The sequence below is a fragment of the Coptis chinensis genome, chromosome 3, assembly GCF_015680905.1.
Source record: "Coptis chinensis isolate HL-2020 chromosome 3, ASM1568090v1, whole genome shotgun sequence".
Lineage (NCBI taxonomy): Eukaryota > Viridiplantae > Streptophyta > Magnoliopsida > Ranunculales > Ranunculaceae > Coptis > Coptis chinensis.
Genome location: NC_141458.1, coordinates 8,188,599 through 8,260,687, shown reverse-complemented (window position 1 = coordinate 8,260,687; position 72,089 = coordinate 8,188,599). Strand labels below are relative to the sequence as shown.

The window sequence follows — 72,089 nt, the reverse complement described above, 5'->3', positions numbered from 1 at the left end:
TGTCGGGGGCTTATAAGTCACTTCAAAATTAGTTTCGAAAGTGACACAAGTGACTTCTTGTGTCACTTAAAAAGTGACACAAAAAACCCTTCTTTTAGTAGTGAATTAATGGAAAATTAGAAACTTGATGCAACTGCATTGAACTAATCTCAAAGAATAATTAATGAGAAATTGGAAACTGGATGCAACGTACTACATTAAACTAACCTCAAATAATAATTAATGGAAAATCAGAAATTTGATGCAAATGCATTGAACTAATAACCCTAAAACATATTTGTATTATATGTAAGGGGAATAAATGTCTCAACAAATATAGTTTTGCATTTTAAGTAGTGTTTATTATAATTATTTTATTGTGATTGGGAATGCCTTGCTATTCAAGTAGCTTCAATATTATCTTCGCCACATTAGGTATTCTCACAAAACTTCAATCAAACTTTTATTATTAAACCTAACAATAAAAAGAAGTCGATGAGTTTTATCAAGTTTTGGTGCTTCTTTTTTATAGAGAGTGGTGCAAGAAAGTTAAATGAGTAATTAATATAATTTTCATATCTCATAGCTATGCATAGTTGCTAATATTTTTTAGAATAATTTAATATAACGGCACCCGCTCGTAGGACACGTTCATGTGATAATCTTTTTAAGTGGGAGTAGTGTATTCTTTGAGGATATGGAAACAATCAATCTGTTTCAGTGATTTGTACACATTAGTAAGCCGAACGGTGATGATTTACCGCTAAATCACTATAAATCTAATAAAACTATTATACAAGCTAGATTGAGTTTAAGATAATTTGAAAATTACGGATTAATATTCTAAATCACAAAGTGAAGAGGCTATCTCAATTTGATCCCTTAGTTTCCAAGTACTTATGCACCATAATTGTTGCTCATTAACGTATTTCGGTTTATTTTTCAATAAAAATATATTCTTATTCAAAATTTGTCGCTAAATCACCATAAATCTAAGAAAACTATTATACAAGCTAGATCGAGTTTAAGATAATTTTATTTGAAAATTACGGATTAATATCCTAAACCACAAAGTGAATAGGCTATCTCAATTTGATCTCTTAGTTTCCAAGTACTTATGCACCATAATCACGCTCATTAACATATTTCGTTTATTTTCAATAAAAATATATTCTGATTTGAAAATTTGCTGCTAAATCACCATAAATCTAATAAAACTATTATATAAGCTAGATCGAGTTTAAGATAATTCTATTTGAAAATTACAGATTAATATCCTAAACCACAAAGTGAATAGGCTATCTCAATTTGATCCCTTAGTTTATAAGTTCTTATGTACCATAATCATTGGTCATTAACGTTTTTCGATTTATTTTCAATAAAAATATATTCTAATTCGATAATTTGTGCGAGACATTTCGTAAAGCCTTTTCAACACACAAAATATTTAATAGATCCCGGGCGTATGCCCGGGTCCAAAATCTAGTAACAACCTAAAACAAAATCAAATAAAAAAACTACAAGCTTGAGTGGTGGAGTGCTAGTTGGCCTAAGAGTTTTCTTTAATGGTTTTTCACTTTTTATGATTTTGATTATTTTTTCTCGGTGAAACGAAACGTTTTCAATATATAAATTCGTGAGTTTTTCTTTTTTGTGGACTTAAATTTAAAAAAAAAAAAAAAAAAAAAAAAAACTATAAACCTATTAATCGACACTTTTTTTATACCGATTTTCCAATTAATCGCCGATTAAGCGGAAGAAAACACCCATTTTATGACACCCGCTCAAATCTCTAAATTTTTTCTTGATCGGATCGGTCGAAGGGCGCATAACACTTATCTTGCAGATTAAACAAACAATTAATAGGCTTAAAACCCACTGTAATGAAAGAAAGCACAACAAGATAAGTTCTCTTTAAACTCTGATGGTAGTGTGCAAGGCGAAAGAGGGCAGTGGGCAGCAGTAATCAGAATTTTACACCATAGCTTTAGTGGAACTACAAGAGCTGGAGCAAGGAATCAGGTTGGCACTGAGACATGACATATGTAAGATAGAAGCACAAATAGACTAAGAGAATGTGGTGGGCTTTGTGAGCAAGAAAAAGGCTCCATGGCGAGTGAGGAAACTAATGAAGAGTATACAAGACATGCAAGCATATATGACTTTATTTTCATTAGTACATATTTATTGGGAGTCTAATCAATTAGCAGATGCACTAGCGGCAAATGTACCTAATGTAAGCTGTATGGACATCGTACTTAGTTCGTACTTGGTTCATTTGCTGAGGATATAAGGAAAATTGCATATAAAGATGCAATAGGAAAGAAATACATGAGATTGTAAAGACAAACCTCGCTTACCTACCAAAAAAAAAAAAAATCATTTAGATCATCATCTAGTATTATGTTATGCAAAATAGAACAAACAAGTATTAGCTTTATTTGTGTATCAACAGGATAAAACGAGGTTGTCCTAAAGTAAGTGCAACACTTTTTTAACAACCCAAATACATGCTCAATCACATTGTGCAAAGATGAGTGACAATAGTTGTATAAGTGTATAACTCAGATGTTTCTGGTTCTCGTCCTAGACGTTCAACCAGATGATATCTAGTAGGGGTGTGCACGGGTTGGTTTGGGTCGGGTTTGAGCTAAAACCGACCACCGAACCGACCCTATTGGTTTATTTAATATAATAACTAAACCGACCCGACCCAATACAATTAACCAACCCACAACCGACCCAACATTTCTCTCACCTAACCGTTACCCAATCCAACCCGACGGTTTTTCAATTTACCCGACATTAACCGAACTGACCCGACAATTTGGTAGCAGTACCACTATCAGTACCAATTAAAGCTAGGAAAATATAAAAGGGATGAAAACCAATTCAAGCTACGAAAATACAAACACTGATTCTTTATTCATAGTTTCATACTCATCATTCTTATACTAAAACACTGATTAAGCACATAATAACCAAAATAACCTACACACGTTTTGAGATGATTTTGAAGTCTTAGAGACACAGTACACACACAGAGAGAAATAGTTCCATAACACTCACACGAACACTCACAACAGTACAAAGTTTCCTCGTCATATATGCCATTTGAGGGCAAGGAGATGCTGCTTTGAATTATTGTTAGCAGAAGGCCTCAGGACTTCTAGAGGACTGAGGGATTTGCCCACCATCATACTTCACATTTCCCTAACACCTATCAAACAAATAATGAAATGTGGTGGAACTTAACCAATGGAACTATGAAAGTGAAGACTAAACCACCCAACATATTATATGCCTCAGAATCATAAGAAAATGGTATAATGTTGCAACAGCACTAATGTCTACACACTGGTGATTATAATAGAACATGGTATAATAAACAAATATTCCAAGTCTCTTGCAACAGCAAGGGGAAGGTAAGCAAAGCCCTCTTGGCCCTCCACAGCAAGTACACAGTGCGCATGAAAGCTTCCAAGTCTCCTTCTAGTGTCATTCAATACCACTGGCATAGAACTCATCATATTTTCTGGTTCAATTAATGGCACCATTGAACCATTCTCAAGTACCCCCTTCAAAAGAACAAACATTTTACTTAGATAACAATAATGCCAAAAAAACAAAAAGAGAAAACAGTGAAGTATCCTTACATGAACAAATCTCGCATTGTGAATAGAAGCAATAAATCAATAATGGTAAAGAGAAAAAGAAAAAAGAAGGAACCCCCAAAGCTGAACATTACAATTTTGTGAGTTGTGAAACTTGCAAGTGGAGTGTGGGTAAGAAACTATAAAGACTTGAAATGAGGGATCTTAATAGGTTTATTTATTGAATCAAATAAGAACTTTAAGGTGTGGAGAGGCGAAAAAAAAAATCAAGATGTAGACGTTACTCTGACACAATTTAAGCTATGGGAAAATATAAGTAACAAAATAAACTTAAAAACCTGATTACCAATCAATTCTCCGTAGCATTAGCCTCAGAAGAAGTCGATCCAAATAATTCTGCAAAGCAAAAAAGAACACAAGCATATACATACATAAGTCGAACTACACAAGTACATATTTTAACATAACAAAATAACGATAGACTAAACATTGCAATGCAAATTATTACCTCCATCTAGCTTATCATATTGCTCGATATCATCCATTGACTGTCGAAGATTGATTGGAATTGATGGAGAACGAAGCCAATCTTGTGCACAAATAAGGGCCTCTATCGTGTTAGGAACTAACGAACTACAAAAGGGTCAAGTATACTGCCGTGCTAAATCTTGGGACTTCGGTGGCTACTGGGAAGATATCGGAACTGCCAAAACATCACGTGCAACAAGTGAAAGGATCCGGTACCTAGAAGCGTTGATCTTCCACCAACCCAAAATGTCAAACATATCCCCACCAACTTCATTAGTTTCAAAAAAACCTCTCAACCCAGACTTATTCTGTAAGTTTTCTTCCTCTAGCAAGTGTTGCTGAAATTCTGCAGCTAGTATAGTAGGATCTTGCTCGTCATCATCAACATCCATTCGGGCTTGCCGCTTTGGCTCCGCTCACATCAATAGGTGGCTGATTTGAAGAAGGATAGTGCCCAACATACCACTCATACAATGCAACCAAAGCATCTTTCACTTTCTTTGTTTCATCATTAGCTTTAGTTTCTTTATACAACTGTTTGAAGGAATACGACACATACTTCATCTTGAAGCGGGGATCAAGCACAACACCAACATATAACAAAATGTTAATCTTATCCATTTCCCAATACTTATCAAATTTAGTTTGCATACGCAGCGCCATTGCTCTCAAACGTGCATCCTCACTTCCATTAAACTGAATCAATTTCTTTTGAACAATTAGAATTTCACTAAAGAAATTATTCGAAGTAACATAACGAGAACCTGAAAATCGCAATGTTGCCTTATAGAAAACTCTTAGAAATTTCACAAATAATCTAGCACTATTCCAATTAGTTAAGATTGGAGGCCCCTTGATCTTGTCATCATCAAAGTAAAGGGTGTAATGTGGGTCTTCAAGCTCCAATATATCAAAGGCACTTTGGAACTTCTCAGCAACTTCTAACATCATGAATGTCGCATTCCATCTAGTTGCCACATCTAAGCATAAAAGTTTTGTGCACTCTATTTGTTCTTCCTTCACACACTCCTTGAACCTGGCCAACCTAGATGGAGATGACCTCACATACCTCACTGCGAAGCGTGCTTTCGAAAAATAGCATCATTAACATCTTTTAGGCCATCACAAACAATAAGATTCGGGGATGTGAGCACAACATCTCATATGTAAATACTTATGTTCCATAACGGTGTCTTTCCCAATCTTTTTGTTTTCTTCAAGTAATCAATGGCAAATGAATTTGAACTTGCATTATCAGCGGTTACACTAAAAAGACTATGGACACCCCAATTAAGAAGACACTTCTCTACCATCTTTCCAATGGTTCACCTTTGTGATTTGGAACTAGACAAAAATTGAATCCTTTTTTGTAAGTTCCAATCACTATTGATGAAATAAGCAAATAAAACCATGTAATTTAAGTTTTGAATAGATGTCTAAGTGTCGGTTGTTATACATATTCTATTACCATGCAAAAACTTTTTAACTTTCTTCTCTTCCATGTAAAGTTCAATGCAATCCCTACCAACTTGAGTCCGATAGGGCAAATTTGTGAACTTGGGCTGTATAACCTTTACAAAATGTCGAAATCCTTCACCCTCCACAAAACTAAATGGCAACTCATCAACAATAATCATTCTAGACAAAGCATCTCTACAAGCTTTTATGCTAAAACTAACAAAGACAAGCTCTTTATCTTTGAAAGACAATGTTTGTTGCGATTTATCAGCCACCACCTTATTATTAGGATTCTTCTTACATACTTTCATATGACTCAACATATTAGAAGTTCCACTACCTTTCGAAGCACAAGCATAACTAACAGGGCAATAATTACATTTGGCTCTTGGATTTTTGGGATCACAACCCTCCATCTTATGAAAATGATCCTAAGCAGGGGAAGAAAAGGATTTTCTTTTATTACCTGCCATAGTAGAATCGATCGTATCACTAGGAACATCAATAGAAGCCATCTCCAATGAGATTGTTTTCCTGAAGAGACAAAAAAAAGAACATTTAGGAGATTGATTAAAACCACCACTATGTTACCGACATTACAATTATTTTCAAAAACTTTTCGACCAATGATGATAACAATGCTGATGATGAGTTATCTACTTCACTATACTAGCCAAAAGAATCAAACTTAAACAGGGCAATTAGGTAATGTGAGTGATTTAATTTGAACTCTAGTGACAAGCTTTAAAGGACAGAACAGGACAAAATAATAACACTATGTACAGAAAAACTTAACATTTTCTTTTCCATAAATTTAAGTATGGCTAATTTGTTTTGTGCAATAACTAGAAAGAGATAAAAAAATAGTACAACATTAAAGCTGTGATGTATTCCCGCCATAAAACTTCACACCATACACCACCCAATCACCCTAATACAGTAACACACACTCCCCTCCAATCAACACACTCTCTTATTCATTTGTAAAGAAACATAGTTTTAGAGGGGAGAAGAAGTTTCGAGAGAAATAAATGGTGATGGCAAACCAAACAAACAAACAAGACAACGAAACCAAACAATCACAGCTTAAGCAAAAATACAATGAAAGCCATTTAAATTTCTTACCTTGTTCCAAATGAAGAAAGAGAGACGAAGAAAATCACAGTTTATTTTGTGGTAGAATGGTGGAGGAATGGTGGTGAGAAAGCAAGAAATGAAGACTGGGGGGAGGTGGCGGCTCTGCCCTAGTTTTTTACTAATTGCGATACATAGTAATTGGTAGTTTGGTAATTTGTACGATACATTGAGATATTGCGGATCGGGTCGGTTATGTTCGGTTATCCCAAATCTAAACCAAGCACCGAACCGATATTGTCGGTTTTGCAATTTCACAAACCGACCCGAACCATTTTAAATGGATAACTGACCCGTATAGCTCGAGTCGGGTCGGGTCAAGTCGGTCGGTTTAGTCGGATCCATCGGTTTTATGCACCCCTAATATCTAGTCCCACGATAAGGCGTTATAAAACCAGGAGTGTGTGAAAAACCCACATCACCGAGGTAATACTTGCCTACAAATTAAATTTAGGAAAATATATGTGAACATGAAATCAATTATATATAATAAGTTACAAACAAATAAAATAAAATAAAATAAAAATTGAGAGGTATACCGTTTGGAACAATTAACTTGTCTCTAACTCTTGTTAGAAAGGGATCTAAACATCCTACTGGTATGAACTGATCCTTCCCACCCAGCTAAAACGTATGTTATCTTCATATCAAAAGAGCAAGCAACCAAAACGTTATGTCTAATATCACCCTTTTCGATCAATAGCGTGGTTGGTCATCATCTAAGAGTACCATTGCTGGCAATCTGGCATGAAAGAACCGTCTAGTGCACCAACACAATCCTATAAGAAATTTAAATGTGAATGGTCTCTAAGAATTTAAGTGCCCCTAAACTTTATGATGTACATAACTAATATTTACCTTGAAATATCTCATGGCCCAAGGTCTTGGGTGTACACTACTTTACCCATTTGAGGAGAAAAAACTTGCGTCAAGGACTTCACAACTTTTTTCCAAGTTTTAGGATAGCTCGCAAGACATTGTGAAAATGTCGATGCACTATTTTAGAAGATCTTATGACACCAAATGCACTGTGCCTAATATGTGTGTCATGGCCAACAATGAGAAGGAATAAAGCCACTTGCTCCTCTACATCAACCCTCCTACTAGGTTGCAAACCCTTCCCTTTTAATCGTGCACACAACCTATGAAATGCAAACCTATTCATTCTGAGTATGTCATGACAATTGTTATCACTTTCCATGTAAAGCCTCCTAAGAATTTGATCTCTCTAAATCCCTATTCCTAGATGGTTCTCGATCTATGTATACAATAGGCAATCCAATATGATAATAAATCCATACAACAATACAACAAATTCATATAATAGCTCGGTAATCGTTTATTATATTCCTACATTTCCAGAGTATATATGCAAAAGTAACAAGTTATGAGGAAAAAAAAATGTAAACAGTAGAGCATATCATCACTAATTATTTGACTGCAATATTATTTAGTCTGGAGCATATCGTGAGACCTTCATACAACTTTCTATCTACCAGACTTAATAGTATACAGTAACTCGAAAAGTAAGTATATGACTTGTCCCTATTAAAGTAAAGGTAAACAAAAGGAGGAGACATATCAACTTGTGAGCCCACAGTCCAATTCAATCTAATATACTGATAATTAAGTTAAAGAAACCATCACATTCAACAATGTATTCACATAAGCAAAGCAAACATATATGACCTGCTTTCGCATGACCAAAGTCTCGGGTATCTAATAACACTGTGATTTCCAGTTTCCCCATCTGAGGAAACACTATTGGTGAACTAGCTCAAAAGGAATCAACAACTGAATGGGATGTAAATTGGGAATTTATGGAGGATCTTGCCTGCTGATAATTTTAATATTTTACAAGATTCAAAGCTGGTCAAAAGGGCACAATCTAAAGCTTCATGCATACACACAAACACACCCCTTTAGAGCGCCTGTCCATTTGAGATCTGTGTCACATGTAACTTCCTTTGTCTCAACTCTAAAGTCTTTGTCTGTTTGTCACAAAGAGAGGGGGAGGAAAGATGGGAACAAATAGCATGGAGGTAACTTATCTGCTAGTTAATTAACATGCCATTTAAAGTTAGAATTTGCTGGCAGCACATTCTCTATAAGCAAGGGTCTAAATTCTGTGAACTAAATTTTCAACCAATTAATAAGAACAGCGAGGGATGACCTCGGCATAAGCAAAGAATCAAACAAGAAAAGACTAGAAAGTCAATGTGATTTCTCATATATACCAAATCAGTCCAGGACATCAGTTTATCCTCTTCTTTTAAACCATATCAACAACAATATGCAGCTAATTTCATGTAGACTACGAAACAACAAGAGAAATGACGACTAAGGATGACTTTGATTGTCTAAGATAGTCATATTACAAGTATGCATATTTGAAAAGGAAAAGCTGGGAGGCGTCATCTCCACCCAGTTGGCTTCAGAGAGCTCCAGACCTTACTCAACATATGTAGGCATTACTGATCTTAGCTATGTAGACCACTTCTATTCTTAGATTAACAGATATCATGGTGATGGAAGAGAACTATTTGAACTTGACAGATGTAGGGTAAACAATGATGTCCCAACTCCAACGTTAATTCTGGCGCCAGCTACCATGGTTATGTTTATAAGAGTTATTACTGTAGACCTAGGTTCAAAACCTGTCAGCCCATTAACAAATCTTATATCTCATCAAAAAGGGATCCCAAGCTAAATGGGATAAAGACAGAGGTCAAATTGAACTTAGCACTCACCCAACCCAACCCATCCCCCACACACACACACACACAAAAATTGCTTGTTCAGGAAGGGTTAATGGACTTATGATTTCTTTTTATTTTCCATTTCGTTTGTACATGACAAAATGGGAGAAAAAGGCCTACGTTGACAACCTCATCTCGTCCAGTTAGATATAAACCCCAAAACCCAGTTGGGTTCTTTGGATTTTTCATAAAATGACTCTACTTAATATTAATACTTGCATGATATAAAACACACGAAAACAGTGCATAGATCTACTTCATAGCACACAGTATGCGAAAAATCCTATCCACTTGTTACATTTGGTAATCCAAAAAAGAGATCAACTTTAAGACCGACATTCAGTAGCATTAAACCCTATATGATATTAATAACTTAAGATATCAAAATGCCTAGACAAGGGAAAATTTTACCACCCCAGCCTATATTCCCTCCAGCTTGTGATTAAAAGTGAGGTGGTTCATCTGTTTTTGAAGTTAAAAGTTGCTTGATTAATTAATAAGCTCTCCCTACAGAGTAAAGTAGAGTATGTAATGCGACACTCCCAGTTATATGAACTTCGATCAGCACACAGAGACACAAGCAAATAAGTTAACATTCAGTGCTAGTACTTCCAACTTGATAGAAAACTAGTTAAACATTTATAGAAAATAAAAATAGATCAAAGAACATAAACTACATACATACGAAAAATAATCAATATTCAATATATCAAGTTCAAGGAAAAAAAAAAAATGGAAGAAACTCATATACAAAAGGTCGACAAAAGGTAGGTTGGAAAAAAGAAAATTTAAAACAAATAGAGAAACCTCGACATCTAAGCTATAAATCTCAAAAGGACAGGCAACAATAATAATACAAGTCCACACTAGAGCATGCCAACAAGTAAACAAAAGAAAAAGAAAATGATAAAATAGCAAGTACCTGTGAGAGTATCATTGCTACCGCAAAATAATTTTTTTGAACCTGCGCGCACAAGGAGAAGACTTTGTGTATCAACGAAGAGAATTGATGACTAAAAAAGAAAAGTTTATGTATGAATGAAGAAAATGAAAAATATAAATTTTACAAGAAGATTTTACTGTACCTTGATTGTTGCACTTGTTGCTAAGAAGAGAATATGTTTGAGCTTGACGATGAAGCTTGGAGTAGAGTTGTTGTTAAATAGATTTGAGGCAAATGGGTGCGACTTCGAGTACCGCCGAATGTGGTAGTCCTATTCTCATGGGAATTCTAATTCACACCGTTATTTTTACCAAACAGCCCGTGAAAATGGTAAAACCCACGAAAATCAGTTAATGTGAGAATTCCTCAGTTAATGTGAGAATTCCTAGGGTAATGTACCCTAAGGATTGTATCATCAAGAACACCAGGGTTCCATGAGCATGAGAATGTCAGAGTAACACATTGAAATCAGACATTTAATACAACGTTTCATCTAAAACAAACTGTTATGTAGGATATTTCAGTTGAAAACATGTCCTTCAACATTGAATTAAAGGATTCTATCAAGTCTAATGTTTTAGCAGTATCAATTCACTGATTCCAGGAAATTTCTAATAGTAAAACCATTATGTAGCCAAGCACATAAGAAATTCTTTGTGCAGAAATCTGCAAATGACTTTCATAACAACAATTAATTTAAAATGTGTTCACTAGCAACCCAGCCAATTCCAGTAACTTTCATCAGCACAGCAGGACAAAATCAAAGACAAATATATGGTATATTGGGTTCTGCACCAATGAATTAAGTGTTCTTGAGGAAGACAAAATAGATAACCGTAAGGAGTCAGTAAAGATACCAACCCCACTGAAGGATAAAAAATACTAGGAGAATAATTACAATAAGAACACATAACATCTGGGAAAGACTTAGCAAATGTTACTATTTTCCTGATCTTCTAAACTCTTATTTATCCAATCCATCAACTACTTGCCCTATCTTGAGAGAAGAGATGCCAAACCAACCCGTCCTCCATAGATCAGTGAAGGAAACTGCTTTTTGGTGAGAGCTGATGCCAGACTTACACGCCAGTTATAAGCAGCTGGTATCTCTTGCTTGAAACTCATCTCTGAAGACCTGTAGTAAGAAAACCAGAGCAAACACTTCTAAGGAGAGAAACTAAGAGACAACTTTAAGCACTAGAATTGAAATAAACCCGTCTATAATTTCCAAATAGGTGGCATGGCTATGCTGTTATTAGGATTAACCAATGCCCAAAGGTTCATCACGATCACACGACCAAGCAATTATAAACATTAAAATTTAATAAAAAAATTTAATTTCCTTGTCTATATACACAGGTTACTTGGCATTCCTGAAACTACTATTAACCCTTCAACCCTATTTATTCGTTCCGGCATGCCCTACAAGGCTACAACATATAATATATCTTGTTTGTCATATATATTTAATATCTAATATTACCAAAGACATCAACATCTATCGGTGTCCAAGGCGTGTCGGTGTCCAAGGCGTCTGACAATGATACACTGTCTCTAGAGATGTGTCGGTGCTAATAGCCTTGGCAATGCCAACTTCCAACCAAAAGGAACTCAAAACAATCAAGCCCTTACATTGAAAATACAATGGAGCCACAAACAGAAAAACGGGTCCAGTTGGCATTGGATGTGTATAAAGATCAACTTTGTAGTTTGTTGTGATTTCTTGTTATTCTAAAGAACATGGATCAGCTAATCCAGTGACCAACAGAATATTAGACAGTTGTTCGATACATTTAAGAAGACAACCATGTAAACTTCCAGGATGATCTAGTGAGTTGTCAAAGTAGGAATGTCTAAAATTTCTACTATGTAAGTAGACATACTTAAATAAAATGAAATAGAATAGTTCTCTGTGAAGTGTGAACTATTCTCAGAACGGAAGATAGTAAGTAATTAAGTAAACACAGGCGTTGAGCAGTGAACACATACATAGGAGGCAATGGACCTTCACTTGCAAATGTTGACATTCCCTGTCGTTGCTTGTGTTTTGGATTTGCACTGCATAACACATACACTCTTCCACGGCGTTTAACTGTCTTACAGAACTCGCACATTTTCTTCACGGATGACCTGACCTTCATTTTGGCTCCTGAAAGCAGTCAACAAAGCATCAACTTTGGAACTTTGCCACCCATAAAAAAACACAGAAGCACCATCAAATCATCAATATAGCATGAAATACATTTCTAGGCATGCGTCAATCAAGACAATGTGAAATTCTGCAAGCACTGTTGCGAAAAAAATATATATATCATATGGCGGAAAGAGCATCAAATCATACATAGTAAGAGGTTATACAATTTGCAAACATTTGTGTGTTACCTAAAAATCTTCAGTCCTCAAGACTCGAGTGTGTGAAAGTAAAAGATAATGATTATTGACAAGATATTTCTCACGGGGAAAAAAAAAATCAAAGCTGTTCTCTTTTTTGGTACACTTGAACATATTGTGAGAATCAGATAACAAGAAGTACTGAACAATTAGTAAACGGAAAGTTAATTCTACCACAGAACTACTTAGAATTATATGATGCAAGGAAATCAAACGCATATAAACGTTGCCCTAGATTACTAATAATAATAATAATAATAATAATAAACAAAGACAAATATTTTCCGAAATAAATGACTGAAGAAAACAGAAATTACTTGTATCTTTCTGAACTGAAAATGATTTTTCGAAGTAGTAAAATCAGTGTACACAAATAAACTCCAACTAAGAAGTAAGAACACACCGATAGCGAATGAGATTTCTAGCCACTCGATTCCACTTCAAGATACGTATGTCTTGTGCATTTATAGAGCAGACCTATTTTTAAACTATTGGGCCTCCTGCCCAACTCATTATGCTGTTGGGCCTGTTAAAGATTCATTGAAGCTCAGCCCATGATGCAGCAGGCTTTATTGGGTTATTTTTCTCTCAATACTCAAAAGTACGGGTGTTCATGTGTCGGTTCCGATTCGGTTTTTATCGGTTTTTGGTTCAGTTCTATTTTTAACAGTTCCTACTAGGCTCGGTTTTTTTCTTATATTTAGAAAACCCATAACCATACCCATTAATTAAGTCGGTTCCGGTTCATTCTCGGATTATACATATTTATTACTAAAATTGCGTTTTTAATTAACTGATATAAAAATTGGTTTTTAGTGCGACAATAACACTTGTAATGGTCCCAAATTCAATAATCTTTGAAAGTTTCCTAAAAACTTTAAATAAATCTTCATAAATTGTATGTATGCGTACGTGTATTAATTTATATTTCAAATCAAACACGGCACGTGTACATTATATTATACATATATACATATGTCCTATATAATATATATCACACACTAAATTGTTAGCATTGCACGCATTCATAATCATATATATACATGTATACACGTATAATATATATATCAAGCACGTGCACTTATATAAATATTATCATGTACATATACGTTTATTAGTTAATATATACAATATATTAATTAATTCATAGTATACATGTGTTTAGTCATTGACATGCATTGGTATTAATATTTATAATACAAATGTTCAATATAATGTAGGAGTGTAAAAACAAACCGTTGACCCATCACCCGGTATACACCCGCCACCCAAACCCGCACCAACAGAAAAATAGACCCTCTACACCCCGCCACCGTTTCTACGCGGTTGGGCTATGGGTGTATGTTCTATGCTCGAACCCGACCCACACCGTGCCAAAAGTCGTTGACCCGCACCGTTTCAAGACTCTAACTCCAATATTTTTGTATTTTGTTTATATTTTCTTTTAACTTTTATAGGAATTTGGGAGATATGAACTGTTCACTTCTTTCATGTGTACAAAGTTTTGATCATACATACACAGCTCAGGCACGAATCAATAAATTACTTAACTCACGTGCACGTTGGAATACACTTTGAGTAAGGGAATCGCTCCACGCCTAAAAAGTCTAGAACATTTGTTGTACTTTTACTTCACTAGAATTACTATATAGGGAACTTGTGAGAAAGATTTTTTTCAGTGATTATGCGAATTACACTACGGTGTTACTTAGAATTCAAGTTACAACAACTTACAAAAGCTTATTTTCTTAACACGGAAAAGATATAGAGAAAGAAAAGTGGAGAGTTGATTCGATTCATGTTAAATATTCCCATATTTAAGAAGCCTAATTCATGCTGTCTCTAACCTGTTTTGGGTTCATAGACAAACCCAAAACACGTTGAAACGGCGATCCTTAACAACATGAACTTATCTCTAAGGCTATCTTGTTAGCACGAGGGATTGAAGTATTGAACTGATATTCATGATCTCTAAAATATCTATTCAACCCCTGGTTCTATTTTATACCAGCTGCTCAAATTTTAGAATCTGGATTCGATCAGTAGAGACTCGCGTGCACGACTAGCCCCAGTGTCACCTAGGTCGCGTGCTTATCTCGAGGTCCAGTCTCCACTTTTGGGCGATCACTGTCATTTTTTGACAGGATGCTAAATACAACCTAAGTCCTAAGCCGTGATCTAGGACTCCTAAACCAAAGTTTGATCTTCACATGAGCGTCATCAACCCTCTACTAGGAAGGATTTTAGCTCATGTTTATAATTTTACGAATAAAGAGATGAAATCATAAATGAAATAAGATAGAGAAATCTTAATTTTACAAGAAAATATTTTTATTAAAATGTTTTGTATCAAGGCTAGCACTTAATTTTTGCTTACAAACTAAAAATGGAAACTTGGAAGAAAATGAAACTAACTATGGAGTAAAGGAAAAAACTACAAAGTGTAAAGTTAAAACCAAAAACTAAACTAGAGAAGAAGTTTTTTTTTGCTTCTTAAGCCTCTCTCTTTTAAGCAAAAGAGATTGCTTAATTTCTTCTCCACCCACGTGAATAACATTCATCTCATTTAATTCTTCAAATTGATTTTTCTTCAAACAGGATTTTTGGCACATTAATTTCAACTCTCACCTTCCAACTAATCAAGACTTTGTGAGTCTTAATTAATTTGTGTCACCTATCAAGACTTTTGTGCCAAAGTGCTTGACTTGTGTGGAAGCTTGATGTGTGAGCTTGATCACCAAATTCTGTGGGTATGTATAGTATGCTATGGGTCCGTAAGTCGATTTCTACAAAATCTAGCCTGAGATAAAGCTTGTCACATTGATCGTTCTGATGGTTCGTTTGCTGGATTTGTAATCCAGGTTCAGAAGATATGAGCTTCGGAAGTTTGATGTTTTATGGCACATTAATCCTGTTCTGACCTAGAATTGTATTGTTTGAGTCCTCGGGCTTTAGTCGGCCTTCAATGAGCTTGGTATGGGGGTAAATCGGAATGCTTCACATAGACACATTATTCCGTGTTTAAATACTGGCTTTATCATCATTTTTACGTTTATTGCGAAAACCTATAGAAACATGAAAATACAATTATTTCATGATTATTAAACACATAATTAACTAAAATGCTATGTCTATATAGGGTTTTATATTACAGTTTTGGATGTTTATCATGAACACAAACTTATGAGTTTAGCAACAATTTCAAATGTTCAAGTTTGAATATTGGGCAGATATCAAGAGTTCAAATTTAACTTTCAAATTTTGGAGAAGATGAATCATTCATCCTTGTATTAATTTCAAATGATTTTAGTTTATATTTTATTGTTTTGTACCATAGATCCTCTCATCTTCATTTTATCATGGTATGGAAGATAATCAATTTATAAATAGTAAATCATGATAAAGAATTTCAAATTTTCAGATATTGTTTTGGGTTATTTCAAGTTCAAGTTTTAATTTTTAATTTTTGTTTATTTTTTATTGATTGACTCCATTTTTTTTCTCCGTGTTGTGAATTGGAAAGATATTACTTGCAGAATTATTTTTTTTTTTTTTTTTTTTTTTTAAAGTGTGAAATTGGGTTAAAATGACAATTTCCACCCGACCTGGATAACCCGCCCTGTAAGTCGACCCAACTGGCCAGGTGATAGTACTAAGACATGACACTTCAACCCGCCCCATCGGGGACCACTAGATTTGTATCCCCTAGACCCGTTCCAACCCGGCTCGTCATTGTTTGACTTGCGGTTGATCGGCCCCACCCCGTATTACACCCCTAATATAATATAATATAATCTTACAAAACATACATGTAAATATTCACTATTATGTTTAGTAGACTTTTCACGCCACAAAAACAAACAAACTATATCTCTATTGCTAAAGTATACCATAATTAACTGGCCTTTTTAAATTAGACCCGACTATTTTATACCACTAAATACCCTTGATCAAATATTCAAAAACAATATTCAATGTCTTTAAGAAGGACTACTAAGAACCACTTCGTCATTTTGATTTTTACTACCGTTTATACCCTTAAGTTGATATAATACCTAGCTTTAAGGATTTTTGTGTAAATTATAGTCGAAAATCAACCATATGCCATTGTTCAATTGTTCGCGAGGTACTCTTCACATTAACACCGAATTTATTACCATTTATATACCGAATTAAAAGGGTAGGAAACCAGATGTCTTTCTCTTCGTATGCGCCTCTTTCTCTCTTAACTCCTTCTCATTCACTCTCTCCTAAAAGCTACACGCCAAAAAAAAAAATAATAATAATAATAAAAAAAAACAGAGATCCCTAATTATCTCTCTACTGCCGAATATATCTCTATATCCTCATTCTAAATGTTTCTCCCTGTCTGTAGAATAACCAGTACAATGTAGAATTATTTGTATACGTAGTATATGAACAAATGTTTTATTACTTAAGTTTAGATACTTGGTCTCTCTCTCTTCAAATTGAGTTATCTCATTACAACAAATTCAAGCCATTCAATCTTTTTGATTTAGTTAGTTAGTTAATTGTTCAATTTGTTAAGTTTTATCTATTTCACCAAAAGATCATAGCAAGTAATTTGGTTGATGTAATTGACACAAACTCTCCTATTCTAGAGGATCACCGAGAAATCAATCAAGTCTTAGTCTCAACAGATGGATGGGTAGCACCAAAACTCTCAAAGAGAGTCGACAAATTCATGTTTTATAAGCTAGATGTCGGTGTTGATTGGATATGCAATGGGTGGTATGACGACAAGTTTTGAGTTATTTGTCATTCGAAATGCCAATTGTAATGTTGAAATGGGCAGACTCCCAATGGCCTATGTTGTATGAGTTTTCGTTTGAAAAAACCGAGCCTTTGCTTGACAAGTTGTACTTTCATGGTGACAAAGCTTATGCACATAGTTTACGCAATCTAAATAGAAGCACAATCCGATATTCCAAACACAAGACCCTTGCTAGTCGGGCTTACCTAAAATGTTAAATGGGGTTGTACCAAACTGGGGCTTTGTGGAACTAAATTCTTTTTGGCTTCTTTTCAAATAATCAAAGGCTAATTACATGTAAAGTGATGCTTCAATTTTTATTCATAATTGGTCCCTGTATTTCTTTTGGCGTTGTGTTGTTTAATTCATAATTGGAGCAACCTTCATGAAATTTGGGGAATTTTGATGGTCGATCTAATTTGCCTATATTCATTAGGATGATTATTGGGCTGATTTCTATTAAGTCCTTTGTAGTAACGGATAATTTGCTTTAGATGTGGTTTGAAGTGTGTTTAGAGTCCAATTACAGCAATTACATTTCAGTTGAGGCAATTGGTTGTTTAGTGGATGCATGGCAAAAATATGCTAGCTTAACGGCATAGTGTATGTGGAGTATGGAGAAGCTAAGGACTGATTCCAGACTCAAACATGTTAGTATGGTATTCTACTTGAGGTTTCTTCATTATAGTAGTGTAAGTCTTACTTTCATAGGTTGTATTTCAAAGGGGGGGGGGGGGGAGGCTCTTACAACTTAAAATGTAAGGGTTGTTAACGAGCATGTTGGCGCATATATTCATCTATTGTCATTAGTTTGTAGGCTCTTTTTTAATCTGCTTTTCAAAATTTCTTGGGATTCAATACACAAGGTTAAAGCTCTCCATTGGTTTAGCTATTACAAGCTTCTATCAATAAAGTACTAATGGTGTTAAAACTATTGTAATCTATTCCAAAATTATGAAAAATGAGTTTAAATATAAAGGCTATCCTACTTATTATTTGTTCTTGCTCCTTGGATCTGCAAGTCCCCTTACATGGCAAGACCCGTGAGTTAAATGATAGCAAGATTATGCTCTTAATTAGTGCGAGTGTTGCTTACATCGACAGGTTTTGAGTAGCACACCCATGGCCACTCACTCATAAAAGGATTTGGGGTAACTCATAGATGATGTTGCATCACCTTGGGGGTTCTATCATTACTGGGATTCATGAGTTGGATAATTGTAGATTATGTGGGACTCAATGAATGTGTAATTGTTGTTCTCACTACATACTAGCCGAAGGTAACAAAGGTAATAAAGTGCTTTAGAATACCTAAATGTTGATATCACGTGTAGGAAATAGTACTAGCAATGACATAATTTTATAACACAAATGACACAATTTGTTTGGTTTTGCGTAAATCATAATTTTGTAACGTGAATGACAAAAGAAGCATGACATGGTAGTGGGCGGTACGATTCTACTATTGGATAATCAATTGATATAGATGTTGTTTATCATACTTAATGGCTTATTAAGAGTTGTATGCGCCCTTTTTGGTTTCAATTGAATTCTAAGAGTTTGTTATTGGAAATAGGGCCATGTTTATACACCCGCTCAGTGTTGACATTAATCATCCTCAATATCATGTATGCAGCAACATATATCTCATTGTCTTCCTCATTCGAAAAATCCAACGATGGCCTTAAGATATTTTGGTTAATTTGTCTCAGTTGAAGCATGCTATTTCTTTTTGATAACTTATGTTTTTTAGGGTTCCCAAGTTGTCACCATTTTCTCTTCATTAAGTTCAGATTTGCAAATCTTTTTTTTTTTTTTTTTTGGCTCTCATCAATTTTAGGTTTGTGTCATTCATTTATATATTTTTTGACTGGAAATGTAAACTACATTAGATATCACATATATTATGAATTGCCAGCCAATGGGTAGAATTTGTTATCCTATTTAATTCATGCTACGATCTATTTAATGTCCTTGCTTTAATGTGATAAATCATCATCTCTATTATAAGACTTCAAATTAGCTTATCAATATGCAGATCCCATGAAGGGTTCAGAGTTTCAAATGAGCTGTGGGTTTAATATTCTTATATAGTTCATCTGCTATTCCGAGTTAACTTGGTTTGGAGAGAAGGAGTTCATTTGTTGCCCAATTAGAAAAATTTATGTGATACTGATAAGCACCCAAAACTGTATAATAAGCCCCTTAATAGTATTTTGTTTAATAAAGTGAAGTAATTATAGTTTTCATGTTTTTGCAAGTTTCAGCACTTAACTGGCAAAATTTCAGCAAAATCGGCATTTTAGCTTGAAACTATGTTGTTTGGAGATAGGGGCGCGAGATCACACAATCCACGGTATCGGGTTGCCGCGAGATCGCATATCCCACGGCAGGCAGTTGCCGTGGCATTTTTTTTTGTTTTTTTTCACTTCAAATTTTGCGTATTGAACACACACGACATATAGATACCTCATTTTCTTTTTTAAAGTTTCTTTATACACTCCAAGAATAATACCAAAACCATGACAAAAAAAATATACAATCGAGCCATAATTTTGCTATCTCGCGGCAAATATTTTCATATGTTATAAGAAAATTTTGTGATCAAATGAATGAAAAAGAGTTTTGATAATTAACATAAACAAAGACTCCATTTTAGTAAACAAAATCATCTCGCGACAACTAACTTTTTTTTTATGGTGGCTATTAAAAAAAAATAAAAAAAGACCCACAGCAGCCACCTTCCGTGGGATATGGGATCTCGCGGCAACCTGATGCCATGGATTGTGCAATCCCGCGGCAGGTGCTTGCCGTTAGTGTCTTTTGTGTATTTAATGGAGGGGTGCTAGTATCGTTGAATTGGTCAAAGGGGTGTTAGTCCCATTTATGGGGGTGCCAATACCGCTGCCCATTCAACTTGATCCAAAAAGAGCTCATTCAAAGTCAAATATAATAGTCCAAAAATAAAGTGAATCAAGAAGAAAAACCCAAAAGCCCAAAACTATTAGGGTTTTGGCCCACAAGTGAGTTCTTAATGATTAAGTAAAGTAGTTAGGGGTATTTTTGTAAACATCATACATATAAAATATAGGTAGAGATTCTCCACTCACAATCCATCCATATATTTTAGATCTAGGGTTAAAATTTGGGGCTAGCCACCATGGCTAGTCATCATTAATAAAAGCTTTTATCTTATTTAGTTTTCATGTCTTTAATTCTTAGTGTAAGAGTAGTTCCAATGGGGATTAGCTAACTCCCCTTCTTGAGGAGGGTTTAATGAAGCCAATTAGAAGAGAAAACTTCATTTTAATGGAAGTAACTCTTGTGTAAGGTTTTCACAAGTTTCTTCTCCATATTAAGCTCCAAAATAGCTACTGTGGCATGGAGAAGGAACTAAGGATTAAGAGGGTCATTTAGAGGTAAAGATCTCTCATTTTTCCTTCATACTAGTTGAGTCTAATATAGATATAGAAAATCTCTTATAGGGATCAAAAGTTACATCTTTTTAAATGGAGGATTCAACTCTAATGGTGAAGTTGAACCCTTCCAATCTTTCTCCCTCTTAAAGTTTCAATTTTCCAACTTGTTCAAAAGAAAAGACACCCAACTCCCATCTTTTTACGAATCAGATGCACCTTAACTTCAGCTTGATAACTTTATGATCAACATACTTTCTTTGGCTCTCTTGATACCATCTTTTTGGTATATTTCTCTTTTATCCATTTTTTCCTTTGTGTAAGTACTTTCATCCTAGGTTTTGTTGTTAATTACTTCTTAGTATATGGAGCAAAGGGGTGGAACCAACAAATGATGGAACTAAGGGGGCGCTGGGGGGTATCTAACTATTGTTCTAATATCATGGCTCTATTGTGATTGTAATTCATGCACTTCAAGAGCACACACCAAACTCCGTAGAAGAAATTTGGACTTTGGCAACTCAGCCTGGTATGGTGCTTACCTTCTTATAGTTGACAAAACATTGGTCTTCCGTGGCATAATCTAAATTTCATCTTAAAATGTTATTTCAACGCAATTTCAAAATGTGCCAAATCTATGGTAATATGCTAAACTTGCTTTCGACTTATCGTATCTGAATTACTACTCACCCAATTGCGCTGACTACATTTTACTTTTTGATAGGATTGGGGATAATGCATTCCAAATAGGAGGGAGTTATCCTCTTTGGGAATTTCCTCGAGACACATGCATGCATAGAAGGAATCTTGCTAAAAATAGTTTTTACCGTTATCTGAGTAGCTTTAGTAGCGACCTGTGCAGTTTATGATACTAAGAATGGATCATGTAATACCTTTTTTGTTTGTACTTTCGTAGAGCATGTAACTTGGCTTCTTTTAGATTTCTATGAATTATTTGTGTTTGCTTTAACTTACATTTATGAAAAAGTGAAACATACTAAATATATTATAACGTTTGGGTTTGCATTTATTTAGTGTAATATAATACTAAATTTTATATATCAAAATCATAATAATTGGTTCCAATTTCGGTTCGGGTACCCATCGGATTTGTACTATTTGGTTCTAACGGGTTCGATTCTTTATTGGTTCAGTTCTTGAAGACCCGCTTTTAATGGGATTAACATTTTAGGACCCATAACCGCTATAAACGGTTCCGATTTCGGTTCAATTTCGGGTAATCGGATACCCATGCACACTCAAAAACATCTTTTTCTTTTTCATTCTAAAATTTAGTAAATTGGTAAAAATCTACAGCTTGCTATGCAAATATTGTATTGGGAAAATGAATTGTAAAAGTCAAAAAGATAGTCAAAGTGTGCAAGCTTGTCGAAAATTCTGGTGGCAGTAAGTTGATTCGAAAAGGATTACTATTAGAGTATGGCTATGCAATAACCGGTTATTGGGTTGTCATTCCAGTAACCTTGGGAAGAACTCGCCATGTGTCCCTCTTACTAACCCCCACTATAAGTCGTTACCTTTTCCGTTTTCATTGTTTATTATTATTATTATTATTATTATATAAACATGTAATTTTAGCACAAAAGGGATCAAACTCTTGAAGATAAAAAAACCAATATTGAAATATCGAAGTACTTTGCAAGTTTGTTGTCTTCACATCCCTATCCTTGTCTTATGCAAACAAATCGTCCTCTTTCTCCCACCTACAAGACAACCTTCATCTTCGAAGTGAATGAGGGGCTTAACAAATTCCAATTACTTGGACTCAAAATCTAAGAATGGATGTAATTGCGAGGATATAACTAATTGGCTCTGTTATGTAGAAATTTGTTGATTTTCAAACAATTTAAACTGCTATTGATTTTCCTCCATTCTTTGAACTCATGAGATGTGCAATTAAAATGAAAGGAGTTTACATACAATTGGTAATCTAAGACAGTGAGTTTTTATTGTGGAAAAATTGATTTGGTTCAAAATCCATATAAAATATATGTACAAAATCGATATGGTTTGGTCTAGAGATGAAATAAGAGTAATAATAAAGAAGATGAAGGGATTTCTGTTCATTGGTTTTGGGTACTTGTTTGGTTACTAATTATTTATTTAGAGGGAAAATATAAAATAAAATTATTATCAATTCAAACGGAGAAGGTAACGAATAATAGTGGCCTAGGGTTAGTAGTAGAGACACGTGGCGACTTTTCCCCAACGATTGTTGGGATGACAACCCAATAACCGGTTACTACATAGCCGGACTCTTACTATTATCTACTATCTATATATTAAAGTAGAAACCTCTAAAAGAACGAGACTATTTATATACTAAAGTAGAGACCTCTAAAAGAGATTTCTCTCTCTCTCTTAGGTGACACTTTAATATGAGAGATAACTTTTTATAATAACCTACAATGCCATGTAGAACCTTTTTTTTAGAGAGTTTGAGTGTATTTCCACTTTCTTTATATTTTACCAAATAAAAAAAATTGCTAAAAAATAGGTGAAAATTTGCTAAAAAATTTGTTTGTTGTAAATAAGTCGAACAAGTTTGTTATGGAGAATTCCGGCCTATTGTCGAACTCTAATATATACTTGGATGTGGAAGTGTATGGTTGGTGATAAATCCAATAATTGTCGTGCATGTTGCTAATGCTACAACAATAGAAGCTGATTTCATGTCGTCATGGCATTAACGTGCTAAATAGACTATACGTTGTTGAGGAAAAAATTTGCATCCTTAATCACAAATCCAGTCCAATCGGGCATTCCGTCTATTGTCTGGAGCAATCCAAGCATTAATTTGAGATATTGGTATGAATTCTAACTAATTCTTTTGTTGATTTTCTTTTGTAAATACAAGTGCAATGACAACAATTTTGATATAATGATATGTTTCTTTAATATAGGCTCAATTTTCTTGACATACTTGATTTCAAAGATATCGATAGGAGTCACAAAACAACATACAAATAAAGGAGCTTATGAAATAGGGAATAAGACATGATAGTGAAGTTAGGGTGGACGCTGTGAGGACATATATTGTCATCAATATATTTTTGTTGACACTTGTCATTGCCATTGATCATATCTTAAGACTAACTTATTAGATCATTACATTTGGTCATCTCAAGAGTCATGAGTTACCAAATGGTTACAAAATGAACATGAATACATGTATAGCTATCAATGCAATACTAAATGTTATTAACCAATGGAGCACTAAAAGGGAGAGAGAATTCTATATATTTCCTCTCCACTCTCTAACAAAATAGGAGAATTCCATGCTTCTTCTCCACTCTCCATCTTCTACATTCGCCATCGACCATTCGATCACAGAATCCAAACAACGAACTATGTTCGACTTGATTCCAGTTCGTCAGAGAACTGGATACGTAGGCAGTTCGATCAATGGAACTCAGTCACAACATCATCCTCTCCAAATTTCCTACACATGTAAGGTTTGCCCAATTAGAATATTTACATTAGCGCCGTTTGTGGGGAGAAATCCTTGGAAATTTTATCTACTCAAATTTCAATTTCTTCAATAAACAATCGAGAGCATTCAATTTCCAAGATCACGGCGTGGATGAAAAGCCACGAGTTGAAGTACCGGATAAGTCTTTCACTCTCCCTCTGGATGTATTTGTTTATACTTTCGTTCCTTTGGTTCATGTCTTTAGAAACTTAAGGCCACCACATTTTGCTATGTCAAGACAAGTCTAATATACCATATAATTACCAATCGTGAATTTGTCTAAAAAAACCAAGAACACAATTCTTACTACGTCGGCTTTGGACTTTAAAATGACGCGTGACCTGACATCACTACAACTTTATAGTCACCATATTCAATTTTACGTTACATGTTGCTCGTTTCATCCGCTTTACTCAACAGACGTTTATTTCCATGCGAAATACTTGGCATCTTGCACACAATCCAATTAATGTGAACTTAACACACTATAACATACCACTATATGATGAACTGCACGGTGTAGTACTACATCCTTCTTTCTTGATCGATAAAGCATTAATTGACTTGGACACGTTACTATATCAAGACAAATTTGAAGTTTTACAAGGAGCTACCGAATTGATGATTCGTGTTAGAACTTGCATATCTTGAAGTCGCCGATCTACATTCATAAGGTTTCGACTTGAACTTGCAGCGACCTCGCATACATGAGGAATATGTTGTATGCAGATAAAAGAAAACAATAGAAGACAAGGACGTATAGCAACAATAACCAAGGCGCTGATTAGGCTGTCCTTAAGGAAAGATTTAAGCCCTTCCAATGGTGCGAAAGGCAACAAAGGCGTCTTCCTCACGATTCAATGGTTAACAGCAGTCTAACTTTGCACTAGAACAGACTACCCTCTAGAACAGCAATATAACTCTCTCTGGCGGCTGACAGGAAGAAGAGAATAAAGAAAGCAATGAAAGACTTATCTGTTTCTCTGATTCGTGTATGGTGATATGAAGGGATAATATGCACAAGTTCTGTTTTACGTTTATTTGGTTACGTAGTAGCAGCACTTGCCGCGACTTACTTAGTCGATATAGAAGCAAAGAAGCAAAAGAACGAAGTTCTATCTCTCTCGTCCTCTCTCTCTCTACGTTACGGATCGATCCCCTAATGAACACAAATGTGTTTATATAGAGGTATGATCCGAATCATAGATGGAGAAGGACACCTCTCTAATTCGGTTTCACAAAAGCAAATCAAAGTAGAACTCTCAAGCTGATACCGAATCCAACTGTTAGTGGAACTCCAGCCGAAACTTGTTCAAAAAGAAAAAGTTTAGGCTATTGATGATCCACTACCCACTAGTCTAACAGCCCAAGCCCACGACACGACGCGACTCGGCTCGGTTCGGTGCGGGGCGGGCGGGCGCGCGCGTGTGTGGTTTTGGGTGAGTCCTCCCTCCTAACACAAAAGCCTTTGTACCCTAAGGGCACGCCCTTATGCTAGAGGTTCACCTCAAATACCTCACTAGCTAGTGGTGGTTCATCAATGTGGGACTAAACAACACACAAGTATTTGAAATACACATGAAGATTCCAACAGAATATACTGCCAGTCTAACTATGGCGAACTTCAGAAGCTATCAAATTGAAATTTTGACTTCAAAACTAACGTTTACATTGCAGAAGCACAAACTTTCAGAACCGACACAGTCTTGAGTGCTGCCAAATGGAATCAATGATTCATGTTCAAAACCGTTACAGATCAATTATAATCCAAGCCGGGGGCTACATTAGTTCTGACGACCATGCGTTGATACCGACAAGGCCCGGGATATAGCTACCGGTTCTTTTGGTTCAGTTCAGCTCGCTCCTTGGCGGTTTCTTACCCTACGAATACTGATATGATATTGGAATGGAGTACTTTGCTTATTAGCAAAAACTCTTTTCTCCTCTAGTTATATGCTCTTATATGATGCTAACATTATAATGCATATGCCATATATTCTATTTAATCATTAATCTTCCTACCTTGTACTAACGCATCAGTTAATCATCCTTGGTCATTGTAAAGTTGTCGATTTGGACACACTTGACCAGGATATTAACTTAGCTTTGGGTACGATTAGCTTTATATGGCATCATTTTCAACCTAGGCAGTTTGCCTTTATTATCTGCTTTAATTTTGGTATTTGGACGAACTATGGCTCAACCAGTATTATACCCATACTACTGATGGTGCACATGATATAATTTGATATATTGATGCAAGGCGTTTAGCTCTATATCATTGCGGAGGTCGCTTTCCACGATTCTGAGTGGTCGACTTCATACGTAATTTATTGCGTTCAAAATTGATGGATTGAAAACTGTTGCCATCAAGTTTGCATATAGGCAATGGCGGAGCCACGTTGTAGTGACATGTAGGGCTGGAAATGGTGCGGGTTTTGACCCAAATCCGACCCGATCCAAACCCATTTCAACGGGTTTGGACTTTAATAATGAGTCCGAATAAGAAAATGGGTCGGATATGGATTATCCATTTTTAATTCGGATTCAAATATGGTTTTACTTAAACGGTTCGATCCTCCTAGATCCGAATCCAAAATATAAAATTTTGTTAATATATCTTCCAAATAATAATAGGTCTCTCTTGTTTGTAGACACGTGGGTGATTGAGAACTTGTAGTTCGCAATTCGGGTCGGGTCGGGTCGGATCCGATTATCCCATTTACATAAATGGTTCGAATATGGTATGCCATTTTGGATCCATTCGGGTCATGGATCCGAATCTGGTTTTGTATTGAAAAAATGGAGCTGGGCATGGATATAGTCTAATCTGACCCGAACCCGCTCCATTTCCAGCCCTAGTGACATGGGGCATGTGCCCCAGGTGAAATTGTCAAAAAAAAAATTATGTATTGCAAGAACAAAACATCCAAGGCCCAAGCCCAACCGATTGAACCGAACATACCACTTTCTCGCCTCCTCGTCCAGATAAAAAAAATAGGGTTTTCACTTTTCAATATTTTGATTCAAACCAGGTGTTGCTAGCCTGCTAGTGTTACACTTATTCAAAGCTTATTCTCTTCAACTTTCATTCTTCATTATTGATTTTCTACAGTGGTATATATATATATATCTCAGTCGACGTTTGTTTCTTTTTTTTATTTCAATAATGAAAAATCAAAGAATCAATAGTTTGTTTCAAAAAAAAAATCGTGAAAATGTGTCTAATCCGATGGCTCCTATTCAAAATATTCATAACAATGAGGAAGTGGAGATGGAGCCTAGATCGAAAAAGATAAGTCTAACTTGTATTGAGGTTGATGTGTCGAATCTTGAATCCGATCCTGGTTTACGACCTAAAGTTTTTGATTATCATCCAAAGGATCAAGAAGCTGTTAGAAGGGCATATTTGCTAAGAGGGCCTAGGCAACCATTTCTAGCTCACTATCCACCAACACAAGATGGAAATAAGGTTTGGCGTTTCAAGAAAAACTTTTTCACTATGTATGGAAATTGGTTGGAGTATAGCATTCACACGAATGCTATTTTTTGCTTACACTGTTACTTGTGGAGGCGAGAGTCTGGAGATAATAGGGATGCTTTCATCAATGGTGGGTTTAGGAGTTGGAAAAATTGCAGAAGGATTGAAGATCATGTTGGGAACCATAATAATGCTCATAACGAAGCGTGTATGAAGAGTGAGAATCTAATGAAGCAAGACCAACACATCAAGAACTTAATTGTCAAGCATTCGGACCAAGAACGGATTAACTATCGACTTCGTTTAACTGCTTCTTTTGATGTTATCCGATTTCTTTTGCGCCAAGGATTAGCTTTTCGTGGTCACGATGAATCTGAAAGCTCTAAAAACAAGGGAAACTTCCTTGAGCTTTTAATATTCTTAGCTCGATCTTCACAATAAAGTTGTTGACAGTGTCGCTCTTAACAATGCTCCGAAAAATCTCAAATTGACATCACCTGATATTCAGAAGGCTTTAGTAAATGCAGCTGCTGTTGAAACTGTTAATGCCATTATGAAAGACCTTGGAGAAGAATTATTTGCCGTTTTGATTGACGAAGCTCGTGATACGTTGATTAAAGAGAAAATGGCTATTTGTTTGCGATATGTTGACAAGAAAGGTTGTGTGATAGAGCAATTTTTAGGCATGATGCATGTCCCTGATAATACATCAGCTTCACTCAAGACATCACTTGAAAAATTCTTCGGCATACATGGATTGAGTTTCTCGAGATTGCGTGGTCAAGGGTATGATAGGGCTAGTAATATGCAAGGGCAGTTCAATGGGCTAAAAGTGCTTATTTTGAATGAGAACAAGTCTGCAATCTATGTACATTGTTTTGCACATCAACTTCAGTTGGCGCTTGTCCATGTCGCAAAAGATATCAAAGAGATTGCTTCATTTTTCACCTCTATTAGCAATGTGGTGAATGTTGTTGGGGTCTCTTGCAAGCGTAGGGACAACCTTCGAAAGAAAGAAGTTGCTAGAGTGTTTGAGCAACTTAGAAATGGTGAACTATCAAGCAGTAAAGGACTAAATCAAGAACTTGGTGTTAAAAGACCTAGCGACACACGTTGGGGCTCACATTATGGTACGTTAGTTAATGTTATTGTTATATTTCCCTCCGTGGTTGAAGTTCTTGATGAGGTGATGGAAGAGAGCTCAAGTTCATATAAAAAAGGAGAAGCACACGTTTTATTAGATTTGATGCACTCGTTTGAGTTCATTTTCATCTTGCATTTGATGAAGAATCTATTGGGAATCACTAATGATCTTTCAAAAGCATTGCAACGAAAAGATCAAGATATAGTGAATACTTTAGCTTTAGTAAAAGTATGCAAGGAGCGTTTGCAGAAAATGAGAGAATGTGGTTGGGATTCGCTACTAGGCGAGGTTTCTGCATTTTGTACAAACCATGGTATAGACATGCTTCAAATGGATGCTAAGTTTGTTCATCGAGGAAGATCCCAAAGAAAAGCATAATAGGTAACTAATTTACATTATTATCAAGTTGGATTCTTTTATGGTTGTATCGGTAAGCAACGTGTTGAGCTTAATAACCGTTTTGATAAGGTGAATACAGAGTTGCTTCTTTGTATGGCTTGCTTAAACCCTAATGATTTGTTTGGTGCGTTTGATACTAACAAGTTGATTCGTCTTGCTGAATTTTATCCTGATGATTTCTCCAAGCAAGAGCATATAGTCCTTCAAAATCAACTAGAGATTTATGAGATTGATATGAAATCCAATGATGCCTTTAGAACACTTAAATGAATTAGTAGTTTGGCTAGAAAAATGGTTGAGTTGGGAAAAAATATTATTTATAACTTGGTTTATAGGCTTATAAAGCTCTCACTGATACTACTGGTTTCTACTGCTACAGCTGAATGATTGTCTGGTGACATACATAGAAAAAGATATTTTTGATAACATCAGCAATGAGGCAATCTTGAAGTGTTTCTAGGATGCGGATCGTAAAGGGAATTTATAACTTTCATTTTTAGAATTATTAGAGTTCAAAAGAGCAAAATGTATTTTGACAACTTTAGCTTTTTTTTGTATACTACAATGGTAGTCTTTTTGCGAAATAAAATTGTGTGTTGACGTGTACACTAGTACTTGCTTAAAATTATAAAATTATTAGCATATGAGTCAGTGAGTGCCCCAGGTGAGGTAAATTCTGGGCTCCGCCACTGTATACAGGTTACTCAAATTACAAACCAGGGGTTATACCATTACATCACCTGAGCAAGGAAATCAGTCCTCTAGCTGGGGCTAAAATAGTTGTGACGACAACCATGCTTTTGTGGATACTCAATACAACCAAGTATTTGAGCACAATGCCTCAAATACTAAAAATGTTTTCTACTAATTCCTTTTAATAAGTAGGTCAATCTACAATAGGTCATCAAGTTATGGTCGGCCCACAAATGGATACAGATCCACATAATTGCATTTTAAAAAGTATGTCACTGCTGACCAGTATGCTAGAGATCGATCAAATTCTCAATTTGTGGCAAGTCACTCAGATTGTAAAGTGGATCGAAGTCTCGATATAGCTCCAATAGTCCTTAGACCTACGCTCACACGAGCTTCACAGCTCCCTAGAGATACAAACTTTCTCACTAGTTGAGGACCTATACTTTTAGGATCAACTCAGTGCAGAATGTTTACTTAAGCACCAATGGTCCCTTGACCTACGCTCACTTGAGCAGAACGCTTACATAAGCGCTAAAAGGTCCTTTGACCTACGCTCACTCGAGCAAAACGCTTATATAATTAAACGTTAAAAGGTCATTTGACCTACGCTCACTCGAGCAGAACACTTACATAAACGCTAAAAGGTCCCTTGACCTACGCTCACTCGAGCAGAACACTTACATAAGTGCTAAAAGGTCCTTTGACCTACTCTCACTAGAGCAGAACGCTTACATAAGTGCTAAAATTAAGGTCCCTTGACCTACACTCACTCGAGTAGAACGCTTACATAAGCGCTAAAAGGTCCCTTGACCTACGCTCACTAGAGCAGAACGCTTACATAAGTGCTAAATGGTCCCTGGACCTACGCCCACTGGAGCAGAACGCTTACATAAGCGCTAAATGGTCCCTTGACCTACACTCATGGAAGCAGAACGCTTACATAAGCACTAAATAGTCCCTGGACCTACACTCACTCGAGCAGAACGCTTACTTAAGCACTAAGGGTCCTATACCTACGCTCACTGGAGCAAAACGCTTCCATAAGCGCTAAATGGTCCCTTGACCTACGCTCACTCGAGCAAAATGCTTACTTAAGCACTAAGGGTCCTATACCTACGCTCACTTGAGCAGAACACTTACTTAAGCACTAAGGGTCCTAGACCTATGCTCACTAGAGCAGAACACTCACATGAACTCCAACACGTTCATTGTTCCACTTGGACACGTGTCAAATTATTTCTCTCGTCAGATCGTTCTTAAGAAAGCACGACTTAACGAGAAGGGGCTATGTGAGGGACATATATTGTCATCAATATATTTGTGACACATGTCATTGCCATTGATCATATCTTGAGACTAACTTATTGGATCATTACAATTGGTCAACTAAAGAGTCATGAGTTACCTAATGATTACAAAATGAATATGAATATATGCATAACTATCAATGCAATACTAAATGTCATTAACCAATGGAGCACCAAAAGGGGAGAAAATTCTATATATTTTCTCTCCACTCTCTAACAAAAGAGGAGAATTATATGCTTCTTCTCCACTCTCCATCTTCTACATTAAGCCATCAACCATTCGATCACGAATCCAAACAACTAACTACGTTCGACTTGATTCCAAAAACAAAGAACTGGATAATGAGGGCGATTCGATCAATTGAACTCAGTCACAACATCATTCTCCCCAAATTTCCTACACACGTAAGGTTCACCTAATTAGAACCTTTATAGACGCCAAAAGAGGGGATTGAGGCAACCAAACGGGAGGAATCCTTACAAAATCTGTTCTACTTCAAGTGCTCATCTAAACTGACTATGAAGACTGACCTGCAAAAATCAGACTATGTTGTTGAGTCATTAGGTGCTACCCGCAACTTTGAGCCTTGGTGATGAGGTTAAAATAATGATTGATAAGACTTGCTTTGCAATTTGAGGATATTTGTATATGATTTTTACTGTGGGTATTGTTCTAGTATTTTTTGAAACGTAATTGTGGAATTAATTGCTAAGGTTGTATGTATATTTTCTTTCAGTGAAAGAAATGGGGGGTGTCATGAAATCGTTGGATAATAGAACCTTGAATTCTAAAAGAAAGATGGACATACATGCCGCACTAGATGAAATGAAGTCTATGGAGGTACATGCTAAAATCAAGTTCTCTGATTTTTGAGTGTGTTTTCTTTGCGCATTTGTTTTTTTTTCACATCAAATTAAGAAGAAGTTGTTATCTTATGTCGTGAATTGTCTGCTCTTTAATTTTCCAAAAGAAGCATATTTTCTCAAGTTGATCAAGCACGTTAGTCTTTATCCAAAAATATCAAGCACTTTAGTTTCTTCGTCCTCTTTTTGTCTGTCATCCAAATTAGTGTGTTATTAGTGTGTTGCTAGAATAATTTTTCTATGGGCAGAGCTAATAATTTGGTTTTGATTGTATTTTTAATGTGATTTTATTTGGTCTAATTGGGGCACGTCTTATTTATGACAAAAGATTTTCACAAGCTTAACATGCCTTAAGATTTAGGCCATTCTGAATACCAATAAATATGTTTCATAATATTAATCAAATTCCTTTGGAAGAATTTGTTAGATTGAAACACGAAAACTAGAGCACAGGGGAGTTCCAAAGCTTTGGCTCGGAAAAATAGTTATATATGTATTTTCTTTGTGATTGTGAGTGTCAAACGCTCCATTGTCTGTCATTTTAGTGTGAGAGACTATGGGCACCGACACTGTAATCTGTGATGTTCATGCTCATTCATCTTCTTCTTAAACCAATAAACCTTTGACACCATGTTTTGTTCTTCATAATTATCTACTAATTGCATTGAGATTTTGTATATGTTGAGTCCTACACATAATCATTACATGTAATTGATACACATATTGCATTGTAGCGCATGAAGATTTAACATTGAGCTCCCTAGCACTAGCAACTAACTTTATTTTTCATCAGCTTATTGATTTGAATCAAATATCTTGAAAGAAAAAATGTTCTATATGAGATAAAGAAGCGTGACACATGCAACACTTGCTGAATACTCATCTTTCCCAACAGGCTATGGTTTTCAAGTCACAAACGTTAATATACACTAATAGTGGCAAGCCTATACTTACATGTTATATGATTAGAAATTTGTTTGAATCTATATGATCTTGAAGTGAAAGGTTAGTTAAGCATCTTAGATATTGACACATTGAGAAGTATTGGAAAAGATGCGCGCATGTCACACATTTTTTTAATTAGCTGAATGTATTGTATATTCATTGTTTATGTTGTTTGATATCGATTTTGTGTGTGAATTTCATGTAATTGTTTCACGTTGTCGTTGAATTAAGTCAACATATATTTTTTTTGTGATTACATGCTCAAGAAAGTTTTCATCCCGATTGATTTTTGGGGATTTTTAATCTATTTTAAGATTTTGATTGTGGGGGTGCATTCTTAGACTGGGTTGGGAACCTCATAGTAGCTCGGTATTGTCACACCCCGAATTTCGACAAAATCGGAAAAATAATATTTGTTCCCGACTCTTCGATTTTCGAGATGTGATGCACTCTCAACTTCCAAAAACCCATAACATGTTTAACTATTCCAATAATTTAAAACTAACAAAATTTTTAAATAAACCAAAGTCCTCTTCATTACCAAAAAATCACAAATATGATTACATTACAAATTTTCTTTCAACAACTCTTTAATTATAATTACAATTGAAAATACAAAAAACATTGTCTCAACTGAAAATCTATTGCACCTCAAGGGAAAACAAACATATTCTATAATGAGACGCTAACGCAAACCACAAGCAGCAACCAACCTTCTTCAATACTAATCCCATCAAGACTTATCAACTAGGTTCAGTATATGAACACACCCGATAAGCAAAAATGCAAATCGGGTCAGCATTATAAACAATGCTGGTATGAGTAGCCCTAAAATACAAAATATACTTTTATATATATACACAATCCATAAGGCAGTTAGTTCCTCCACCGAGGCACCTTAATTTCCAACGACTAATACAACATTCTTAAATACACTAATTAAGGCCGTAAGTAGTTCCTCCACTGAGGCACCTTAGCTTCTAATTTAACAATAATAAGACATTTAGTTCTTCCACTGAGGCGCCTTAGCTTCAAACCGTACTAAATAAATTACATCTAATAATAAAATAACAAAACTAAAACTTACTCTATACTTACTCTGGTGTAGGCCTAATCACAGGGTGGGTCACACCTCCATAAATAATCAATTCAAACCACATTTCTGCAAAACCATTGTGAATGCAAAATAACTTACAATAAATCATTTATTATAGATTTAACGTACACTTTGATATATCATCACAATTACTGTTTAAAGTTTAATTCTTCAAGTGTCTCTAGAATCACGTCGTCTCTATGTCTTACCTAGTTTTCCTGGCTACCATAATCGCTCCCCAACGCCGAACATGTACATCCACATACTAGATAAGAGATGTACAATCCGGGCTATGTTCTTCTTTGTTTTAACTTGTCTAGTTCTAAGCGAAAATTAGTTTTCTTAAAAATCCTCCATTTTTGATAAATCATCCCATTCTAAAGAATTTCGCCATATTTTACTTTAAGAAACTTTCCATATTTTCTCCTATAACTTACTTAAATTATTCTCTCCATGTTTCCTTATTAAAAAAAAAAAATCTCTACACTTTATTTTAAAACTTAAAAAACTTTCCTATTAAATCATTTTCAAATCAAACAAACTATTTTCTTTTCTTTTTTTTTTCAAAAAGTCAAACATATATATTCACTCCACTTAACTTAATACTTAGTCAATATTATTATTATTATTATTATTTTGCAAAATAATTAATTTTGGACATTTAATAAAATGAGGGTGTTACAGGTATATTATTGAATTAAGTTTGAAGTGTGGTATATGCTCAGCACAGATTGTCTTTAAAATTCTTGGACAAAATCTATGTCATTAAACCATATATAGTGTAAGTACCCTCCGTTCTCAAACATATCACTACAGCATACGTGTCCACACACCAGGTCATATCTTCACAGCTCATACATCACCAGGTCGTACCACGCCACTAGGACGTAACAACGACCCAAACTCAGGTCGTCCCAAATATCAAACACATCTATATATGGAAGCAAATGATCTACCACAATCCTGAAGCTCAGCCAACGTACCAATCAAAGAGACATTTACTTTGTAACATCAGAAGTAATGACGAATCATTAAGATAGCACAAAATATAGATCTACACTTAACAACGGTCTTGATGAGCAAATAAGGAAAGTCAGCTCAAACATCTATAAGTAGAGAAAGATGAACTACGTAAGGCTTGATTCAAGTTGACCCAAGAAACTTGATACATAGGTAATTCTTATCCCAAAAAAGAGTGCAGTCATTCCTTACCAAACTCAACATCAGGTCGTAGGTACAAAATCTACACCTCAACATATAGTATAAATAGTTAGTTTGAATTGTAAGAAATGATGTTCATGATATTATTTCCAGATTTTTAAACAGAGTAATGCTCAAGTCCACTTAACACCAATTAAGATGATGATATAGCTAGCAAGAGTTAAAAGGGCATTAGAAGTGGGAGTACAATTAATCTTCTATAGTTATGATAATAGGAAACAAGAAATGAGAAAGATTATAGATTGTTCGATTTTCGCATCTCGATAGTGTTACTAATGATCCTTTTAATACTAAGATCAGTTTGACTTACTCAAATAGAAACAATTCACATTGATTTTTAGTGAGTATTGTCGTGAGGAGAACACTTAAGATCTATTATGTGTTCCTCAAGTAGAATCTAGCAATTCCTCGTCTATGTTTTTAGCTACTAACATTGTCATTTCTTTTGTCTATCTTTGTTAATTAAGTGTCTTGCTCTCTTTTTTATTGGTGTAAATTTATATTGTGACCCTTCTAACAGATGAAGTCTTTTCTCTTGAGGCGAAAAATCTGAAAGAACCCCTCAAATAGAGCTGGAATACAATTTCAACAAATGTTCACCTTCAGCGACAACATATGGATATATATTGTATGCACCTGGAACTCTAAAAAAGCTTTTAACCAAGGCCCAAAATTTCGATATCGGTTAATATATTGGTGTACCCAAAAACCGAGATATATCGGGTTTTTTTGTGACCAGTCCAAACTATTTAAAATATCGGAAATATCAGATATATCGGACATATAATATCGGAAATATATTGGAAATATTGGATTTATATTTAAAAATTGTCAAAAAGTCAACCAATATATATCGATTATATCGGAAATATCGATTATATCGGTGATATAAAGTTTCATATCGGAAATTCCGATATATCTCGGAAAAAAAGGGTTCAATATTCGGTGGGTATATGTCAGAAATATCTCAGAAATATCAATATCGGTGTACCAATTTACTGAGATATATCGGCGAGATATCGGATATCTCGGCGATATTTTGGACCATGCTTTTAACATAACTGAGGAAGAGAGCAAAATAATTTTAGTGATTTTTCTTTTTTACTAAAATTATTTTAGGAAAGTAAAATATCTAAAAGAGTCAGGGCGTGGCCGGGATCCAAAATCTAGTACATATATAAAGCCAAGGTATATACTCTTACGATTCCAAATTTTAGAATGTCATCAAAGTCTCCCCACTTTTTCATACATATACAGAACCAATAGCACCAATCCTTATCCTTAGATCGCTATTACTATTTAAATCACTTTATTAATCCAACCTGCCTCCAATGAAATTAATGAATGATGTAAGATTATAATATATGTTCAAAATAATTGAGCATTTCTTAATAAGGTATGGCCAGTGGAGTGAAAAGGGCATGTGATGTCATGTGAGAACATGGTTGCAAGAGCTAGGATTTGGGTTTGTTTAAGCTTGGAGAGTTGTGCTTAACTGCTTATAGCTTAGAAAATCAATATTACTCGTGTCAATAAAGCCAAAGGATGAGATCAGGTGTGACTTGTGAGCACAATTAGGTGGGTTTCTTCTAGTCGTTCATTGCTTGTGGAGGTTTAGTAATAAACACAAAAGCGGTCCAATCCCTTTTTCATTCAATGGACCACTTGTACGAGTTTTCGCTTTAGGAACTCTTTACAATCACAAAATGTCGCCATTTTGATGAAGTCACAAGGAAAGTGGATATAGGAAACAGGTGACAGTGATATTTGCACATGTCATGCTAGTAGAGAATAGCGATTTAAATTAAAATTATTGATCATGCTCCCCAGACCCTTGTGACAAGATATTTTCAAAAAGAATTTATGTTCTCGTTTTTTTTTGGTTTTGTTTTTGTTTTGTTTTTTTTTGTTTTTTTTCTTCTGTTTAATTTGTAATTTATTAGATAAATAGTCTCACATTGGAGTTTAACGACCCTAGCCAAGCAATATATAAGTATCTGAAGTGGCTTTGCTCATATATATTTTGTCTGTTGGTAATTGGATGCCCTAAGTTTTTATATGTTTTGGAGCAAGCTATTTCCAGAAGGTTATGTGCTCCAACTCTTAACGCCACGTGCTAAAATTTTGAAAGGCCGCGTGTTAGGTTCAAATCGCGCCCACAAGTGAGAGAGCATGTGAGGTAAGCAGTCATGTTTTGTGAGTTTAATATCGGCCAATAACCATATAAGAGCATCTCTAGGGGTAAGGGGCGGTAGTATACTCTTCAAATTTGAAGAAATTTTTTGGAGAATCTAGTCACAAATTTTGATCAACTCTAGGTGGTCGCAAATATTGACCGCAAAATTGATTATAGACCCCACCACGCACGCTATTAAGAATGTCGCGTCGCGATTCATCGTCGCGACCCTAGATCGCATCGCGTCGCCGTCGATCAATATTTCAATGTCGCTATCAATGAAAAGTCGAAATTTTATAAATTGCTTCATTCTCACCCAACACTCCAAAACTATCTCCACAACTATGGCTTTTTCTTCATCATTGTAAAAAACTAGCCAACATACCGACATTGGCGAATCAACTCAACAATCATGTTATTTTGATACACTTAATTAAGAGAGGTGTCAAATTTGCACCTCAAGAAAACACCTTACGTTGTCATGCAAGTATCTGAACAAAAAGTGTCATAAAGCACCACATTGTCAAGGTTATATGCTCATACATAGAAGTTGTAACGAAGATGGTTAAGAAGTAAGATTTTTGAAATGCATGTATGATATATGTTCTGGTATGAAATATATATATGAAGACAGTTTGTTAATATGCACGTGTTATGACGAGGATGATCATTGGTATAGGTATTGCCTCTATGCACAGATATCATGCCCAAATGGTTGTGATGGTGTTAGAGAGCTGAAAAAGTTTGTGAACCTTGAAGAAAAAAGGTTTTGATCTATTGAAGTGTTTAGTGTGTGGAAAATGTGAGTGGTTAGGTGCTGTAATAGAAAAGGTTAAGAGTGGTTAATCATTTCATTTTCTATGACTATGTAACTTAATATATTTTTTTAATATGAATAAACTTTTATTTTATATAAATATATGTTAGTTTAAATTAAAAAATATATATAATAAAATAGAAATTGATTAATATTGTTTATTGACGATTAAAAATAAATATGCATCTACGAAATTAAATTAAATTACAACAATCAACGTTGGTCACCCCTAATGCTCCATAGATGCTCGATAAGGCCGTTTTTAAGTCTATCATGCATAGTCTTTGATTGAACTCGTAGAGTCCTCTCAATGTAGTGTTCCTGAGTAGGTGGGATCTGTGGTTACCCTTCTAGATCAGGAATGTACATCCTCATTTCATAATTTTTATTCTTAGCTCCGATTATCATATTGTGCAATATGATACATGCTCTCATAACAGTACCTATTGTCTCCACATGCCATAATTTGCAAGATTTTGCCAAAATCTCAAATTTAGATTGCAAAACCCCAAAAGCTCTTTCAATATCTTTCCTTGTAACTTCTTGCATCGTTGTGAACCACTTCGTCTTTAGAGTATTAGGGTTTGAAATTATTTGTATAAATGCAGCATAGTCAGGATATATACTATCAGCTAAATAATAACCCATATTATAGCTATGTTGATTTACATCAAAATAAACAGGTGGAGAAGTACCATTGATCACGTTCAAATACCGGCGAGTTGTCCAACATCTTGATGTCATTGTGTGAATCTGGCATCACAAAGAAAAAATGTCATATTTACAAGTCTACGGTTGCAACAGCTTCGAGAATAACAGATGGTTTTTCAAAACGACCACTGTAAGCACTTGGCTATCTAGTTGGACAATTATGTCATTCCAAATGCATACAATCAATGCTTCCCAACATACCCGCCCATCCACGTATGGCAGAATGTGCAAACAAGCATTTTGTATCTGCAATATTTGGCCTTCGCAAGTAAACTGAACCATACAAATTGATAATTGCATCACAAAAATGTCTCAACGCCTGGTTTCCACTTTGCTCGGAAATGTATAATTGATCGTCAATTTGATCAGCTACCGTACAATAACCAAGAATTACGCAAAGCTGCAGCCACCTTGATAAGAGAATCTATACCAAGTTTACCAGCATTGTTAAATTTAGGCTGAAAGTACTTAAAATGAGTCTGAATATCGTTGAAGATGTGAAGAAATAAAGATTTTTTTATACGAAAGCACTGTTTGAAATCTTCTTTCGGAAAAACAGGACGATCGATGAAGTAGTTGGCCTTCAAGATTTCCAAAGTCAAAGCATAGTTTCTATGTTTCACTTTTCAACCCTTCTTTGAACCACCATGTGGTGCCTTCGGAGCATATACTTGTGCTTGTACAAGTACAGCTAAATGGTACTTCATAAAGGGAATGACGTTAACAAATTTTTCATCAAGACTATCTACCAAGTCTTCCGCTGGAGAAGATAAAGAAGAAGAAGACGATGAAGATTGAAGGGGAAAAATCTCATACACTTCATGATCCATTTTTTGGCAATGTGTGTGTGTTGTTTGTTAAGAATTGATGTGAAATGGTTGAGTTGTTTGATAAAAATGTTTAAGTTGAATGTATATAAAATGAAGAAGGAGATGAGTATAGATATATGGATGTAGAATTTCGGCCGTTTTTTGCCCGTTTTTTTTTTTTTTCCGTTGGAGTACGCGACATTAGTAGTGTCTCTCGCGACGGCATTAACCGGGCGCCGTAGTCTTCAATCAAAGTAAAAAAAAAAAAAAATTGAGGCCGCATTTGCAATGGCGCGCGATATTACCAATATCGCTCCACATCCGCATTCAAATTGCCAAATTTGAGTATAAGAATGCGAACAAACAGGTGATACGATCAAATTTGAGGCCACCTAGAGATAGAATTCCAAAAAAATTAAAAGTTTTTCTTCAAATTTGAAGAATTTGACAGATTATACTACTACCTAGAGATGCTCTAAGTATGTGGGAATACGGATGCTTGATTTTGGATTTTTAGTTATATCCCGTTAATAATTTATTTCTTAATTATTGAGGGTATAATGTGAAGAAAATTATTCGTCCAAAAAAAAAATGAAGGAAATTTCTTCAACTAAAAAAAAAAAAAAAAAAAAAAACAGCGAAACCGTTATATGTTAGAGTTGAGAACTTGATACAGACACACAATAATGTGAGAGAACAATTAATTAAACTCAAATGTTTATGTCAACATTCAACAAAAGCACACTCCATAGTCCATAGGACATATTCTATTACTCATTTACTATTTTACCCCACAGTCCACTCTTCCCTACAGAAGAAAGTGTGCTACGAACTAAACAACGTTTGACTTTGTATAAGGACGATTTGGACACAATGATTCAACTTCAGCATTTCATGAGGATGTGGACATACAGCAACTGCAGCCAGAGTGGGCACTATGTCTCATTGGACGGATCTGGACTCCGTTATCCCTGCTCAAAGTGCATTCATCGAGCGAACTTCTTTCTTAATCGTTTGAAGATTCAAAAAGTTTTAACATCATCAATGAGGCCATGTCGTGTGAAGTTGTACAATAGACTTTTAGATACCCTTTGCCTACTTTTAAAATAAATTTGTTCCTCAACACGAAAGGACTAGCGTACGAAACACGTACTAGAGTCTAGAACTCATTCGGCCATCACAAATAAACAATTTAACATCAACGAATGACATTTTAGGATTCCTAAGTACGTGAGTAATTAATGATTCCAAATATATATTTTTATCTTGACACGCAAACAAACTCAAAATCGTTAACGTTTATAAATTCCAGTTAATTTTTTTTATAGATATTAAAGAGCATCTCTAAAGACATTTATAAATTTGAATTAGACTAATTTTTCCAGATATTATTTTCTAATTATTCTAAATATTGTCACAAATAATCAAAAAATCAAAAAATCAAATTTTTTTTTACTTTTTTTGAAACTTGGGGCGGTTAGTAATGTAGTTAATAATTTACAAAATTTGGCTAATTGTAGACCGTTCATTTTCACTATTTTTGATACTATATTTGGCAAGTTTAGAAATTTTAATTTTTTTAATTATTTGTGACAATGTTTATAATAATTAGGATATCATATCTACAAAATATTAGCCTAATCCGAAACTTATAAATACCCTAACGATTTTGAGTTTATTTACGTATCAAGATAAAATATATTCCTAGAACCCCTCCCTATATATATATGCTAGCTTGTAGGCCCGTCCGGTTCTTTTGAAAACATTTAGATTTTTTTAAGAAAAGTGGGACTGCCGTTTTAGTTGCTAACCCATTTTAATTTTCTAACAAATTGTTTTAAATAAAATTTTAACTAAGTTTTAAAAATTCATTTTTTCAATTGGAATAGAGATTCTGTTTTAATAGGAGAATGATTCTTGTTTTAATTAGATACGCTAGATTTTCTCTTAATTTTCAATAGGAGATGAATTCTCATTTTAATAGGAGAAAGATTCCCGCTTTAATTAGAAATGTTATAATTTGTTTTAATAGGAGAAAATTTTTCGTTATAATAAGAGAGAAATTTCCGTTGTAAAAAAGAATTCCCGTTTTTCAAATAGAAAAGAAATTCCTGTTTTAATAGGAGATGACGTAGAATTTTAATAGAGCTAAAAAAATACCCATTGTGGGAGCTTTAATATTAAGACTAAAAAGTAGACTCATACATATGCACCGGCTCTTTTAAAAATTTACTCAACAATCATAATAAATTGTGATTCCTGTTTAAATCGTTAATATGTTTTAATTTTCTAACAAATTATTTTAATCAAGTCTTAAAGACCCATTTTAATTTCTTAACAAATTATTTTAATTAAGTTTTAAAAACCCGTGTTTTTTAATTGGGGGAGGAATCCCATTTTAATTTGGAAATAAAGAGTTTTTATGTTACTATTTGAGTTTTGGTTTTAAAAGGAAATGAGATTCCCGTTTGAAGTTGTATTCTAAAAGGAAAAGAGTTTCCCGTTTTAAGTTAACTATTGACGACGTAGAATTTTAATAGAACTCGAAAAATACTCCTTGTGGGAGCTTTAATATTAAGATATAAACACAAAAAAAATTAAAGATTTATAGAAAAAAATTATAAAATGATTTGGAGATAGAATCAAATAAATATTTGTTTAGATTTTAATTAACTAGAGTTAATCACTAGTTAAAAGAGATGGTAGCTGGTGTTTATGAGATTTTTCACTCCTAAGCACCTAGGAGCGAATTTTTGCTCTAGAATGAGCATTAATTAAGAAAGAGAATTCTTGGATTTTCTACTATTTTGTCATAATTTTTTTTAAAATTGTCACTATCTAATAGGCTTACTACAAAGTTTTGAGGACTTCCAAATTTTGGGCCCTTTGCGAGATCGTCGTCTTTGCCCCTGCTCAAAGCTGGCCTTGATTCCATTAGAGGCAAACCGAGTAACATTAGCCTTCCAATGATTTCCGTGCATAAAAATAATTTTGTGTTTTGTTTGTTTGTTTTTTTTTTTTTTTTGTTACATTATAATTTATAATTTGTACTCTTGCTTCCCTCCTACTTCCTTGAGTGAGTAACGAGATAGATCATGGATGGAACCATATCCCAAACCATAGTACAAAATATCAGGATATGGATATTTATCGATACTCAATTTCTAGATATGTATCGTGGATATATCCCTCTCTTTGGAGATATTTGACATTGTTTCACATGCAAATATCGTAGATATATCCAAAATATCGATAAATATCATAGATATTGTGGATATTTTTTGATATATCATGATACATTATTTATATTTATTTGAAATATAATGGTAAATATTAAATAAAATTGTTATATATACAAAATATCGCTAAATATCTATAAATATCGTAAAATATCTCCAAATATTCCAAATATTACAAATATCATCAAAATATCACTGATATTTACAGTCGTATATATCTCTAAACATATCGTGATATTTATATATCTTTTTCTGAAATTTGAATAGATATCTCCAAATATCACGATATATCGGGATATTTTGTACTATGTCCCAAACAATTTGCATTACAAGAAAGCAGATAAAAGCATAAAACATAGATGCGGTGGTACAGTGGAAGAATATTATTGGTGCAGTCATTAATATAAATAATTAAAAGATTTCACATGGTTTACGGACTTACCATGTAAAATCTTTTAATTATCTTTTAAACAATCCCCTGCAAAACCTTTGGAGGACAGAAAGAAGATAATACCTATATTTTTGTTATCATCCAGTTGAAATGAAAAGTAGAAGTTGACATGATTAAAAGGAAAACTAGGAGGTAGGGCTAGGAAACCCAAAGACTGTTATATATGACAATAAAACAAACGTAACGGGGAGAAAAAAAAAATACAATGGTTACTTGGGTTGTTAAAAAATTGGAAAGAAAAAAAAAATGCTATAATGACAAATGAAAATGCATACAGACATACAGTGTAGTATTTGTTGGGAAAATGGAAAACATGCATAAAAGTATAAAACTACTAAAGAAGCTTTTGTTCCGAAGCAAAACGCAATTTCTCGAATATTTTAGTTACCCATGCAGTAACGTATGGTCCTTAGTTGCATATATAGTTAGTAATTCGCCGTTTAATTCGCGAATTATTCACATATTATAAAAATTTCCGTATAAAACGAACAAGGTGGCGAATATTTGAAAGATGCGATTTAATTAATATGTAAATTTTTTGGATTTATTATTGCCAAATTATAATATCCGAATTATTGGAATTAAAAAAAAAAAACAGGATTTTTATTGTAAAAATTGGAAACTGGAAATGGAAACTCTCGTACTTTAATACTTGGAAGAACTCAACCGACTAAAAAAATAAATTTTAAAGAACCCCTAAATGGTTAGACTAAAGAATAAGAAATACATGTGTTCAATTATTGAAGGCTTTAAGCCATAGCTAGAAAACCGATTCCACCATTTTTTAGTTCTTGAAGCCATAGTCTTGAAGATCAAAACTCAAAAACAATCTTGTTTACCAGGAATAGATGTGTTGGTTGTACGTTTTTAATTTTGTTTGTATTAGTAATAGTAAGTAGAACTAAAAATTTGATATTTGTATTATTTTTTCATGAATAAAATTGTAAAAATAAAAATAAAAATATTATATACTTATATATCAAAGTTTTAAATGTAAAATATATAGCCGAATTTTAAAAGAATGCATTCGTATTATACCCGTTTAAAACACGCATATCGTATTTTTGCCATTAGCATTTTATTGGACCGAATATTTAAAAATATTATTGTTAAACATTTTGAATCTTAGGCGAATAATTTCCGTATCGAATTTTTGCCGTCTACGAATTTACTAGCTATGCTCCATTGTGCATTCACAACCTGCCACGTGTGACATGTCCACCATAATTGGCGCATATTGAAAGGGCAGCTATGAATGAATTTATTAAAAAAACTAATTTTCTTCACAAAGTAATTCTTTTGTTAACTTAGTAAATTAGTTTGCCTCAATGATGCCTTCTAGAGTTCTAGTTTCCACTAACCTGAGACATTCTGAATGAGTCCATGCTGTTTATGTCTTTAGAGAAAATTACTGAACATAAACAGAGTCCATCATTCCAAGTAAATTAACTAGAACCTCATACAGAAATATGTATACAAAGATGTTCATTCGAAATTTGGGGTGGCTGTGTTTTTGGATGTTCACGTACTCTGTAATGTTAGCATGGACACGGAAGTACGGAACAACAACACACATATCTGGGAGCACACACACAGGTATTGAGGCACACACACATCTCGAATTTGAATGAACGGTGAGATAACACAGTTACAGAGATGATCTCTATACCCGGTTGTAGAGATCTTGAACCCTTTGTAGTATGCGTTCGGAGTACCTGTACTACCTACTACTACGCATGCTCTACAGTTCTCATTGTAACAGAGAAATTGGAACTGAAAATCAAGTCAGTGTTTAACTATTTAGGAGTGCAGAGTCTGTCAGAACAAACAAATATTAACACTAATAATGGAGAAACAACTTTTGTTAATTTACAATCAAATTAAGACTAAAAATTAAGAAAAAACGAATTTTACATACAAATCAATATGAACATGTCGTCCTTTGAATTCGATCACGAAGAATTCCATTATACAAGGCCATACGATTCTCGGGCATGGTTTGCTTGTTACGATTTTCGAACCCACAATCTTGATAATTTGGTCTCATTGATTGTCTACATTCCCTTCTGAAGTCATCTCCATTTCTAGTTGGGTGATCAACAACATCATCTGCAAAATGAACTCTTTTCTTCTTCTTTTTTTCTTCTATTCCCATCTAAAAATATTCAAAAAAAAAAAAATAATAAAAAAATACTAACACTAACAAGAAAATTGAAACCATATAGGATTACTTCACAAATTGTTGCAAATTAAACTGCATGGAACGTACCTAAAGATAGACATGATCGTAAAATTTGTGGAGTCCTAGAGTCTGAATTTTGATTGATGGTAATAAATTGATGATCAGTTGACTTTGTCCGACGAAAGGCGAGGAGAAATACTGTTCCGGAGACTGCCATGGCTGTGGCAAACACCATGCCTTGGGAGATTAAAATTGAGGACATGGTCAAGAAACCAAGTGAAAGGGAGTTGAGGAGGCAAGAGAAGAAGAAAAGTTGTTGAATGTTGGTTTACATGAAGTGGTAAGAGAGAGAGATAAATAGAGTGAGATAAAGAGTGGGGGGAAATTAAAGTGAAGTATTATATTGACGAATTCAATATGACAATTTTTTTTTTTGATAAAGCAATATGACAATATGTAAAAGCCAAAAGTGAGAAAATTTTATTATATTTGAAAATGTCGTAAGCATCTCGATTTCTCCTAACAAATGGTGTCTAGTTTTGTTTGTGAACCGCACGGCAAGATCAAAGAAGTGAGACTTTTATTGAACTAGACCAGTATCTATAAATGGAAATGGTGATAGTTTCAATGTTGTTCTCAATTATTTGTTGTCCTTAAGGTTGATTGATTGTCTTTTTCATCTTTCATATTCACTCGAGGAGGCTGTAATTTAGAGGAATAGAGTATATACGGACCTTTTGAGCATTTGGTGTTTTTAATTTGAATAATCTTACTATAGATTTTATCGAAATATTGTATTGCAAATATAGCTATACTTTTTTTTCTTTAAAATTTTAAAATAATTAGAGTTGTTGATTACTTGAATGCCAGACTTATTTTTTTGTAATAAATTAGAGGTTATGGCTGAGCCCAATCTGCATTTGAATCTTAGATAAACCCTACAATTCCTATCCTCCTCTAGAAAACTGTTAAGTATTAAGCTCACGGGAGGAATAAAGTACTCGATTACATTGTCAGTAGCTAAAGAAGCTAAGTGGCCTGCTAATCTATTGGTTTTCCACTTTTCCTATAGACATGCTTAAAAGATACATTCAAAAAGCTTTGTTGTATGCACTTAATGGCTGCAACAAGATTAGAGCATTGCCATGGAGGTAGCTCCTTTTAAGTTAGGATTCGAATATCAATCTGTGAGTCTGATGCTACTATGATCTTTTGTTTCTAGAGAATGTCGACTTATTAGTTTGCAGATCCTCATTAGTTGATTCGGCTAAAAAATGTGTGATAGCCAAATTCGTGACCTGTAAGATGACGTCTTCTGACCCATGAGAGAAGAATGGAAGAGGAGTGGGAAGCACTGTAGCAAGTCCGTGGACAAAGAAGGGGCACGTGACCCTAGAGGGATTTTTTGTGACCAAGCCGAACGTGGATTAAGGGAAGGAGAACGGGAAGCACTGTAGCGGCTCCGTGAAATCCTATATGGACAGGTGGGAAGGCAGCGATCACAAGATAAGAGAGAGGATCAATGAACAAGAAAAAGAGGAAAGAGAAATAAGCTATAAATTTGGTTAACACATTTGGCGCCGTCTGTAGGGACAAGTTGACCCACAATCTAGTGGTAAAAAGAGGAAGTTATAGTATGACTACAATAGCTAAAAGAGGAAGAGGGAGACCCAAAAAGGTGAGGGCTGAAGCCATTGAAGAAGAAACCATGAGTGTGGAAATGGAAAAAATGGAAGAGGAAGTCTAGGATACAGCAACAGAAGCAACTAGACTTCTACAGGAAGAGGTAGTGAGGTTGAGAGATGAGAATGATGAACTGAAAAGAGAAAGAGAGACCACACAGAGAGAAGCGGAGACAGGAGAACCAGAAGCTAGCGAAGTGATGGGTCAGTACGAGGAAGCTCTTCACAAACCAAGAGCGAACCTTGGGGGATGCATCACACTAGAGGTAGTTCAAGCAATGATTGAAAAAGACAGAGAAGCGAGCCGCGTGGAGGAGAGGGATACCCAGAGTGCGGCAAGGCTAGTCTTAATTAGAACCTGTTGGCTGATTCAATCTGGAACTCAGAGGTACCTAAGAGGTTTACGCAACCAAGGTTCGAGAGATACGACGGAAGGGTGATCCCGCGGACCATTTACACCACTTCAGACAACATATGCCACTGTGGCAAGAGAGCAAGTATGATGGGCTCCACTGTATGATGTTTCCCACCAACCTGAAAGGGGGAGCTTCGGACTAGTATTATCATTTGGCATCGCGAAGTATACATAAGTTTGAGGAGTTGGAGCAGGCATTCGTGGACCACTTTCATTCATCAGAAAAGGAGGGTGGTCGACATCGCGAATCTTTTTAATGTTAACCAAAAGTCCACCGAGACGCTTATGGAGTTTCTGTGTAGATTTAAGGAAGAGACCCTACGAGTGGAAAATCTGGATGAGCATACCGTGGTCATAACTTTCGAGCATAGTTTGAAACAGGGAACTAGGGTCCACAAATCTATGTCCAAAATCGAAGTCACGACGTTACACGTGTTGCATCCAAAGGTGGAAAGGTACATACGCTATGAGGACATCTTGCAGAGAAATACAAAGGAACACAAGAAGCTAGAGAAATCAGTGCAAATCGTAGGACAGGGGGATCGAAAAGGCAAAGACAAGACAAGAGGCGGGGGATCCTATAAGAGAGAGACCTATAAAGTAGAAAGAGGCAGAGACCATGTCAGTAGGGACATCCGAGAAAGGAAACCATACCACGAAATAAAGTCAACACCCTTGGATAAGTCGTTGGAGGAAATCTTGCAATTGATAAAGGGGCGCGATACGAAGGTTCAACGGTACCCCTAGGGAATTGGAAGGAAAGTCATTTTGTGCATATCATCAGATCAGGAATCATGCAACCAATGAGTGTTTTGCATTGCAATGGCTGGTGGAGAGAATGATAGAAAAAGGGATCTTTGGAGTTTGTTAAAGAGGTACGCCCGGTCGAAAGAGAGTCGGTAACAGCCGTCAGGATCCTAGGTACAATCAACGTCATCTATAGTGGAGAAATGTTAGGGAGGAACACCCACAGGGAAAAAATAAGGAGGACGGCCAGCTTGCAGCAGATAAATGAGGTTGTGAGTATTCCGCAGCCCATTCTGGGAGCCACTGGGGGAGAGGGAAGGATAGAGTTCACTCCAAAGGATCTGGCGGCAGTAATCTTACCTCAAGAGGACGCATTGGTAATCACAATAGCAATGGGTAATTACATGGTGAAGAGGGTGTTAGTAGACTGCAGAAGCTCAGTGGATTTGTTGTTTAGGGGCGCAATGGAAGAAATGTGCATCGAGAAAAAGGAGATGAAGCCCCCCAGACTAACTTGTTTAGGTTCAACGGCAGCATGACAGAGCCAATAGGGGAGTTGGTGCTACCGGTAACTGCGGGACTGGTGATGGTGCTTTATGATAGTGGACACCAACTTACAATACAATGCAATCCTGGGAAAAATATGGATTCATAAGATGAAGGCAATCTCGTCCAGTTACTATCAGGTGATCCGATTCCCCACTAATGGAGGAATATACAAGATAAGAGGTGACCAGGTCGCGGCACATACAAAACAATCATCAGGTGACGGGTAAAGGGTTAGTTCGCACACTAGAGAAGGATATGTCGGGGAAGGCAAAACCCCCCTAGCATAACAATTACAGACTGCGACAGTTGACGAGGAGCTGCCTGTCGGGGCCAAAACAATGGATGAGATTGAGACTGTGAATGTGATCATGGCGGAGGAAGAGAAATTTGTATCTGTTGGGGCCAGTTTACCAGAAGATTGGAAGGCAAGGTTGACGACCTTTTTGATAGAAAACAATGACGTGTTTGCATGGTCCATAGAGGACTTGGCGGGATTGGATCCGGAGTTCGCATGTGAGAGAGGATGCCAAACCCGTCAGGCAAAAGATGAGGGGTGCTAAACCACAGTATGCACAAGGAATTCGAGAGGAGATACAGAAGTTGAAAGCGGCCGGAATAATCCGCGAATGCAAGTTTACAGAATGACTTTCAAACATAGTTGAGGTTCCCAAGAAAAATGGGAAAGTAAGGATGTGCATCGATTTCACAGACGTCAACAAGGAGTGCCCGAAGGATTACTACCCCATGCCGCGGATCGATGAACTGGTAGACCGAACCACTAAATTTAAGATCTTCTCGTTCATGGACGCATCAATGGGGTACAATCAGGTGGTAATGTACGGGCCCAATTAGGAGAAGACCGTGTTTGTAGTAGAAGGGGGGACTACTGTTACACCAGAATGCCTTTTGGACTTAAGAACGCCGGGGCGATGTTTCAGAGAGTAGGGGAGAAGATGTTTAAGAGCAAAATTTGAAAAGGAATGAAAATCTACATAGATGATATGGTAGAAAAGAGTATGACCGGGGAGGAACATCTGGCGGGTTTGAGCGAAACGTTCTCCATATTACGACGACACAAGCTGATGTTGAACCCTGAGAAATGTATGTTTGGGGTGACATCTGGGAAGTTCTTGGGGTACATCGTCACATACCGCGGAATAGAAGCAAACCCATATCAGATAAGGGCTTTACTAGAAATGCAGTCACCACAGAATGTGAAGGAGGTTCAAAGGTTGGCCGGAAGAGTCACGGCCCTCAATAGGTTCATAGCGAAGTCTTCGAACAAATGCAGACCTGTGTACCTTCTCTTAAGGAAGACAACTAATTTTCAATGGACCGCAGCATGTGAAAGTGCTTTCCAAGAGTTAAAGGATTATTTAGGAAAGGCCCCGATCCTATCACGCCCAAGGCAAGGGGAAAAGTTGTATCTATACTTGGGGGTATCAGAGTACACGATCAGTTCAGTGTTAATAAGGGTGATAAACAATGTAGAGAGGCCAGTTTACTTCCAGAGCAAAACGATGTTAGACGCAGAAACGAGATACAGTAGGATCGAGAAAGTTGCCTTGGCTTTGATTTTCTCAACGTTGAAGCTAAAACCTTATTTTGACGTTCACTCGGTAGTTGTAGTGACAAACTTGCCACTGAAACAGGCCTTAAAGGTTGACAAATCAGGAAAAATGTTGAAATGGGTAGTGATGCTGAGTTCTTATGATATAGTGTACCAGGTCAGGATCACGAAAAAGGCCCAAGCAATGGCAGAGTTTCCCGCCGAGAACCCTACTTAGGGGGAGGAGATAATTATGGAATAGGAAAGCGACACCAGCCACGACCCTGTAGACCATTGGGATATGTGGAATGGATGGAAGGTTTTTGTAGATGGGTCCGCTACCAATACAGGGAATGGAATTGGAGTGGTGTTGGTCACACCAGAGAACACTCGGCTAGAGTTGTTGATGAAGCTGGGGTTCACGACTTCGAACAATGAGTTCTGATCTGGGCGCTGATAGCAGGGTTGGAATTGGCCAAGGATCTGGGTGTTAGCGAACTGACAGTCTATCCTGATTCCAACTTGGTTATATGTCAGGTGAACGTGGGGTTTGCTGCACGATGCCCTAAGATGGTGAGGTATTTAGATGTATTACAAAGAAAAGCTAGAAAGTTCACTAAGATCAGGTTTGTTCATCTAGGCCGCGGAGAGAATTGACACGCCGATGCGTTAGCATATGTCGCGGCAATATAATATTTCCTGGAACCGAAGGTAGATCCATTGAGGTCATGGTACTAAGCAAGTCAAGTACCTCAAAGGACAAAGAGGTTTGGGTAACAACTGAGGGAGAGCCAAGGTGGATGGAACCACTACAAGAATACTAAGCATTTGCCACGGCCATAGACTATGGCTAAAACCCTTTTGCAACAGTTTATAGTTGTTGCACGACCGTTGCCAATGCACCTGTGGCTAACCTTTTGCCACGGCTATTGGCTGTTGCCAAAGCTTGGTTTTTGCCCACGGTTCTGGACCGTTCCATAGGCCGTGGCAGATAACCCTTTTGCCACAGTTGTGAACCGTGGGCAATGCTTAGATGAACTGTAGGGATTGTTTTTTTTTTAAATGGATCAATAGTTTAGCCACGGTTCAAAGCCATGGCAAATGTTTTGAATTGGGTAAAAAAATATATAATTCCAGCACAACACCTGCAATTCATACAAAGATATACAATTCCATTCAAACCCACAAAAATCATAATTTTTCACAATTTAACATTTCATACACAATGTGTACTTGACACGAACGTTTTTACATCATAGATTCCATTTGAAATCCAAACTAACATAGACAAAAAAATATAGTACTCTTTAAGAAATTTGAAATATTATTAGGCCCCCCCCCCCAAAATTTTTTTTTTTTTTTTTTTTTTTTAAAACATCACTAGATATAGCACCCAAACTCGATAGACTATATTCCTAGCCATCTAAATAGCACCTCAACTTCTTTGGATCATAGTCTTCCTATTCCGGTTTGCTTGCTTGTACCTCATCATGTTGGACAGTAGGCTAGGCATTGAAAATTGAAGATATAGCTAAAACCATATAAAATCAATCATTAGAACTTGAACTACACACACATTTTCACAGAAAAATTAACTCAATATGTAAGATTCAGTCATCATCAAATAGAAAGATTAATAGTACAAAATACTAATAAATATTTGTTTAAGAATTAAGTATCACAATCACAGAAGTAGTTTGTTGGCTTCTCTAGATAAACAACATAGCAGCGCATACATCTGAACACCATTTTTGAATTATGAAAGATTACCTGATTGAGTAGTTTTGAATATGATATAACCTCGTGTCTAGTTAATGATAGAAGAGACTGCATGTGTTCATCTATTCCTCATACTACCTGCAAGAGAGAAAACAACTGGAGTTACATACCTCTACAAGAATTAATTTCATATACCAATCACACCCATACCACTATTAGACGTACGGATGGAACCTCTGACAAATAAGTCAGCTGCTAATTTCAATGTTGCTAACACACTATGTGCTACCAGACGTACCACTTAAGACTTGGTCCTGGACAAATTAACGGATGGAATCTCAGATGAATAAGGTGACAAACATGAAAAGTGGAGTAAAACCACTTGTAGTCCAGGACCAAATGTTAACAATAATAAAATTAAAAAGAAAAAGAAAATAAAAAACAAGGAACAGAGGGCAGGCCTTATAGTATTCAATGTATGTGGCACACAAAAGATGATTTGTACAAGCGTGATTCACAATAAACTTAACGGCATCAATCTGAACCTGAATATATTGGGAATTATAGAACAAAAGAAAAACAATATCAACTGAAGGTCCACATATTAGATGTTATATCATCAGTTTGAATGTAAGAAAAAACATACCAAGAGTATCATAAGGCAACAAAATGTAAGAATACATATTACAAGCATGATCAATAATAATCCACTCTGGTCATTTTGTAAAACATAATCCATCGCTAGCTCCATGTTAACTGAACAACTAAGTTCTACTGGTTATTTACAAAGTCTATTTGCATGAACATGCATAGGATCAGGAAGAGTAAGCCTAATATCAAAACAAAGTACAAGAGAAAAAACCATGTTCCAACACAAACTCACTTTTGGTATCCCATGATACATAAGACTAGATCCTATTGCTAATCGAGTAGTACTTGCTTCTCCATATGTCATCCATTTGTACCTTAAGTGCAAAGTATAAATAAAAATCAGTATAAAGATTGATGATGTAATTAAACTAGTGGTCTTGACGAAATAGATCAGAAAGATTATAGATTAGTGTGTATCATATGGAGGTCGATGATCATACAAGATGGCATTCTCAGACCCCTTTTTCCTAGTAGTTGTCAAATTATCAAACTCTACAATAATGACAATGACAATTAGAAGAAAAAATGAATAACAATCATAATCATATTATATACATGGATGCATACACATGTATAACAACTTAACTAGAGATTTGACCGATAAAAAGAAAACATATGGTGGTTCGAGATACAACATGAAAGTGTATAGCTATTACGACATAAGAGATATACGACTTATATCTTAGATGCAATTTTCACTTGTGCACATAGACCTTAGCAACTTGCTTATTACATTTTTAAGTACCATAATCCCAATACGAAAAAAAATCTCACCTAGCCTTGGCAGCCTTACTTTCTTTTGAAACTTTGTCTGAGCAACTTTTCTGTAAGGCATTTCATCTTGCGTCTCGTCACAAGGTATACCGCCTCGTTGCTTAACAACATGGTGTGTAGGCAAGGGGAACCGAGGCAGATTCTGAAAAAAAAAATGCAACAAGTCTAAAATAGGCCTTCCTTGGAAAACTAAAATTTGCATTATTATGTATTGACCTCATTGGGCGGAGCCCCCCAAAAGAAAGCACGCAATCGATATTGGGGCAGGCCATAGCATCCGGCTGCCATTATTCCTAAGCGAGCTTGATAATTTATACCCACAAGTCTGGCTAGTGCATATCTTCCAAGAAATCCTTTAATGAACTTCAAAATATCTAATACGTTCTCCATCAAAACAAAACGCGGCTGCAAAAAATCGACAATGTCCATAAAAATGATGAGCTGCCTATTTTTGGGATCCTTCAAAGGATTTTCCATATTTTTGAAATGGTTAAAGCCGCTAATTCCTTGGCACGGAGGGCCTCCGCATATAACATCAACATCACCCTTGATAATCAAGCAAAACAAGCCAATAATAAGAATTATGCACTATAACAGAGCATAGGTGATAGAAGTATTTCTTGTAAATTAATATAGCTGCTAAGAAATTCACATAAGAACTTACAGGCAAAGGCAAGATATTCAAGTTGTAACCATGGCTCACAAACTCCTCTACTTTTTACGTGCATTCACTGGAGAATAAGTATCAATAGCATTAAGTACACAGAGACATACTAAAGCATACAAAGCTTACAATAGCATTTACACAAGTATTGTATAGCCGAGGTTCTCAGTTGGCTCCCATGTGTCATCATCAGGGCCATATCCCTTCCAACTTACCTATAGATTCAAGGCAAAGTGTAAAACTGAATAAATTAACAATAGCAAAAACATATAATCCAAAATGCATTATTTATTATAACTAAAACTAAAATAAAAATAAAAAATTCAGTAGAACCATTTTTCCCAAGAATGTCAAACCATATACATTTAGATTGAACAAAAGGTCGAAAGTAAGCAAAAAGATTTACAAATATAAATATGTATCACAACTTGTTAAATCGAAGAACATTCAAATAAATGAATAGCTATAAATTTCCATTCTACAAGTACCTTATAGTACAATCCAGGCTTTTTCTTATTGTTTGGATCGCCATAGCAAATATCAAGTATCTTCCCCATATTCATATTCACCTTCGGAATAGCGTCCCCATCTCCAACTACATCCTCTTCTCGAGATACTTGACTCCAGTGGTGTCTTGTTGAGCTCCGTCCCCAATAAGGAGAAGTTTACACGATACGCCATTCCTTGAGCAGTGACAGATAATCCAGAGCAGCTTCATTCCTGACCTGGAAAAAAAAAGGTATTCTTTCAAATGTATGCACTCTCATTGACATGGGAAGTTAACAACAACTAATCAATAGACCTTGGTATCTGGATGATTGAGCTTTAAGCTTTTACAGGTGTCCTTATTAAGGTCAACTGTCCCCATTTCTACAACTGCCCATTTCTACAATAAGCATTACAATGAGTCAACACTTTGTTAATGAGATACTGAAACAATATATGACACATGTTACAACTATTTGACTTACAGTGACAAGTTTAACCTCGGATGTGGCAGCCCCAAGACATAAACCAGTGGACATGGCACCACAACCAAAATACAAATCAAGTAACTTCATCTCAGATTCCTCTGAAGCTTCACCAGAACATTCCTTACTCGAACTTGGCAAAGATGGATCCAGAAACTCTCTTGAAGAATCTAACCAGATTTGTTATCAGTCAGTATTGCAACATATGGCGAATCAGATGCCTTTCCAATACTAAACAAAACAGTAATATACCCTACCTACTGGTAGTAGGCTTTGAAAGGTTGAATAAGGCAAATAGTATGCCATATTATAAAAAAAATCACATTGTTGTATTTCCGCCAAACCGATATGTTTAATAAGATGAATTAGTCCGAATCAAAAACGAAAAGAAAACGCACTAAAGAGGGCAGAGTGATAGAGGCATACATTTGAGGGAACTTGTAAAACTGTGATCTTTGAAACCAGACATTCTAATGGGTTGTCGTCTCTGACTTTAGAATAGAATACATGTCTCTCATCGAATGTGTTATTCAACTCTTGGGTGACAACCTATTTAAAGACCTAGTTAAACATCCAAGCACAAAAACACCATTACAATAAACACACAATATATATAACATAACAAAGTGTTGCAGCAGGTCGGCAATTGATCTTACAGTATCAACCGGTCTAAAAAACCATTGCGCTCTAAAATAAGGCTCCTTATTGTCGAATTAAAAAAATTCCACTATTCTTCCTATATAATTGAGCTTTTCACCTTCAGACTGCTTGAAACAATACTCTTGGTAAGGATAGTACATAGTGAATAATGCTACCACATATTCATACTTTCATTACTCACCTGCACATACACATGAATGTATAGACTATAAATAGTTTGATCCACTTCTGCTTTTGAAAAATGTCTCCTTGCTAGTAACTTGTCTTTATCACCATTCTGGAAAAAACAAAAAACAAGAATACCGGATATCAAAATGGCCCATAACAACAAAATACAAGATCTCAGAGAACATACATGACATCAAAAAAATAGCCACAAGTAATTTCGTCAAAATAAGTATAAAAAAAAACGATATAAGAGTGTAATCGAACCCGGTTCTCGTGACTCTACCGTGAGAGAGAGTGTGTAAGGGGGAAAAAATTGATGCTTTTCTTCGATCTTCAACCTGGGTGAGAGACAGAGAGAGGGGGGGAGGAAAGTTCTATTAGATGAGAGAAGTGAATAAAAGAGAAGTACTGTTTATAGAGGAGAGAGAGAAGGAAGACAAACCTTGTTGTTGCTTTAAAATCGAGTTTTCTTTCAAACAAACTCAAGTCTTCTTCTTCGATGTTTGGTAGTTGTTTCGCGTCTACTCTTTATTTTCACAAGGGTTTTCATAAGATCTTAACGAACATCAAAATCCAAGTCTAATCCAGCGGTGGACGAAACAAATGGATAGTCGTGGCCAAAATGGGAACTAAAATCCAACTACTCAAACAATACCCCACGGCCACTTAAAAACTTGGCCACGGCTGTGGGCCGTTTGATCTTAGCAACAGCTGATGACAGTGGCTAAAGCAAGGTTGTACCTGTGGCAAAAGCTTAATTTTCTTGTAGTGAACCCATAAAAAGTTTCCTGTCAGGGATAGAGGTTGAGGACAAGTGAGAAAAGAGGAAGATGGAGCAGGTATCTCAAAGATACACCTTGCTGGATGGGGACCTATACAAACGAAATGTCAGCAGACCAATGTTGAAATGTTTGGGACCACAACAAGCGCAAGAGGTGTTGGGTGAGATTCATGAGGGTGATTATGGGAGCCATTCAGCATGGAGAACAACGGCTCACCGGTTGTTATCACGGGGGTATTTTTGGCCTCACATAAAGAGAGATGCAACTGAGTATGCCAAGAGGTGCGAGAAATGCCAAAGATTCTCATCGCTGATACATGCCCTAGCGGAACCCTTATATAATGTGTGTAGCCCATGGCCATTTGTCATGTGGGCGCTGGATATCGTCGGACCTCTACCTATGGCGAGCGGAAAAAGAAGGTTTATGTTGGCCGCGACTGACTATTTTACCAAATGAGTAGAGGGTGTGGTGCTGCAACAGGTTAAGGAAGAGCAAGTGAAGAAATTCCTGTGGGAAAATATCATATGTAGATTCGGGCTGCTGCATACCATCATCGCAGATAATGAGACTTAGTTTACAGGGGGAAAGGTGCGAGCCTTCCTCCAAGCGTTTCGAGTAAAGCTAGCAAGGTTTCTCGGCCCCATATAATCTTGAGGGGAATGGCCAGGCGGAGTCCTGGAACAAAATTAACCATCATGAAAAATCTAAAGAAAAAGCTAGAGGAACAGAAGGGATCCTGAGCGAACGAGCTGAATCATGTGTTGTGGGCATACCACACGACTCCGCGAACATCTACAAGAGAGTCACCATTCGCAATGGCGTATGGGGTGGTGGCGACAACTGGGACCAAGGCGGTAGAAAAGGGAATTAACGAGACAATACTAGCCAGGGATTTGAACCTCACAGAGGAAAGGAGGGTTATAGCTCGCATTAGATTGGAAGAGTACCATAGAAAGTTGCATAGGCAATATGGCAAGAGAGTGAAGTCGCGACAATTACATGTGGGTGACCGCGTTCTCCAGAAAGCTAGTGACCCCAACCACCAAGAAGGAGAATGATGGAAAGTTGGGACCCAATTGGGAGGGACCTTATACTGTGGTTGAAAAGTGGACTTTCGGAACCTATCGGTTGCAGACTCTGATGGGAGAGGACATCACGAGGCCATGGAACATCAGAATGTTGAAGAAGTTCCATGAGTGACCCCTTGTATCGTTATCAAATTAAAGAAAAGTACATTGACTCTTAGAGATTGTTAGTCAAGCTTTGTAGTGATATTTTGTGTTACATATGATATCAATGAAATAGAGAGCAAACTTTGTCCACTTCAGCCATAGATTGTGGGCTACAAATGAATGAATCCAACTTGGGGGCAAACTGAGCTGCCCCCAACCAGCTTCACAGTTGACAAAGACTGCAGAGGGTATGAGCCTTTCGCGGACGATGAGGTCCGAATCCAACTTAGGGGCAAACTGAGCTGTCCCCAACTAGCTTCACAGGTGACAAAGACTGCGGAGGGGATAAGCCCTTCACGTACAATGAGGTCCGAATCCAACTTGGGGGCAAACTAAGCTGCCCCAACCAAATTCCACAGCTTAACAAAGATCGCGGAGGGATGAGCCTTACGCAGACGATGAGGTCCGAATCAAACTTGGGGCAAACCGAGTTTCCCTAACCAACTTCACAGTGACAAAGATCGTGGAGGGATGAGCCCTTTAGCGGATGATGAGGCCCGAATCCAACTTGGGGGCAAATTGAGTTGCCCCCAACCAACTTCACAGCTGACAAAGACTGCGGAGGGGATGAGCCCTTCATGGACGATGAGGTTCGAATCCAACTTGGGGGCAAACTGAGCTGCCCCTAACCAACTTCACAGGTGACAAAGACTGTGGAGGGGATGAGCCCTTTCGCGGATGATGAGGTCCGAATCCAACTTGGGGGCAAACTGAGCTGCCCCCAACCAACTTCACAGCTGACAAAGACTGCGGAGGGGATGAGCCCTTCATGGACGATGAGGTTCGAATCCAACTTGGGGGCAAAGCCCGAGCCTCCTCCAACCCGAGGGAACAAAGAGCTGCTTGGAGGGATAAGCCTTACACGGACGATGAGGTCCGAATCCAACTTGGGGGCAAACTGAGCTGCCCCTAACCAACTTCACAGGTGACAAAGACTATGGAGGGGATGAGCCCTTTCGTGGATGATGAGGTCCGAATCCAACTTGGGGGCAAACCGAGCTGCCCCCAACCAACTTCACAGCTGACAAAGACTGCGGAGGGGATGAGCCCTTCGTGGACGATGAGGTTCGAATCCAACTTGGGGGCAAACTGACTTGCCCCAACCAGCTTCACAGCTAACAAAGACTGCGGAGGGGATGAGCTCTTCGCAGACGATGAGGTTCGAATCTAACTTGGGGGCAAACTGATCTGCCCCCAACCAGCTTCAATGTTGACAAAGGTGGCGGGGGAGGGGGGGGGGGGTGTGAGCCCTTCGCAGACGATAAGGTCCGAATTTAACTTGGGGCCAAAATGAGTTGCTCCCAACCAGCTTCACAGTTGACAAATTGAGATCCAATCTAGCTAGGGGGAAATTAAGATCCCCCATCATGCTTGATAGCGAAGGTTAATGGGCTCAAATTAAGTTGAAAGGGAATAAGTAGTTCGCACAGACTAGTGGTAAAGCAGCAAAGGGAAATAAATGAAGCACATATAAAACAGAATTTGGGCGAGAGGTAACTTCAATTAATGACCTGCTGGGAGCACCGGTACCAAAAATCCAGGTTTAATAGCATACATACAAGACATTCTGAAAGGTTTAATACAAAATTTTCCTGAGTTCATCGAGTTAACAAAGACAAAATAACATAATGACAAATTTTATTATTGACCGACCTCTGTCTCCCCCTCCTGTTGCAGCCCCTCGTCCCCTTCTGTGGTTGCATCATCCGACACCACAATGGAGGAAGTCACCGTGATGGGTTGACTGTTGATCTCGGACTCCATGAGGATGGGATTCGGAATGGAGTCTGGGATTGGGAGGTTCTGAGGTTGCTCGGGGGAGGAGCCGGCTAGCTGCAGTGAGGGCTTCCAACTGATTTTTTAGCTCGCGGGCTATCTTCTTTGAGGCCAAAGTCTTGAAATGTTCAGCAACATCTTTTAATGATTTATCTAAGGCAGCCTGGGTCGCGACCTTACTAGCCTCCCTTTGGCTCTCCACTTTTGAGGTGACATTGGCTACATAATCGCGGTGAGCTAGCTTCAACGGCATGCTGGGGATCCTTGGAAGCTTTAAGCGCCTCGTCCTTAGCGTCATCGTACTCTTTCTCCAAACTCTCACATTTTGCTTTCCACCCATCCGAACTGTGGATTTCCTTCTTCACGGCGTCCAAGGTATCAAGAGTGTTGGATAGACCACGGATGACATGCCGATGTCAAGGTTCAGCTAAATATGGAGAGAAAGTTAGAAAAAGGGTTATAATCAAGAAAGGAAAGGGAAGGAGAGACGAAGGTACGAACCCTTTCCCAACTGGTATAAATGGCGGCCCGATGAGTGTCAAAAGAACTAGAATTGCCATAGGCTTGATCCCGAGGAAGATGGGAGCTGAAGAACAACGATGCAACTACAGCAGGGTTGTCCAAAGTAGAATCGCGGGTTGTGACATCTCGATCGTGAGCTTTGAATTGTGGATGCCAGATTTCCACAGGCCCAGGTGGCAGGGGACCAACTTGGAGGTGTTCTTTCCCAGCGCGACGTTGAGTAGCTGCGAGTCACGAAGATTCGGGTCGAGTGCCAGTAGGCGTAGAGGTAGGTGCTGCGACCCTGACCTTTTTGGCGGGAGATCCCTTGGTATCGAATCAGGAAGCTTGTAAATAGGCGGTAGAGAGAGCCTTGGTATTTGCTGATGTCTTTGAGGGAAGGGTCGAGAAGAAGAGGGTTGCCTTTGTCAGGATCTATGCCGAGAACGTCGCACTGAGTGCTACCCAAGTCACGGAGCCCTCTAAAGATTTCCGAAAAAATGCGGGCGTATATTTGAGAGCGCAAATCAGATCTCCAACTTGGATCACAAAGAGTTAAACGGGTTATCAATAAAATCAGAGAAAAGTCACAGGAGTCAAAAAGTTTTACTTACCACACTTAATGAAATTGAATTACCTCAGAGAAACTTCAAGGGGGATGCCCGCGGAAAGAAAACTCCCAGACACATATAATGGATAATGATGTCACACCTTGTCGGAGGTTGTAAGGCGGAGAATAAAAGACTTCTTCCGCGGACGAACACAGTAGGATTGGTAGCTGACACTCCCAAACTTGGTGCTTTTCTTTATGAAATAATGAGCAATGATGTCACGAAGTTGGATTTTGGGAGACTTGGTTTTGTTGTAGTGGTTAGCGGCATACATGACATGCCAGAAATTGTCGATGCCTTGGCATGGCAGAATGTTAAAGTGATTACAAACCTTGACATTAGGGCTGTCAATGGGCCGGGCTCGATGTCCAATTGAATCCGAACCGATAAGATAGGGACCTAGAACTTAAATGTTGTTCGATAAGACTATTGGGCCAGTTATGGACATACCCCGTCCGACCCGATAACGGTCTGGCTCGAAAACTAAGGTTATTTTTTTAGTTTTTCAAATAAATACTATTAAATTTGTAACTACTAGTATACATAAAATGTTAAGAGGCTTGATGGATTAGTGTTGTAGTCCACATATAAGGCTTGGGTTCGAGTCTTACTACACTCTATTTAAGTTTTTTTTAGATAATTAATACAAAAAAATACACTATTTCCATGTTTTTTTAGAGAAATAATAAAAAAAAAAATACACAATTTCCATGTAACCTTATTGGACCTAGGCCAGGCCCGAATCCAATCATGTCCAATGGGACCTAGACCGGGACTTTGACCTTCTAAATGTAAATATAATTTGGACGGGACTTGGACATAGGTGAGTCCTGTTCAAGTCCGGCCCGTTGACAGCCCTACTTGACATCCAACAGAGACCACGTCACCCGGAATGCCATAAGCGGCTTTAACGGCGTCTAAATTCTGTCTACAGTAGTATGAAGGCATAACGACAGGGCTTACAGAACCAGAGGCCAGTGAGTCAGACCGGTCGGTGACTGAGCTGCTAGATCTGGACGTGAAGGACTCAGATCCATCAGATCTAGTGGCGGATGAACTCGCCGAGTCCGATTCAGACATGGTAGAAACAACACTATGCATGGAAACTTATCCAATTAAGAAAGTGCAAAGGCAACGAAGAGGCAATTCAAAGAAAATGAAAAGGTATCGGGATATAGCGAAAAGACGGTAGAAACAAATTGTTAGTTGGAAGAAGAGAAAGAGAAGAACAAACCTGGCACGTGAAGCAACAACGATCGAACAGGGAGGAAACCCAAACAAGAGCTCAAATGAAGCAGGAGAAGAGATCACCGGAAAAAGGAAACGGAAGAAGGAGAGTTGAGCGAAACGGAGACAAGGTGAAGGGTGAAAGGGAACTGAGGGGGATTTGAAGAAAAGAAGGAATTTGAGTGGGATTCGAAGCGACAAGGGCAAAAATGTCAAATGATAGGAAGGGACCAGGGTAAAAGCGACGCGTGGCGTCACAAAATTCGAAGAGACAAATCATGTTTCGCATGCGCTCATGCCACACGTCAGTAAATACGAGACACGTGCCAAGAAAGAGAAGGAGTGAAATTTAATAAAGAGAGGACATCATAATCAAAGAGGGATGTACTGAGAGAGGGCGATATTGCAAGAGAAGAGCTAATTCTCGGTCCCACTATCCATCCGCGGACTAACAGTGGGTCCGAGAGAGGGCATTTGTGATAGCCAAGTTCGTGACATGTAAGATGACATGTCTCTTGGCCCATGGGAGAAGAATGGAAGAGGAGTGGGAAGCACCATAGCAAGTCCGTGGACAAGGAAGGGGCACGGGATCGGACCCGGAGGGTTCCTATGACCAAGCCAAACGTGGATTAAGGGAAGGGGAACGGGAAGCACTGTAGCGGCTCCGCAGAACCCTAAATGGACAGGTGGAAAGGTAGCAATCACAAGATAAGAGAGAGGATCAACAAACAAGAAAAAGAGGGGAGAGAGATAAGCTGTAAATTTGGGTAACACAAAATGTTTTAACATGGAATAGAAAAAAAACTCAGCACATTTGTGAGTTGCATAAATGACACCTCACTTAAAGATATGCGAGGCGAGATGTTGTGACAAGATTTACATTTCAAATCCAAAACCAAGGATATGTTTAAGGCAAGGCCCAAAATATCGATATCGATTAATATATCGGTGTACCCAAAAACCGATATATATTGGATATATCGGATATATCCATTTTTTTGGTGACCAGTCCAAACTATTTAAAATATCAGAAATATCAAAAATATAATATCGGAAATATATTGAAAATATCGGATTTATATTAAAAAATGGTCAAAAAGTCAACCGATATATATCGTAAATATCGATTATATCGGCGATATAAAGTTTCATATCGGAAATTCCGATATATATCGAAAAAAAAGAGTTCTATATTCGGTGGATATATGTCGAAAATATCGATGTCGGTGTACTAAAATACCGATATATATCGGCGATATTTTGGTCCTTGGTTTAAGGGTCATTTGGCAATGATTATGATAATCTATTTTATGACATATCTATATCTATATCTATCTATATATTAATAGTAAAGCTCCTACAAAGGGTATTTTTCGAGCTCTCTTAAAATTCCACGTCATCAACTCCTATTAAAATGGAAATTCCACTCCTATTGAAAAAATAAATTTTAGCATTTCTAATTAAAACAGGAATTTTTCTCCTATTATAATGGGAATTCCTCCCCGGCCTATTTTAAAAAAAAAATCTAACACTTCTAATTAAAACAAGGAATCACACTTCTAAATTGAAACGGGATCCCTCCAACAATTAAAAAAATGGGTTTTTAAAACTTAATTAAAATAATTTGTTGAGAAATGAAAATAGGTTTTGAAGACTTGATTAAAACAATTTATTAGGAAATTAAAATGGGTTAGAGACGAAAACGGTAATCACGTTTTGTTAGAAATTTTCTATATGCATAGTTATGATTGTTGAGCAAGTTTTTTAAAGAACCGGTGCGTATGCACAGGTCTATTTTCTAGTATTAATATTAAAGCTCATACAAAGGGTATTTTTCTAGCTCTCTTAAAATTTCACATTATCAACTCCTATTAAAACGGGAATTTCTCTCATATTGAAAAAAGAAATTATAGCACTTCTAATTAAAACGATAATCCTTCTCCTATTATAATGAGTGGTCGGCTGGTCGCTAGGATTCCTAAAGGATTGGAATTATCTTACTATATATAAAAATGAGGAGTCTAATAAACAATATTTTGGTGTACGTTCCAGGGGTAGTTTTCTCATTTCAAAATTTTCTATTATTTTTTGTCTTTAGTAAGGATAAAATGATATTTTCACCATTTTTTAATTTATTTTTAAAATAATTGGGTCCTACATGTTTGGGAAAAGTGGATGGCAAAATGGTAATTTTGTGATTTTAAAAGTCTTAAAAATAACCAAAAGTGATGGCATAACAGTAATTATGTGGTTGTTAAAGTCTAAAAAAAACGTTAGGCCAAACCGTAATGGTGTCCGCACGTTTTTTGTTATTTTTTTATTTTATTTTATTGGTAATGATAACGAGTTTTACAAATTATTAAAACAGACGTACAACAAGTTGCGCTGCAAGTCCTTTCTGAATTACAAATCTTATCTTTCTAAATACAAACTCGTTATAACCAATTGTAAATGGATTGTTTTTTATGGACTCCACAAAAAAAAAAAAAAAAAAAAAGTCTATTATAACTCACGTGCATAGCACGGCAATTATAAGGTTTTTTTTTTTTTTTTTTCCAACTGCGTATTATTGCATAGCACGCACTTTTTGCTAGTTGGTATAATGTTACTTGGGCACAGGGGCGGATCTATAGGTTGGCTGACCGGGCTACACCCAAACTTCCCAAAAAAAAAAAAGTATGAACACCATTTATAGTCGATACTACATTGAGTCCTAGAGTGAATTCTGTGAAACCGTCGAGAACCGTAGCGATTGCACTAGTTCAAGCTGGTGTACTTGTTATCTGTTTAGCAGCTGGAGAACACGATTTCGATACCCCATCAGTGATTGCTGAAGCGGGGATTAATGCGATACGTGAAGGGCATACAAGGTATACTCCTAATGCTGGTACTTTTGAGTTACGTAAAGCGATATGTCATAAACTTGAAGAAGAAAATGGTATTAGTTATACACCTGATCAGATTTTAGTTAGTAATGGTGCTAAATAAAGTGTACTTCAAGGATTGCTTGATGTTTGTTCGCCGGGTCATGAGGTTATAATTCCTGATCCGTTTTATGTTAGTTGTCCTGAAATGGCTAGAATGGCTGATGCAAATCCGGTGATTGTAGAAACATCTTTGAATAATAACTTTTTGTTGGATCCTAAAGTTTTAGAATCAAAACTTAATGAGAAGTCGAGGGTACTTATTCTATGTTCGCCTTCGAATCCAACTGGATCTGTTTATCCTATAAAACTTATGGAGGAGATTGCTAAAATAGTTGCGAAACATCCTAGGCTATTAGTGTTATCAGATGAGATTTATGAACATATCGTTTATGCACCAGCTACTCATATTAGTTTTTTGCTTATTTGCTTGGAATGTGGGAGAGAGCATTGACTGTTAATGGGTTTTCGAAGGCGTTTGCAATGACTGGTTGGAGACTTGGGTACCTTGCTAGTCCAACACATTTTGTTCAAGCTTGTGGGAAGATTCAAAGTCAAGCTACTTTAGGTGCTAGTAGTATTTCACAAAAAGCTAGAGTTGCTGCTTCAGGACTTGGATATACTGGAGGTGAAACTGTTGGTTTTGGCAGGGTATGCAATATATTAAACCGCACATTTCTTAATAATTGTATCTGGCAGGTAGGCATAGGTAGGGGTGGATCTAGGGGGGGAGGGGGACACACCCAATTTTTCCATCAAAAAAAAAATACTAGTTATAATAGTGTATAATTCATCCCAAAAACAAAATTTGTAGTGTATATTAGTTGTAGCAGCCCCCCTTGAGTGGCAATCCTGGATCCGCCCCTGCTTGGGCAAGTTACGAAAGGTCAATTTGAGGTACCAGCGCACAAGGTTTGCTATGTATTAGTGGATGTACAAGCTGTCCAGTCATTTGTTCACCACCACCATCTAATAAGCTCACCGACACCATCGTATTCACCGCCTGTTATTTACTATAACTCGCTGCAACCTCCATCAACCTCTGTTCATCGACCACCACCACTACCAACTTTATCACCTCCCACTTCATCGTCAAATTCAGCGTCGTCACCCCCTCCACCTTCACCAAATTATTCAAACAATATATTCCTTCTGTTTCAAGGCCACGAGTACCAACTGCTTCAATGCATGTAACTACACCTATCCTTACTACTACTGCTATGCTTCCCATGCTGTCTCGGTTTCTTTTCTTGCTTCTTTTCACCCCCACTGTAAGTCCTACTAGCTTCTCCCCTGTTGGTTCTTTTTTGGGACTGAAAGGTGTTCACAAGCTAGAAGAAAGCAGATCACTACACCAACGAGATAGCATCAACGACAACTTCCCATGCATGTTCACACTAAGTAAAGCGGTTACAAGAACAAATAAATAAAGCAGAGAAGTAGGTCGTCCGTTGTTAGTAGTACAACTTAAGTTGTTTCAATCCAACTCCAGGATGCAGGTGACCTGATTTGCCTCCAAGTTCTATTTCTAGGCCAAATAATATAGTTTCTTTTCACCTGTTTGCTAGTTGGGTGAAAGTGGGAGTAATTTCCGTTGCATTTGGTAAATTAACATTTCAGTATTTTACTTTTTTTTTTGCACAATCCATGTGTAAAAACTTCAGCTTGTAATATCCCCTTTTTGCCTTTTCATCTGTACAGAATCTCTGTCAAGAAAGACAACTAGTTGGTATGAGAGTGAAGAAAAATAATACTTGTGATTCAGAAAACAGTTTTCCTCACCCATGAACAACGTAAACCATATCTGTCGTTGATGATGGTTCTGAGTTCTACTTTAGCAGTGAACATGCAATACCCTAAATGTAATATCAAATTTACAGGCAGTACACCATTAATAAGGGCATTCTTCCATGACTCTAGGTCTACAGTTTCCTCTGTACCGGTGCCTGCTGCATTGTATATGCTTTGTTATAGTTTTCCCAAAACCAAAAGAACAGCAAACGGTAAGCAATAATGGAACATTTCTGAACTTGTTTCAAGTTTAAATACCATATTGCATATGAAATAATAAAGCATACAATCATCCATAGAAAGCCTCACAAAGATAACACAACCATATATCTCATAATCCAATATAGAACCGAAAACTCCCAAAACATGACTTCTTGGTACAACCAATGGAATTATGGGTGCAGATCACCTTGAAGAAGCTGGTTGAGTCAGAGTTATGTCGTGAGAATTGGAGGAAGAAAGTCAGATTTAGTGCCAAGTACCCGTGCCTTAGTGTCAGGGAAAAACTCAGTACCAGGCAGTTCTGTGACGACTCCATCATAGGTGACTCCTATGGGGTAGCTCAACAGGTGACCAGGAAGGTCATGATCCAACGTCTCACTTGAGTAGAGATCCCAGTACTTGCTAGAGACTGCATTCACCTTCTGGATACATTCTAGACTATCAGGTTTGAGGAATGAATCATCGAGCATACCAAGATGCTCATACCATAAAGACATTCGGAATCCGTGGATTTGTCCCCTAGCCGGTTCTCTGGTAGATAGATGATATGGTTGGCAAGCTCCCATTGCAATCTCAGAGTCCCTAGAACCATCCATAGACCTTTGATTGATGTTGGCAGATCCAATGATTATGTATTCATCATCAACTGCAAAAGACACAAACAAGCTCAGAAATCAACATAACTTTAGTTATTGGTAGTTTTAAAAACACGCTTCCAATTTCCAACAAGTATCAAGATATCAACACAGTCACACAGAGCCTCTTACAAATGAGTCGAATTATTCTTAGACGAGTAGGGTCGGTAAAATAACATCACTACGTCTTTCATTTTACATGGATTGAATATTCATGCTTGTATAAACCAAGTTTGATTGGTAATAAATCGGCCAGGGTAAAAAGACAACTAGAGGAAAAATTTGTGATAAATATGATTACCAATTAAAATAATGAATATGCATTGCAATCAAAAAGTATCTGCACAATCAAAGCGTTCTTAAATCATAATTGAAATCAGAAGATAACATAAGAAATTGGGATGAATAACATAAAAAATTATTGATTGGCCAATCCATTCACATGCGCCCAGACCACCCCGTAAATGTTATCTTAAGCCTAAAATAGAGAAAAAGAAAAATAATTCATATAGAATATGTACTTTAGTCAAAAACGTTTTAGTGATATCAAAGCATTTACCTATCATCATCTTGGTGTGAACATAGATCATGAAGCGCCGAGCTTCCTGAGCTCTGCTATAATCTGTATCAGGCTCTGGTTTTTCTGAGGGCATATATTCTCCCTCTTTCTTCACCTCACGGTTTCCGAGGCAGAAAAATGTCAAGTAGTCCTTGGGGTTCGCCTGAATACCCTTTGATTTAAGTGCTTCAGTAATATCAGTGTACATCATCTCCATCGTCCTCCTCTGCCAATCTAATATTGCCTGAACAGATGCACTCTCAGGGATTCCCTCTGGCCACATTGGGACCACTACATAAACCACAAACCTCTCCCCTGCTTCTATTTTACTAACAATCTTTAACGACAGCTCCTTCGGAATAATATGCAATGCACCAACGTCATTTACATTGATGCCATCCGATTTCCAACCAAATGAGCTTCCAAGGAAATATTGATTCTCAATGTAAATGAAATTTTTCGCTCTTCTAATGGCATTTATATAACCATCTTGAATGCTTCGGTCAATGATGTTATCCTTCCCACTAACAAGCCCTGCTTTAGCTGCATCCTCAGGTGCATCAGGGAAACCAAAAGCCACGCACCACCATCAATTGACCGAATAACTGTACATTCCAAGTTTCATGGTCATCTGGGAACGTAACTGGAGATGGGGGTATAATGATGTCTGCAAGGTCTCTTAATTGAACAAGTAGGTCCTTCCCACCTTGCTTCCTCCATCTCTGCTCAAAGTTGTACAAGACATCCCATGCAATAGGTCCTTCTAACCGAATGAATATCATGCCAGGGCTCCCTTTGGGCCACCTTTTAGAAATAGATGCACCTGTAAAGTTTGGTTGATGGAAATCATCATGGTGAGCCGTGGTCCAACGCTCTGAAAAGGGAATGAAACTGTGTATCATATCTTCCATCACAAAGATCAATCCCACCAACAAAGCTCACAACCCTCCTCTGTTCGACATTCCACTAGGAATCTCACTATCCACCACTACAATTTTTTGGTGATGCGTGAACATGGTAGAAATTTGTAAATCCTGAACAAAGCTCCCACCATTATCAGGATTACGGGGCATAAGACACAGTGCACATCACTTCCTTGGAAGAAATTTGCAGTTTCTTCACATGGGTAGCCATCAAACCATCCTTCTTTAGCTGACCCACAGAGGTCCTGTCATCCCAAACCAACATAAGAACCCTAACACCTTCACTCGCTTTCTTCTTGAGTAGCTCACCAAGAGTAATGTCTCCACCTGGCTTGGGCCTCCTTTCGTCCCTTATCAAGGCAATCTCAGTGTATACAGACCACCCAGTTATGTAAATGAGGTGTTTTATGCTAGTTATCGATCAAAGATATCTTCCCAGCATCTTTGAGGCTCATAATGCTTACCCCCAGCAAGAGGAATTTTAGGGACAAAGTTCTCTGGCACATGAGCATCTTGATATAGGGAAACTTTGCATCCATTCCTTTGTGCAAAGAATGTATAAGGGACTCCAGGATACTTAGGACTTCGAATCCCTCGAGCCCAATTGCGGTCTAAAGTAACATCAAAGTATTGTAGCTTCACATGAATCTTAGCACCCCCATGTACAGGCTTGCGGTCCTCGTTCAAGATTTCAAGCCATCTATCCACTTCTTGCCCGTCAAGTAGTTCTTTAACAGGTAAGTAAGCTCTTCCAATATTTGTTGCCCCAATTGGATTATCATCTTTGATTGTGATGACAACATTAGAAGCCAGATGAGCACAGTATATGTGAAAAGACTGCACTAACGAGGATTGGCAGGTTCATCTTGAAGAATTCTGGTTCGACCAACTCTAGCTCTTTCTAGATCAATTGTTGCATATAGTTTAGTAGCCCCTTTACCAATTCCAACAGTTTCCTCAATGTTCTCGACGAGCTGCAACAAAAAGCTACATTACTTAAATATCATGGCCTAAATTTTTTTAAAATACTTCAGTGGAAATGATCACCAAAGAAAGCAAGAGAAGAAAATGCAGATGTACAAGACATCTAAAAACAAGCATCATAATACAGATGCTTCAAAGTGATAAACGACAACACTCCAGAGACAAATAATGGTAATAGCAGCTATAAAGTAAAAGTAAAAACAATAGTAAATAGTGAGCACACTCTTCATCGAAGGAATTGCAAACAGTTGACTATACTCTATTTTGCAACAATGTTTATATAGATCAACAAATTTCAGATAAGGTAAACTGAGAGCATTGCTATAAGAAGAAAGTAAACAAAGTAACTACAAGTCATTAATCCAGCTCGAAGAGTATAAGACAACATATGAATAAGTTGTGATTGTGTATACCCAAAAAGTACGGAGACTTGAAGTAGTTTGGTTTTGAATAAACAGTTTTCAACTGAAACCTACTGAATACTGGTTGAAGTTTATGTTGTCCCTAGATTTTATGGTGTGGAATGTGGATATCATTCAAGGTTCATTTAACTAGTCTATTGAATCACTACCACAGATAGGGCTGCAAAAATTACATCCAAATATCTCTTTTGGGACTAAAAGTTCACACTCTCTGGGACTCAGATTTCAGATTCGGAAAATCAATATCCATTTGATATGTATTTGCAGTCCTCACCAAGTAACCAGAGACTTGAAACAGATCTCCTATAAAGTGAGGGATGCAATAATACCTTTCGGAGAAACTTGGGTGCACCACCAGTAGCTCTACCAGGATTAGATACTGAATTTGCTTCCAAGATTGTTACATGTAGTGTTCCATGTAGAAGAATCAGAGCCATTTTTCACCTGTTAACAAATATATATGAGATAAATGATACAAAAACTATATTAAGTGAAGATCTAAAGAAACAAGATATACCAGGAGAACGTCGAAGAGAGATGAAAAGTTTAGTGACGGAGGAAAAAAAATCAAGTGTTGACTCTTCTTGGATGGAATATATATATAATATAAAATGAGAGAGCATTTAGAGGGAATTAAGCACAGTTGAATAAAGAGAGGAGCATAATGACTAAAGAATGCTTCTTTGCATAATAATAATTGAAGGGCAGAAGATAAGTTTTGTCGTTCGTTTACCTCGAAGTTAGTGAATTTATATCATTACAGTTGACTGTTCATTTCAAATTTCAATGCCGACCGAAATGCCAATACCGACGTTTTTATTGTGTTGGCAGATTACGGAATGTGATGTGATGCATTTTCAAGTTTCAACAGGTTTATTGAAGAAAAAAAATAAATCAACGTCTTTGATGCCAATCTTTGAAAAA

At 36.7% G+C, this 72,089-nt stretch overlaps 3 protein-coding genes, 2 long non-coding RNA genes and 3 pseudogenes across 8 annotated transcripts; 3 read left to right on the top strand and 5 right to left on the bottom strand.

Annotated features, from left to right (window-relative positions):
* Positions 1-3,252: 3,252 nt before the first annotated feature.
* LOC147507710 (uncharacterized) lies at positions 3,253-4,241 on the bottom strand. The gene is made up of 3 exons (XR_015217751.1): positions 4,102-4,241; positions 3,940-3,989; positions 3,253-3,557 (listed from the first exon to the last, which is right to left on the bottom strand). It is a non-coding gene; the product is annotated as an uncharacterized LOC147507710 (long non-coding RNA).
* A 261-nt stretch (positions 4,242-4,502) lies between these two features.
* LOC147507709 (zinc finger BED domain-containing protein RICESLEEPER 2-like) lies at positions 4,503-11,409 on the bottom strand. The gene is made up of 4 exons (XM_086596400.1): positions 10,558-11,409; positions 10,395-10,436; positions 6,046-6,113; positions 4,503-5,194 (listed from the first exon to the last, which is right to left on the bottom strand). The coding sequence occupies exons 3-4, from the start codon at positions 6,092-6,094 to the stop codon at positions 4,503-4,505; spliced, it is 741 nt and encodes a 246-aa protein (XP_086452526.1). The 5' UTR covers positions 6,095-6,113; positions 10,395-10,436; positions 10,558-11,409.
* A 9,297-nt stretch (positions 11,410-20,706) lies between these two features.
* LOC147507708 (uncharacterized) lies at positions 20,707-22,000 on the top strand. Of its 2 annotated transcripts, XR_015216218.1 has the most exons (3): positions 20,707-20,999; positions 21,359-21,525; positions 21,721-22,000. It is a non-coding gene; the product is annotated as an uncharacterized LOC147507708 (long non-coding RNA). The 2 variants fall into 2 exon arrangements; XR_015216217.1 differs by having other exon boundaries at positions 20,707-21,525.
* A 5,721-nt stretch (positions 22,001-27,721) lies between these two features.
* On the top strand, positions 27,722-29,492 carry LOC147507707 (uncharacterized). Its single transcript, XM_086596399.1, has 2 exons — positions 27,722-28,291; positions 28,395-29,492. Exons 1-2 carry the CDS (start codon positions 27,722-27,724, stop codon positions 29,490-29,492), a joined length of 1,668 nt encoding a protein of 555 aa, XP_086452525.1.
* Positions 29,493-45,661: 16,169 nt separating this feature from the next.
* On the bottom strand, positions 45,662-46,398 carry LOC147507706 (uncharacterized). The gene is made up of 2 exons (XM_086596398.1): positions 46,101-46,398; positions 45,662-45,991 (listed from the first exon to the last, which is right to left on the bottom strand). Exons 1-2 carry the CDS (start codon positions 46,287-46,289, stop codon positions 45,767-45,769), a joined length of 414 nt encoding a protein of 137 aa, XP_086452524.1. The 5' UTR covers positions 46,290-46,398; the 3' UTR covers positions 45,662-45,766.
* Positions 46,399-53,571: 7,173 nt separating this feature from the next.
* LOC147507705 (DNA (cytosine-5)-methyltransferase 1-like) lies at positions 53,572-62,558 on the bottom strand (annotated as a pseudogene).
* Positions 62,559-62,767: 209 nt separating this feature from the next.
* LOC147507704 (bifunctional aspartate aminotransferase and glutamate/aspartate-prephenate aminotransferase pseudogene) lies at positions 62,768-68,207 on the top strand (annotated as a pseudogene). The gene is made up of 2 exons (XR_015215417.1): positions 62,768-62,843; positions 65,401-68,207. The product of XR_015215417.1 is annotated as a bifunctional aspartate aminotransferase and glutamate/aspartate-prephenate aminotransferase pseudogene (transcript).
* On the bottom strand, positions 67,634-71,864 carry LOC147507703 (phospholipase D alpha 1-like; annotated as a pseudogene). The gene is made up of 4 exons (XR_015217750.1): positions 71,683-71,864; positions 71,495-71,609; positions 68,837-70,733; positions 67,634-68,288 (listed from the first exon to the last, which is right to left on the bottom strand). The product of XR_015217750.1 is annotated as a phospholipase D alpha 1-like (transcript).
* Between the last annotated feature and the right edge of the window lie 225 nt (positions 71,865-72,089).

Excerpts from the sequence above, each read along its gene's own strand:
- LOC147507709 (XM_086596400.1), bottom strand. The coding sequence starts at position 6,094 with ATGGCTTCTATTGATGTTCCTAGTGATACGATCGATTCTACTATGGCA. Across the intron at positions 5,195-6,045 it reads GATCGATTCTACTATGGCAG|TGAGGTATGTGAGGTCATCT; the intron begins GTAATAAAAGAA and ends CACGCTTCGCAG.
- LOC147507707 (XM_086596399.1), top strand. The coding sequence starts at position 27,722 with ATGGCTCCTATTCAAAATATTCATAACAATGAGGAAGTGGAGATGGAG. Across the intron at positions 28,292-28,394 it reads GTTTAACTGCTTCTTTTGAT|CTCGATCTTCACAATAAAGT; the intron begins GTTATCCGATTT and ends TAATATTCTTAG.
- LOC147507706 (XM_086596398.1), bottom strand. The coding sequence starts at position 46,289 with ATGTCCTCAATTTTAATCTCCCAAGGCATGGTGTTTGCCACAGCCATG. Across the intron at positions 45,992-46,100 it reads CTTTAGGTACGTTCCATGCA|GAAGAAAAAAAGAAGAAGAA; the intron begins GTTTAATTTGCA and ends TAGATGGGAATA.